This window comes from Globicephala melas, chromosome 15 (assembly GCF_963455315.2).
Source record: "Globicephala melas chromosome 15, mGloMel1.2, whole genome shotgun sequence".
NCBI classification, from domain to species: Eukaryota; Metazoa; Chordata; class Mammalia; order Artiodactyla; family Delphinidae; genus Globicephala; species Globicephala melas.
The window spans coordinates 48,737,657-48,809,745 of NC_083328.1; positions in this window are offsets into that span (position 1 = coordinate 48,737,657).

A 72,089-nucleotide genomic window follows, 5' to 3' on the forward strand; every position below is an offset into this window, starting at 1 on the left:
CTCCTCACTGTCCACTCTTTATCTCTCTACATCCTTCTATTTATCATGCCCTTAATATCACTGTATGCTGACAATTTAATAGGGAGCTTTCATATGTCTCAAATATACAGGTATATAAAAATTGGAATTTAAAGGAGCTGTTCTCTTTGACTTGGCCCTGGTATCCTGATTGCCTTCTGTTGAGCCCATCCTGATTTTGTCTTGGCCCTAAGCATTTGGGCAGGTACCTGTTTATGGCTGACTTGGATTCCCTTCTGTTGCACCACCTCCAGCGTTTTTCTCATGATAGTTTTTCCTTTTGCAGCAATTCTTAATCTAATCCAACTTGCTTTTTTACTGACACTGGATTCTTTGGCTGGTATGGCCAGGTAACCACATTCATTGGAGTAAAGAGACAGGGAAAGATTTAGAACTGTTTGGAAGGACATTGGTGCCTTTTATTACCTATAGATCCATAAACTTCTACCTTTCGGCAGCCTCCTTCCTCGGTGGTGCCCCCATGTAACCACACCACCTCATCATTCCTCAAGCTTTGGTACCGGTATACTCTCTTCTTTCTACTCCTCTGTCATCAGCCACCATCCTGGTTGTCTTCATTCTCCACGTGGAGAGATTCTTGCCTTCTTACACCCCAACAATGTCTGTCCCACCCCCTGAGTCACTATCTACAGGATCACACTCAGGACATTGGCACAAGTTGGGAAATCTTAAACTCCAATATTCCTACTTCTGACCATAATTATCCCTACATTTTTCTCCTTCCCCTGTTCCCTATATGCAGGTTGTCTAAGACTTCTAATTATCAACTCCTTTTATTTCGTTCAGTCCACTACTTCCTTCCTTCTGTAGCCCAACCTCTCCACGATGAAATACTTAATGTTTCATTATACTTTTTGGTCTTCTCAGCATTCTCATGGCCTTGCAAATCAGTGTCAATCCAGCCATTCATTTACCCTTCCTAGAAATTAGCTGATAAATGCCACCCTCACCCCCAGTCATTCAGCTGTATAGAGCTCTGTTACTACAGCTCATGGTCTCCAATCTCTAATGAGCCTCCATTTGGTTTGAAAGTTCTTTTCTTTTTAATTAATTCTTATTGGAATATAATTGATTTACAATGTTGTGTTAGTTTCTGCTGTACAGCAAAGTGAATCAGTTACACAGATACACATATCTACTCTTTTTTAGATTGTTTTCCCATGTAGGTCATTACAGAGTATTGAGTAGAGTTTCCTTTGCTATACAGTAGGTACTGGTTTGAAAGTTCTTTTACACAATTCTGGCTTGCTTGCTTCCTCGATTACCCACAAGGATATGCCAAATCACTAGCACTCTTCTCATGCTCACCTACCCACTTACCCTTCATTGGCATCAATGATGGTGACCTTGGTTCTCCTTTTCTGAGAAAATGAGAGCCACCAGGCATAACTCCATCAGTGTTCCACTCTTGCGGTTCAGAGAAGAGAAGAACTTGTCCCTGAAATCAGTCTTTAACCTACATTGTGGACCCTGTTACCTCCCTGCATCGCCTCCCTTAATTTTCTCTGTTATCTGTGTTTTGATCCTCTCTCTTCTTCTCACTCTTCGTTCCAACCTACAAATATACTCAAATATTTCCTACTTAAGATAATAAAATAGAAAACCTTCCGTGATCCTACACTTTTCTTACTACTGTTGTGCTATCTTTCCTTCTCTTTAGAGTAGAGAATTTTAAAGAAGATTATTTATATTCTTTGTCCACATGTCCTATGCCGAATTTGCTTATTTTTACTGTTTACTATTCTTATCAAACATGTGCGCAAAAACTTAAAAGTTGAATAGTGTCCATAGATAATGATGAAATTACTATTCTCTTGAATGCTGCTCAACCCCCCACCCTTGTTTTCCCATTCTCAAACATTTTTATCTTTTTCTTCAAATATTCCTCTCTAAAACTATGCTCGCATTAAGCCACCCTTCATGTCCCTGTTATTTCTTGGAAATAATCTATATCTATGTCTAACTACATTTTTTTTTTTTTTTTTTTTGCGGTACGCGGGCCTCTCACTCTTGTGGCCCCTCCTGCCGCGGAGCACAGGCTCCGGACCTGCAGACTCAGCGGCCATGGCTCACGGGCCCAGCCGCTCCGCGGCATGTGGGATCCTCCCGGACCAGGGCACGGACCCGCGACCCCTGAATCGGCAGGCGGTCTCTCAACCACTGCGCCACCAGGGAAGCCCTAACTACATATTTTTTTTATCTCTCTGAAACTATTAATTCTAGTGTTGTTGTTTGACCTTTCCTCGTGGTGTCGGTCTCTCTCTGCTGTGTTAGGGGCTTTCCTCACATGACTGGTGGTCTTTTCTTATTCATTTGCATTTAAGAAAGAGTCACCCATCAGCTCCTTGGAAATTTTGTGGCATGGACAGACTTGTGTCAACTGGTCAGTGATTGGGCCGGAGCCTGCCTATTTGGGGTGATGAGGAAGATCAGATGTTAGTGTATCTGACATTTTATGGAACAGAATCCTTCAAACTCTAAATTGTGTGTATGTCTAAGCCCTAGCATTCTAGGGCCCATAAACAGTCAAGGGACCCAGAGAGCTCAGCAGTTAGTATAATGATTTAGCTGTTTAACGTATATGGGGCTTTTTGCCCATGTCATGACCTTTTGATGCCAACTTTCACGGTTGGCATCTGAACCCTTTCACGGTTATTTGTCCTAGTCCATTTGAGCTGCAATAACAAAATACCACAGAGTGGGTAGCTAATAAACAACAGGAATTTACTTCTCACAGTTCTGGAGGCTGGAAGTCCAAGATCATGGTGTCATAATGGTTGGGTGAGGGCCCTGTTCCAGGTAGTAGACTTCTTGAATACTCACATGGTGGGAGGGACTAGGGAGCTCTCTGGGGTCTCTTTTATAAGAGCACTAATCCCATTCCTGAGGTTTCTGCTCTCATGACCTAGTCACCTCCCAAAGGCCCCTCCTCCTAATACCATCATATGGGGCATTAGGGTTTCAATAGATGCATATTACGGGGCCACAAACATTCAGCCCATAGCACTGAAATAATTTTTTTCTCTTTGGTACTTACAGACAGTTGCTATTTACGTTTCTGATCTCTGCTGACTTTTTCCTTCTAAAAGTTTGTTGACAACTATCATCTGTTGTGTCCTCTCCTGTCCTTTACTCTTGTAGTATGGAAATTTTAACTTCTTTACGCTCATTATACTAAATATAACAGAGAGTAAATACTCTCAGTTATCAAAGAAGCAGAAATAAATAATGTTCAATCCACTATGTTTAAATGGAAATCTCCCAATTCACCTTTTAATCTATTATAGTCAGATTTCTGGCCCCAGTCTCCATGTAAAAGCCAATGACATCCTAGTTCCTAAATCTAATGTACTGTTTTCCGTTTTTCTTACTTGTCCTCTGCAACTAGTGTCTGTTCTTTTCATAAAACTTTCCTCTCTCTTGGTTTCTATTAAACCACCATCTTGGTTTTCCCTTTTTCCTTTTTCTTCAGTCATTCTTAGTCCAAATTGCTGGTTCCTCTTCTTTGCCTGTCTCTTTAAATATGGTTTTATCAATGTCTTATTCTTGGTTCTCCCTGTCTTCTTCCTATTGATGTCCTAAATTTCCTCAGTATCGAACCAACTTTTTCCATTTTCTTTTTCAATTTCAGAAAATAACTTTGCCTTCCTCCTCCAAAGAGACAAAAGAAATAATCAGATGGGTTCTCCTGCAACTTTATGCTATGCATTCTATAACTTAATCTTATCTGTACCCATTTTTGCTTCCATTTTTAGTTTGTTTTGTTATAGATTCTTATTTTCTTATCTAAACCCAATTCCTTCACTACCACCCTGGTCTCTTCCCCTCTTACTGTTTCACCATATTATTGATTATGTCTTTTCTTTCTTATGTCTTCAGTGTATTTACTGAATTTTTGACATCAGTATGTCACCATGGTTAAGACTTTCCCATTTTATAAACAAAACAAAATGACACTAAACTATTTCTTCTCTATCTACCAAAGAACTGTTTATACATGTCATTCCCATTTCCTAATCTCCATTCACATCTCAACATCCAACCTTAATTTCAGTCTCATTGGTACAAGCAAGCAGATTTCACCAAAGTCACAATGATCTCCCTGTTACTAAACCCAGTAGACAAATTTCAGTTCCTATCTTAGGTAGATTATCAGTGACATTTTACTCTCTTGGCTGTTTCTTTCTTTTCTTTTCCCTCCCTTCCTCCTTCCTTCCTTTCTTCCTTCTTTTTCAAATAGTTTTCTTTATTTCAGCCTTTTTTTTTTTTTTTTTTTTGGCCATACCACGAAGCATGTAGGATTCTAGTTCCCTGACCAGGGACTGAACCCGTGCCTCCTACAGTGGAAGCACAGAGTCTTAACCACTGGACTGCCAGGGAAGTCCCTCTTGACTGTTTCTTAATTCTTTAAACAGTTTCTGGCCTCAGCTTCTGTGGCAACAGATTGTCTTGATTATCCTCCCACCTTCATGGCCTTCATTTTTCTCCTTTGTAGTCTTCTTCTCTACATAGTCATGAAATGTTGGAGTTTGTGTAGCTTCACCCTAGCCACTTTTGACTTCTCACTTAGTGTATTTTCCCTCTCCCATGGCCACAACTACCATGGGAGACATTTACTTTTTTAAAATCTCAGGCTCAGTTGAAGGAAGAACTCACCATTAATTAATGGCAACACAAAGCTGAATGTATTTCTCACTCATAAGGGAGAGTTATGATCCTTTTAGACACAGTCTCTCCAAACAAAGCAGACTACTGATTTTACCTTCGAGTTTTAGGAAGTATCCTGTTCAGTGAATGGGCTGACATCAGCTGGAGAAGCATGGCTGCTTGGGTAAGGCTGCTGAAACTGGTTGACTTTTCAGTGTGGTCACTGGGCTGAAGCTCTTGCCAACTGATTGTCTTTCAGAAGAGGGGCCCTGTTGCTCATTGGCTTGCTTTCAAAAACCTGTTCTCTGAGCATGTTTTCATTGATTGATTAAGCCTATTTAAGACTGGTTGTAATGGTAACTAGTTACCATAGCTACAAAACAATGAGTCTATTCCAACGAGTATGGGAATTATTAAATTCTTCCTTGAACTATTTAAAAACACAAGAAACAAAAGTGAACTTCAAATCTCCAAACGTGTATATGTTGTTCCGATTTGGATATCTCAAAAACACCTAAATTCAACATGCCCAAAACCAAAGGCGTGTTCTTCCTCGCAAACTTGATTCTTCTCTTGAAAGACACATCTATCCATCTAGATCAGGAGTTGGCAAACTTGCTGTAAAGAGCCAGATAATAAGCCTTTTAAATTTTGTGGACCACACAGTCTCTGTCATAACTACTCAACTTTGCCATTCAAGTATGAAAGCAGCCATAGACAGTACATAAAGAGATGGGCATGGCTGTGTTCCAACAAAACTTTATTTACAAAAACAGGCAATAGCCCAGGACTTAGGATTTCCTGCCATAGTCTGGCTGTCACTGATCTAGATGGTCCAGCCATTAACATAGGAATTATTTTGGACCTCCCTTTCTCTATCATGTACCATGTCCTACATATGCTAACACGTTATCAACTTTGCTTTTTGCATTTATTGTTCTGTTTTATCAGAACAGCATGCCCTCTTTGCTGAGAAATATGCCTAGAAAATAGCAGTGCCTCCCAGTAGGCCCTAACCCCTAACCATAATGTTTTTTCTAGGGATGGACAAGTGATTGAAGTTTAACTAATCAGGGAATTTTTTTAAATGGAGTTAAATTTAAAAGAAGATTCTTTCTTCTCTGACTGTAAAGATGGGAACCTTGGACTGCTGGCAGGATGTTCCCCCGACCCCTGCCTCAGTCCTCACTCTTGGTTAGTCTATTATTTTTGCAGGCAAGGACCCCACTGTACTGAGAGATAGATGGCAAGAAGGCCCTGGGCACTGTGTCCCTGGCTTCAGTCAGTGCAATCCCTGGGTTTCCTGAATTTGGGGAAACTGTGAGATAATAGTACTCTCCCTACCTCTCTCTTTTCACCCATATGACAGTTCAAGTTACATGTAACCAAGGAATCCTGACTAATAGACTTTCTAAACATCTATTAAACCCATTCACTTTTCTCTTTTCATTATCTTGCCACAATGTAAAGCTCCTACTATCTCATTCTGAGACCACAGAACTGTATCCGTAATACTCTAGCTCTCTTGGCATCTGCATTACTTTCTTCAAACTGCAGTCAAAATAATCACGTAAAAAGAAAATCTGAACATGGCATTTCCTAGCAGAAAACCTTTCAATGTTTTCCTATTGCCCTTTAGGGTAAAAACAAAAACTTTTCCCATGTTTTTTTCCATGTCCGACTTCTCCCTCCTACACCATGTCCCTCATCCCCTCTGCTTCAAACACTCCTGCCTTCTTCCAGTTCTTAATACCACATTCACCTCAAGACATTCGTATATGCTGTTCCTTCCTTCTGAAATGCTGTTTCCTTAACCCTCTTCATCTAGGTAGCTCCCATGCATCATTCAGCTCTCAACTCAATTTCATGCCCTTGGCAAAACATTCCTTCTCTCCACAGACCAGATCAACCTGCATTTTCCTTCACCATACCTTTTATACTATGGTGTTCCTTCAGAGATTTCAACATATTTTATAGTTATATAATTCTTTGCATAATCATTTGATTTAGATCTAAATGTCCCCCAACTCTATAAACGCTATGAAGGCAAGGATTTTGTCTGCTTTGCTAATACCAAATTTCCAGTTACCTGTGATAGGCAGAATAGCCTTCGAAGATGCCTGCACCTTGATCTCTGGATCTTGTGAATACCTTACACAGCAAAAGAAACTTTGCAGTTTTAATTAAGGTTATGGCCCAGTCTACTCACATGACTCCTTTAAAAGCAGAGACATTTCTCCAAGAGACACCTCAGAAGAGGGAGACAGCAGAGAGATGTGGCAGAAAGGAAGTCAGAGAGATCTGAAACATGAGAGGGAGAGGGACTCCACCTACAGATGCTGAGTGTGCCCCATAGAAAGCATGACAAAGAATGCAGGCCGCCTCTGGGTGGAGACGAAAGCTTGTCTGACAGCCAGCAAGGAAACTGGGGCCTTCAGAATCCACAAGGAGGCGGATTCTGCCAATAACCTGAATGAGCCTGGAAGTAGGTTCATCCCCAGAGGCTCCAGTAGGGAACACAGCCCTGCTGACACCTTGATTTCAGCCTGGTGAAATTTGGAGCAGAGAAACCATCCCCAACCAACCCAGACTTCTGACTAAGGGAACTGGAAGATAATAAATGTGTATTGTTTTAAGCCTCTCAATTTGTGGCAATTTGTTAGCACAGAAAGCTAATATACTCCTCAAATGTGCCTGACAGGTACTAAGTGCTCAGTAAACATTGAATGAGTGGACAAATGGGCAATCTCATTTGCTTCTAAGAATTCAACTACTCGTAGGTCAAAGTTGGGGACTTCTAGCCCACATCTGTCTCCTAGGCTCCAGGCCTTATATGTTCAGCTGCCTAGCAGAGAGAGCTTCCTCTGTGCTCCACAGACACCTCGAATTTGATGTGTCCAGAAATGAACCCCTTTTGTTCCCCCATCTATTCTGATTTTCCGTCATTGATTTTCTCCCTTCCTTTACTCTCCTCATTCAATGTGATCATATAATTCCTGTGAGTCTGTCTTATTAGCACTCTCATTTCCTTCTTATCCTCTAGGCTTTTGCTTCTTTTAGTGTTCATGTTCTAACCAAGCCTTGACTGTCTGAGACATTTCAAATCTTGTATCTCTTTTGCAACCTTCTCTCCCTCTTCCTCAGGCTGTATGTCCTGATAGATCTACATATAATATTCTCTACTACTGCTGCAGGCCACTGTTCATGGTGCTGCTGTCCTGGTGATTCTGGACCCCCTTTCAAGACGCAATCCAAATGTCATCTTCTCAAACTTTTAATGCCAGCTCCTGGCTCCACCCATGCATCCAGGTAGCCTTGAGCCTTGTGTCCACTCCATCCTTTTCTGTGCCTTATTTGTATGACCCATTACCTATTATTAAACCTATGTGCCTGGCTTACTGCCCTGGGCTTTTTCAAGTGTGCATCCTGGAGCCTGGCAGAGGACCTGGGATATGGCCGTACATGACTAATGCTGGAGAAATGAATGCAGGAATCAATGAGTTCTTTTAGTGCCTGACTTTGTGTCTGAACAGTTCTAGACAAGTGCTACTTAAAGTGTGCATCTCAGAACAGCAGCAAAAGCAGCACCTGGAGAAATGCAAATTCTTGTTCCTCCTCCAACCCCCCACCCTTCACCAACCAGAATCTGAGAGTGGGACCTGCAAATCTGTGTATAAACAAGCCCTCCACATATATGGTATCACTTATATGTGGAATCTAAAAAATACAACAAACTAGTGAATAGGACAAAAAGAAGCCGACTCCCAGATATAGAGAACAAACCAGTGGGGAGAGGGGAGGGGGGAGGGGCCAAATAGGGGTAGGGGATTAAGAGGTACAAGCTATTAGGTATAAAATAAGCTACAAGGATATATTGTAGAATGGGGAATATAGCTAATATTTTACAATAACTATAAATGGAGTATAACCTTTAAAAATTGTGAATCACTATTATGTACACCTGTAACTTATCAAGTACTATACAGCGATGATACATTAATAAAAAAATAAAATAAAAAAATAAACAAGTCCTCCAGGTAATTCTGATGCACCCTAGTTTGAGAATTACTGCTGTAGAATGTTCCTTGGGTTTATTTTTTGAGAATCCAGTAGAATGCTTCCAACTCAGCTGAGCTTCCACTGCAACCAACCAAAAATAGTGATTAGAGAAAAGGAGGGTAACAGGAGATGCCCCGGTCCTGGACGAGAGAGCGCTAGTACCTGTCCACCAGCAGGAATTACATAGGCATATTTGATACACAGACAGCGAAGGTCTGAAGGTAAACTGAGAATCAATTTTATGTTCTGGAATTCAAATTGAGGGAGAGCATTTTTGTGGTTTTGCTTTTATGTTTAAATGGCACTACTGGAATGTTGCCCTTCCACAAAACATGTTAGAATAAAAGAGAAAAGGGTGGAGATCTGTTTAAAGAACTCCAGAGAGTAAGCTGAAGTATCTGCAGGATTTTCCCTCCAATGGTAGGTTCTGGCCACAGAGAAAAGTAGGAAAATCCAGAACTGCTTTCTTTTTTTCTCAAAATTTGGCTTTTCCCAGCCAATAATTGACTTCTGGATGCTGAGCCTGACTGTGTGGTCCTGGTATTCTTGTAAGAGTAGTTTTTCATGAGTCAGTGTGATTATCACTGGGGCACATTAAAACGAGGAGGATCAGGAGGCAACCTGGCTCTGGGGAGAAAAGGGAACACCCTAACCACCTTCCTAAAACCCTGCTGGTGACAAAACTTCTCCTATCTTCTCACAAGGGATCAGATCTAGCCAGCAGAATAACCACGTGGGTCTCACTTACCTTTTTCTTACAGATGTTAGTGGTATGCATGTCTGTGTGTGCATGCACTCACATGTCAGTATTTTTGTTTGACTTTTGCTATAGACAGTAGCGACAGAAGCATGTGATTTTTCAGCAAAGACCTACTGTATAGCACAGGGAACTATACTGAATATCTGGTAATAATCTGTAATGGAAAATAATCTAAATAGAATATATATATATATATGTGGGTGTGTGTATATATATATGTATAACTGAATCACTTTGCTATATACCTGAAACTAACACAACATTGTTAATCAACTATATTTCAATAAAAATTTAAAACAAAAGAAGCATGTACTTTTTTACCTATAAGTCCATAACCAAGTAATCACAAATGGTGAAAATAAAATCTCTGAGTTTCCTCAGTTACTGACTTATCCTTTTAACTTCTTTCTTCCAAGTAGTATTTATATAACACTCTCTGAAAAGCAGTGCTTCTAATTGTACCCAAGTGAATCACTGTAGTTTTCAGCAATTCCAGGAGGCAATGGAGACGTATCAAGCTTTTGATAAAAGACGGGCTCCACTGAAGTAATTATACTCACTTGGCCCAAGCGAGGCTGGTGTGGAAAGAACACTAGCATTCCTCAAACCAAGGCATGCTGTTTTCCATTCTTTGGGATTTAAACATATTTTTTTAGTCAAATTATTAAAATTTAAGAAATATCTGTTGAGTTCTTTTAAGTGGGGATTTTAAGCATTTATTTTCTTTAGAAATTTGCATACGAATATTTGGATAGAAAATTAAGAGAAAGCTTTATGTGATTCTACAAAAATAATGATTTCTCAATCACCTAAAATAATTCCATAAAATTACCACTTGCATTTAAAATTGCACTAATTATCTTCATGACATTTGTTAATTATGCTGGTCATTGCCTTCAGTATGGCCTACAGGTTAAATGAGAACAACAGCATTTAGATATTCCTTTTCTAACATCTGGGTGACTAATGAATCAGCTTCAGATTCAAGATGACTTTTTGAGGAGATAACTGCCTTTTGCTTTCTTGGTAAAAAGTCAAGTATATTAGAGAAACATGAGCAGATTGCCTTAAATGCTCTGGATATTACCAGAAATAGATGAAGAAAAACTATTCCTTTGGAAATTTTGTACAGTAATCAGGCTTAGAGGTTTTAGATTTCCATCATCCAAGAATCCAAGTTAATTGGTTCAGCATGCCATTATACTAATGAGAGCTGGTCCCTGTTCTGTACCTCAGTTAGCCGTGATACCTAGAAGACCAAGATGCAGAAGTAATTCTATCCAGCAGGAAATTCAATGACAAAGGAAATTTCCCCAACTTTTTTTCCTCTTTCCCGTGTGCTCTAGAAGTGATGGATTTTTTCTTCTTTTAGTTACTGCTCAGCCAGGGGTGGTTTTTAATCACTTTGGAAGCTGTGACTCTCAGGCCACAAAAGAAATAACTCTTAACACGATTAATGTCTCAAGTCAGAATTCTCTTGAAACATGAAATGGCTGTTTTCCAATTTTAAAAATAAATTCAAGGCTTATTCTCAAGTCTCAAGATGGCTTTCCATTAATATGAGCCTCTGACACCTTCGGTTTCTGTCATCATGGTATTATTTTTATTAACTTCCACACCCCCGCTCCCCCTGAACAATTCCCAGACCCTCTCCTTCTTCCTCTTTTTGCTTCTGTTACCATTTGGCTGCTGTCCCTCACCTTCTCCATCCTCCTGCACTGATCTACAGTGGAGAAAATGCCCCAGAGTGAAACTTTAGCCTCTGCCCCCTGCCGCTCCTCCCTTTGGCCTCACTTCCAGATTGGACAGCACCAAGGAGAATCCATGCCCAGATGCCCCCACTGGCTAGGAGAGCTCCTGGCCAGGGAACACAGTGAATCCATCAAGTACTGTGGGGTGCAGGCTGCTGTGAGTACTGGTCCAAAATACGTAAGAATGACTTGCTGAGAAGGCTCCCAAATAACTTCTGACTCCCCAGGGGAAGTTCTTAGAAAGATTGGAACATAAGTCAGGTATCCTACACGATTTTTTTTCTTTCCTGTAGAGAAAAAAATAATGTGCACAAGACTCTAGTTTAGAAACATGTTAGCACTTTAAAGGAGGACCTGCCTGGGACAACGTGTGGATGTAAAGGAGCAGTCTGGAGGAAGAGATCCAGGCTCTCTGGGAAGAGGTAGAGGGAGATGATATTGGCAAGGAGGGCCTTCAGATCAGCCCGTATAGAGCTTCTCATTTGTCTAGCCCCACATATAACAAAATCTCCCAAGAAGATGAAAACTATGTCGTATTCAGTTGTGTGTTAAAGATAGAAGCCTAATCCCTAAACTCACCTTGCGCTTTACAGAGTGTTGGCTGGCTTCCCATTGCTCAGCCATAGAGGGGTGACTCTTGCCCTTCATCTCTCCAGTGTGCTTCTGTGGCCTACCCATCCCCCATGGCGGCATTTCTCCAAGTTGTCATTGCAACAAATGGCATTAGGGTGATATTTTTGCACTTAAAACACTTGATTTTCTTACAGTACATTGAGTCATATACTCATAATATTTTAGATTTGCCAAGACTCCCCTTTTGGATTTCTTTTTACAATATGAACGATGAAGAAGTTTATATACGTGTGTGTGAGTGTGTATATATATATATATATATATATATATATATGTTTTTTGTTTTTTTTTTTTTCAGTTTGCAAACAAGCTGAATATATGTGGTACGCTTGCTCCATTGTAATCCAGGTGAGATCTTTGAGCTTTGTAGGCTCCCTTGCTTGGTTAGTCTGGCTGAAACCGTGCACCTCAGACTGCGACTTGAACCCCCGTGCCGGGAGTGGAACCCGGCCAAAACTCAGACTGGGACTCAAACCCACAAGGCTGGGACTCGAACTGGGCCAGTACCCACAGTCTTCCAACTGAGATCACATACCTAGTTTCAGGTTTGTGAGCTTCAGGAATAATGAAGCTCAGGTTTTTTTGATGTCTCGTCGCAAAAAGAATTCAGTGAGAGACAAAGTGATAGATAAGAAGTAGATTTATTTAAAGAGAAACACACTCCACAGACAGACTGTGGGCCATCTCAGAAGGTGAGAAAGGTACCAAGGTATAGGGTTGTCAGTTTTTATAAGGGTGGGTAATTTCTTTTTTTTTTTGCGATACGCGGGCCTCTCACTGTTGTGGCCTCTCCCGTTGAGGAGCACAGGCTCTGGACACGCAGGCTCAGCTGCCATGGCTCATGGGCCCAGCCGCTCCGCGGCATGTGGGATCTTCCCGGACCGGGGCACGAACCCGTGTCCCCTGCATCGGCAGGCGGACTCTCAACCACTGCGCCACCAGGGAAGCCCAGGGGTGGGTAATTTCATAGGCCAATGAGTGGGAGGAGTATTCCAGCTATTTTGGGAAGGGGTGGGGATTTCCAGGAATTGGGCCACTGCCCACTTTTTGATCCTTATGGTCTGCCTTGGTACTGTCATGCCTGCTGTGGGTGTGTCATTTAGCTTGCTGATGTGTTACAGTGAGCGTATACTGAGGCTCCTCAAGGTCTAGTGGAAGTCAACTTGTCCACTATCTTGGACTCATTTGGTTCTAATCAGTTTATGTCATGTCCTCGAGCTATGTCATTCTTTCAAAGGTTGTGCCCTGCCCCCTTCCCTCCTGTTTCATGTCTAGTCCTGGACACATGCCCATTAGCAGGGTGCACTGGGCTGGTATTGGCAAATAATTTTATGGCCAGAAACTCCACATTTCTCCAGCTCTTGCAGTTCCGGTCATCTTCTTGAATTAATCAATTGGATTGCTATCCAGGAATTACGGTTCTCCTCCCTTAATGTTGGAAAGTTGGAACCCTCCTTGCTGGTCCCAGGTTCCATAAAGAGATACAAAAATAAACACAATTGAAACAGGAGGGAAGGGGGCAGGGCACAACCTTTGAAAGAATGACATAGCCCAAGGACATGACATAAACTGATTAGAACCGAACGGATCAAAGATGGGTCCAAGTTGACAAATCAACTTCCACTAGACCGTGAGCATTAGTATATGCTCACTAAAACACATCAGCAAGCCCGATTCCTGGAAATCCCCGCCCTTCTTGAAACAGCTGGAATACTCCTCCCACTCATTAGCCTATGAAATTACCCACCCCTATAAAAACTGACAATCCCTTACCCTGGTGCCTTTTCTCACCTTCTGAGATGGCCCACAGTCTGTCTGTGGAATGTGTTTCTCCCTAGGCTGCTCTCACCTTCTGAGATGGCCCAAAGTCTGTCTGTGTTTCTCTAAATAAATCCACTTCTTACCTATCACTTTGTCACTGAATTCTTTCTGCGATGAGACATCAAGAACCTGAGTTTCGGGCTTCCCTGGTGGCGCAGTGGTTGAGAGTCTGCCTGTGGATGCAGGGGACATGGGTTTGTGCCCTGGTCCGGGAAGATCCCACATGCCACGGAGTGGCTGGGCCCGTGAGCCATGGCCGCTGAGCCTGCGCATCCAGAGCCTGTGCTCCGCAATGGGAGAGGCCACAACAGTGAGAGGCCCGTGTACCTCCAAAAAAAACTAAAAATAAATTAAAAAAAAAAAAAGAACCTGAGTTTCATTAAGTCCTAAAACCAGGTGTGTGATCTCAGTTGGAAGACTGTGGGTTTTGGCCGGGTTTGAGTCCCGGCACGGGGGTTCAAGTCCCAGTCTGAGGTGCATGGTTTCAAAATGACTTCTTGAGACCTTCAAGTTGTTTATCTTTTTCTTTTTTTCTTCCCTAATGAATTGTTCAAGTCTGAGTTTCTTGGTAGTTAAAACAAAAGCTGAAGACCAGTGGGATCTTTTAATTGTTGGGTCACTATTATTTAAAATATTTGTAGAATATGGCTGAAAAATGGTAATATATTTTTATATACTAAATTTATAATTGGTCAACATAAAATACTCTGATAATGTGTACTCTTTGAACTCCAGAGGAATTTGAGGAAAATCTTTTAAGATTACCTTGAGTTTTCTGTGTAATAAGTCAGATTACACATGACAAATTATCTTTACATATGCTTATATCTAACAGATCTCAGAAATGTTGTCAAGTAAATTTGATCTGGGACCTGTGGTTTCTTTGCAGGGCCCCTGAGATGCTGTGATTCATAATAAGAAATACATATTTGATCTTTGTCCCCTTTCCTGGCACAGAGCTACTAAAACCCATAGAATTTCCTTTGATAAGCGCAATAGAAGGTGTCTTTTGTTTTGTTAATGAGGTGACTTTTGGAAAACACCTAAGGATGGGAGCTGGTTGCCAGGAGCACCAACCACGTGATTAGAGGGTGGGAATTTACAGTCCCACTCTACCCTGCAGACCTTCTGGGGGGCAGTGAAGGGCTAGAGGTTGAGTTCAATTGCCAATGGCCAATGATTTAATCAGTCACGCCTGTGTAATGATGCCTGCATAACAATGCAAAAGGACTGGCTTCAGAGACCTTCAGGGTTGTGAACGGGGGGGGAGATTCAGGGAGAGTGGTGCTCTCAGAGAGTGGGTACTCTGGGCCCGTTCCATCTTAACTTAGCCTAGGCTTCTCTTCCATCTGGCTGTTCCTGAGTTCCTTTCCTAATAACGTAGTAAGTAAAATGTTTCTCTGAGGTCTGTGAGTGAATTAATTGAACCCGAGGAGGGAGGTCACTGGAACATCAGATCTGTAGCCAGTCCCTCAGAAGCACAGGTAACAACCTGGACTTGCGATTGGCAAGTTGGGGGAGGGGACAGTCTTGTGGGACTGAGCCCTTTGCCTGTGGGATCTGACACTGTCTCCAGGTGGATGGTGTCAGAACTGAATTGTTGGACACCTAGCTGGTATTGGAGAACTGCTTGGTGTGGGGAGAAGAGGTACACGCTGGAATTAGGAGCAGAATTGTAGCTCCTTTGGGCACTGGTGTGCCTCAGGAGGAAGTTACTTTCTACTGCTTTACCTGACTATGTCCGTCTGCAGTCCGCTCTTCACTGGCAGTTTCTGTGCCCTCTACCTGATTGCTTGCAGTACAGCTAAGTACAGTCTTAGCTCTCCACCAAACTCCACTTCTCTCACTGCTGTGTTCAGGCTGGTGCCCATCTTCCATCTTCCAGCTCCTCTTCCTTGGTCATTTATTGTGGGTGGTGGGCTGGGAGCAGGCCGAGTGGCACCTCTGTTCTCTTCACACCCTTTGGGGCTTTCCATGCTCTTCACTCAGAGCTCCACACTCTTGGCACAGACCCTTTTCCTAAGATGTGCCCTCAGCTGGGGAGCCCCTTCCTCTTGCCCCACATTCCACTGTCCTGTCTCACTTCTCTTAACACCTCTTGCCTCCTCTCAGAAATCACATTCCTCAGGATGCCTTTTACGACCCCTTGAGACAGCCTTTTCTGTGAGTTACCAACACACCTGTGTGAGCCGTCTAATAACGCTTAACTATTTTAGTTCTTGGCCAACCTGTCTCTCCACGCTGTTAGACTGTTGAAACCTGGGACCACTGGTTTCCCAGATTAAGCCCCATGCCTTAATCAGTAAACGTTGAATGACTTAAATAAAGGAAAGAAGGGGTGAATAACGTGTTAGAAAGAAGAATGGAGGGTGATTCTAAACCTGAGCATGATGCCTCTTAAACTCTGGAAATAACCTGCGCTGTAGCTCAGTGACAGGGAGTTATCCACACTAGGCCTTTCCATTCAGTCAAAGACAAATCCGAGGAGAATTTGGGGAATGCGTGGAGCACGTGGACAAGGGGGCTGTCAGAGGGGTTGTGACTAGGATGCAGCCATAGGTGAGAGCTGCCCTTAGCACTGACACAGGTGATGTGATTTCTTTTCTTTTCTCCTCCCCCCAGCCCTGCAGTCCCTTCCCCTTCTGAGAAAGCACAGACAAGTCTGTTGTCTCCTTAGACCTACGTCCCTGCCTCCTGGTGCTGGGCCCTTCTCTTCCACCTATCAGACCTCTCCCAAGAGCTTCTCATTTGGTGAAACAGAAGCTGGAACTCTGCAGGCCAAGCAAACTGGAAAATGCAGTTTTCAAGCTTCAAACTCCCATGATTCAGGGGAGAGAATTAAAGAGAGCTAGCCAGGGGGAATTCCCTGGCAGTCCAGTGGTTAGGAGCTCTCACACAGCTGAGGGCCGGGGTTTGATCCCCGGTCGGGGAACTAAAATCTCACAAGCCACGCAGTGCGGCCAAAACAAACGAAAACAAACATAAATAGAGAGAACTAGCCAGGTCCTTAGATGACAGACAGTCCCACAAGGGGGGCCCCTGGGCATTTGCAGCAGCATCCAGGCCCAGTCAGTGCTCTGTTTCCCACCAGAGTCTTAAAGATGTAGACCTTCTTCATTCTGCAAGAGGCCCTTGAGGAGTGAGAAACCTTATCTTCGCCCCTTTCCCTGTCTAACACTGACACACAGTCACAGATTCTCTAATCTGAGGAAGGCCTCACAGAATTTCAAAGAGGAGCGTTTGAATTCTTCTTCCTGCCTAGGTGTCCATATCTCACCACAGCCAGACCAGGGGGATGTATGGGCTGGGCCACTTCTCATTTGATCCTCCTGAATCACTCCACAATCTTTCCCGTAGCCTGAGAAAAGTTTTTACTCATGTTTTTTGCCAGGTGGCAAGAAACTGCACCTCATCGTATCCTGCATCTTTCTTCTCCTAATGCTAAACAGTAAAATGCAGCTTTGGGAGTTCACACTCTCCTAGCCTGTGCATGTCTTCCTAACCTTCTGTTCGATGATGACATGTTGGTGGATTGAAATCAGGAACAATGGGGAGTATTTTCACCACAAAAATCATTAGGGGTTACATACAGGTCTTTTTTTTTTTTTTTTAAGAGCTAGTTATAGCTGAACATTTACCAGCACACCAAATTCTATTCTATTCTATTTTGAGACACAAACCTGAGCCGTAGAGGCAGGGCCATCTTTGCTCTTGCTGGGGGTCTCACTTCTTGCAGAGACAACAGCTGCTTCCGTTGTCATGGCCAGGACAGCAGATGTTACTGGGACTGAACAGTATGTAAAATTTTATTTTACAGCATCCACTTTCCATTTGTTACCTCTCTGAAATCTTACATGTAGTCTTCTCTCTCTCTCTCTGTTTTTTTTTTATGAGTGAAGAAACAGGTAAAAGAGAGGGAAGCAAACTGCTAAAGTTCATGTGATCAATTACTGCCATTGCCTTGTGGCTGATCTGCCATCCAAGCCTGTGATCCTCCCACCTCTTCAGCTTCCCTAAACATGGGCCAATGAAGATGTTCCATTTCTGCAGGGCTGGGATTCCTGGGGTCTTTAGCAACTCTTTTCTGCATTTAGCACAATCCTATTTTCCCCTTCTGAAAGTCTAGCTCTGAGAGTCACTGAGTTATGGTACAAAGCCAAAGAAAACACTGGAACTGTATTTTGAGTCTGAAATAAACCCATTGGAAAAGACTTGATTTAAAGGTTGTCCACATTTGGAGTTGTTGGACTTCGAGGATGGAGAGTTTTAAGGAATCCAGGAGGGAGCAACACAGGCATCATATATGCATCATATTTGCTAAAGAAAATGGAAAAGAAAAAAACCCATTGGTATTTTGAGTGATGACAAAGTAAAATTTGAGAATGCTTATTATTACGAAGTACATCCTGGTAACATAGGGCCACCAGATTTAACAAATAAAAATGCTGGACACCAAGTTAAATCTAAACTTTAAATATGCGTTGAATATATTTTTTTATATAAGTATGTCCCAAATATTGAGTGAATCTGGAAAAGATAGAGTAACTATCCAGAGTAATAGGATATTTGCTTTCTGCTTTCTTCAATCAACTGGTTGATATTTTTGGATGGATAAACTTTTCCATCATCTGTGATATCTAGGTTTCCTAAAGATTATTTAGTTTATGTTTTAGTTGAAATATAAAGCCGGTGTTCATACAACTGTCTAAAGAACCAATTGCTCTTTGTCATATTTCTGTGACATTTGTACTTTTGTCTTCATTACAAACATGGGGTTAAGAGAAAAACAAGGTCATTTTACAGTTAAAAAGGTAAAAATATCATCCAGGAATCAGGAAGGGGAGAATGGAGAGAGCAGGGGTAAGAATAAAGAAGTAAAGAAGACTTACAAAATTGAAACTACACATTCTTAAGGCTGTTGACAATAGATCAGGGTGCCAGTACAGTTGGATTCCAGTGAGGGCCACCTTCTGGGTTGCAGACTGTGGCCTTCTCACTGCTGTGTCCTCACATGGCACAGAGAGAGTGGGCTAGCTCTGGGGTCTCTTTTTTATAAGGGCACTAACCCCATTCATGGGACTCCACCCTCCACCTAATTACCTCCCAAAGGCCCCACCTCCAAATACTATGGCATTGGGGGTTAGGAGTCCCACATATGTATTTTGGGGGTGACAGACATACAGATGATAACAAAGAACCAATGTTCTGTAAGCCCAAAATGAGTCAATACAGATAAAAATGAAGTCTAATAAAATATCAGTCTAGAGCGTATAACATTAAGATACAAAATTTGTTCTATTTAGTTACTCAAATATGATAACAGTTTGCCAAACAGACTGTACAAATATCTTAGACCCAGGGCAGCAATTGAGAAAAAAGTGACAATTCCTGTAAGTGTCACAGAACCACACATACTGATGCTTGAGTGTGGGAGATGAGGAATGGTCACAAATTCTGATTTCCACATGGTAAAAGCACTTCCACTGCAAACAGGATGAACACAGGCCAGGCTAGGCTGATCTTTCATGGTAGTCAGGTGGCCCTACACCTGCAAGACAGGCCTGAAGCAGCAGTCACATGCCAGGTCATTGTGAGCCTGGGTTGACTTTTATCAAACTGAAGACAACTGTATACATAGAATCTCCTGGAAGCTTGCCTGTGGTCTTCTTGATCTGGCATGGTAAACTCAGTTTTGGAGGGGTTTTTCCATTTCAATATTAGTGTTGTATTCTTTTCAGCAAATGATATATTCTTTTTAGCATATTGATTTCCTATAGAGCTGTGCTCTGGCAGAGAGTAGTAAATTCTGTTTCCAGATGATTGTTTCACTAATACTACAACTACATTTATGGGTTTTATGTGATTCCTACCTCTGCTCTCTGCTTTTCTCTGCCCTAGTAAAGATCACCAAGCCTGAGATGTCAGGAACTAATGACAGGCATCTCTGTTTTCTTAATCTCCTCTTGGGTTACCCTGACAACATCTCTGGTGGAACAAACTCATACAACAACAGGACAAACTACTTGAAGAAAAACAAAGCTAAATATAGCAGAAGCTGCTATGCTGAATTAGAATTAAGAGGGTGTGTGTGTGTGTCTGTGAATTTTAAATGACTACCTATCTAGCTGACTTGAAAAATCACTTAATAGCCTATTGATGTATCACAAAAATCAAAGAAACAATTTGTATGAGAAAAATTTTCTTTCATTTTCTAACTCCCTTACAGTTTTAGGCCAATAATGACTGACAAGAAATAGAGTTTTTCTGGATATTAGTGGATTCAGCCTCCTGAATTTTATCTGAGTTGTGCTTTGGGAACAATAAAGACACCTTGTACTTTTATGGAGCCCCTCATCTATGACTTGAAATTATAACTATAAACATATATTAAATATCAAACATACCTAGGAGCACATGCCTACTCTTTTTCCAAATCAATTTCTGAGTAAATTCACAGTAAAGCGAAAGGTTATGATGCTGAAAACTCAGCCTCTGTACAGTGGTGCAAAATTGAATCTCAGAGACAGAGTTTTGGGTAAAGTAGAAAAGAATAGCTTTATTGCTTTGCCAGGCAAAGGGGAACAGAGTGGGCTCATGCCCTCAAAAACTATGTGTCCCAACCTAGGGGAGTTTGGTGAGGAGTTTTAAGGCAACGGTTCAAGGGTGGGGTTGCTGATAGGATTAGCGTGTGTGCAGGGCCTGCATTCCTTTAATCTCATCTCAGGAAACCTTGATGAGCTTCTCTGTTTCTTTTAGTCTGGCCTCAGGTGGTCTTCTTTGGTATGAGGAATGCTGACATCTTCCATTTGCTGGGTTTTAGTTCTAAAAAGAGCTTAAAGACATTGTTATGTGTACCCTTGAGGCAGAACCAGGACCCTGCCCCAAGGCTGCACTGTTGTTTCTTGACTGCCCCTCCCTTGTCTTTGCATCCCTTCCCTTTCAGATTAGCAACTGTTTGAATCTGCCCTTTGGAACTCAGGGAAGGTCATGGAGACTGGAGGGGGACAGAAAGGCTTCCATGCCCAGGAGCCCTACAGGGTCCTGCCTGGTTTCAGTTAGAGCTAAGGCCATGCGACTAAGCTGGGTCTTAAATGAGGAAATTGAATTAGGATTAAATGGAAGAGTGTTGGCTCTGAGTTTGTAAAGGCATCAAAAAAGAGCCCTTGCTTCTTAGCATTCTTAAATGATTTTCTCTCCGCCTGTGTACCCTGTCTTATTTTCTAGACAGTTTCCTAAAGTGTTTTCACCCTTTCACTACACAAGGGACAATCTTATCTTGGTTTTTAGTTGCCTTGTTACAATGATTCTCCAACTTTGTTGTGCATTAGAATCACCTGGAGGGTTGTTTATGCTCTGGTGGCCAGAGCCCCACCTCCTGAAAACTCTGAATCCATAGATGGGCTGGGCATTTGTATATCACTAATAAGCTTCCTGGGTGGTTTAAAGTTTTAAAGTTTTAGAGCTCAGCAAAACGGCTTAAGTCCAAAATTTCCATCCCATTATTACAGGTCCCCAGGCTGTGATTTTATTTTATCCTAGTATTTTCTTACTTCTGATGACCCCCTCAATAATTTCCTTACCACCTTGCTTCTCAAAGTGTGTCCCATGCAAGCACTGTGTACATCACCTGGAAGCTGGTGAAAAATAGAGAATTCAAGGACATGTCCCAGACCTACCAATTCAGAATCTACATTTTAGCGAGATCCCAGTTGCCTTGTACATTAGAGTCTGAGGAGCACTACCTTAGAACAAACCTGCCTGGATTCTCTCTCTGCATCCATTGTGCTCATTCCCAACCTTGACTTATAATTGTCTGCTATTCTTGTCTGGAATAAAACCTCTTTTATCTTCCCAAGGGTAGCTTACCACCCCCTCTGATCTGGGAACTTTTTCAGAATTATTCCAGCTCATATTACTCTTTCAGATTTCTGGCAGCCCATAGAAGGGAAGATCTACTAAGTGTCTCCCACAGTGTTTGCACATCACTTACAAGAGCCTAACCAAAGCTGAAAAATAAAATAATTCGTCATGCTTGTCATTCTCCTTCTAGCCACAGGGCACTTGTATATGTGGTTTTTGCTACCCAAAGCTCTGCCTCTTCACCTTTTTTTTTTTAAACCTAATTAACTCCTAATTTTCCATTAGAGATCAGCTCAAAACTTAATTCCTCAGGAAACCTTCTCTGACTTCAGTGCTGTCCTCAGGAGACTAGACCTCAGACTTGAAGTAACAAAAACTAAGGGCCAGGAATTAAGTCTTGGGGACCTTGAAGGGAGGATTGGGCTGGCTACCAGTAGGAGCAAATGCTCTTTTGAAGGAAGGCCTTTAATTGAACCCCTAGTTTTTTTTCCCACAGATCAAGATTAATAAGATTAAACAAGGAACAAAACTACCATGTAAGAGGGTCATCATCAACAACAAACTAGAAATGTAGATGCCTAAAGAATTGAAATATTGAAACTATCACTGGGAAAATATAGGGGGAAAAATCCAAGAATTATGTAATACTTAAATATATGAAAGATAGAATCACTTAAAAAAGGATTAAGCAACAAGACATCATCAGTAGTAACCAGAGAGATTTTAAAAAGAACTATACAAAATATTTAGACATGAAAAATGGAATTGCTGAACTAAAAACCTGAATGTATGGTTTAAACACTAGACAGTGCTGAACAGAGAATTAGTGTGAGGAAGACAAGATGTTGTGAAATTACAGAGACTATAACAGAAGAGCAAGGAGACAAAATATTAAAAGGAAGTTGAGTGTATGAGTGATGAAATAAAAGTATCTAATATATATAGTATAACTTGTGTTACAAGGATATAAATGAAAAATGGGAGAGAGGATACAGTTTGAAAAGGTAATGCTGAAAATTTTCAGAATTGATAAAGACATCCATACACAAATAGAAGAGTCCGAATTTATACATATAGTTTTAACAAAAGTAAATTCATGCAAATATTGAAGCTGCAGAAAGAAAGGACTACTTAGAAGACCTTAAAAGGCAGTCAGAGAGAAAATATGCATCACCGAGAAGGGAATGAAAATTAGACTTATAATTACTATTCATTAGCATCCCTGGAAACCAGAAGAAATTATAATATCTTCAACATATTCAGAGAAAAAAACTTCAATTTTGCAGGAAAGATCTTTCAAGAACATGCATCAAATACTCTTTTAGATTAAAAGAAAGAGAGGGAGTTTACCACAAATAGATCTACAGTAATCAAGCCAACCAAAGTACATAAATTAAAGAACTAAAAATCAATTTTAATAATAAAATAAATCTTGGAGATACACATTGTATATAACATTAGGAAATTACATTTATTAAAAATGTAAAAATTAGGAAATACACATTTTTCTCAAGAACACATGGAACTTTAAAAAAAAATTTACCATGTACTAGTCATGGTATCAACAGATTTCAAAGGCTTGGCATCATGGAGATCTCTATATCTGATTATGATGCAAATTAAAATAGAAACCAACAATGAAAATAAGAAAAAATTCTCATGTATTTGAAAATATATAAATGTACTGATAAGGAAAGAATCACAGCAGAAATTTAAAATAATTAGGGATCTATTGATCCCTTTTTATGGTTTCCAGTTTGTTACTAAAGCTTTCAGATATAGCATTATGTAACATTTCCTTGACCATTGTAAATGTGGATCAGTCATCAATTACTATTTTGTGCTTATATGTGATATCCTTAATGATTGGAGTCCCTGTGGATCTGGTTTTGTTATATCTTGCTCAATGAGCCTTGTCTCATTCTTTTTCTGCTAGTTTATTTATTTAGTTATTTATTTATATTTTATTTATTTATTTTCGGCTGTGTTGGCTCTTCATTGCTGCACGTGGGCTTTCTCTAGTTGTGGCGAGCAGGGGCTACTCTTCATTGTGGTGCATGGGCTTCTCATTGCGATGGCTTCTCTTGTTGCAGAGCATGGGCTGTAGGTGCGTGGGCTCAGTAGTTGTGGCTCACGGGCTCTAGAGTGCAGGCTCAGTAGTTGTGGCACATGGGCTTTGTTGCTCCGTGGCACATGGGATCTTCCCAGACCAGGGCTCAAACCTGTGTCCCCTGCATTGGCAGGCGGATTCTTAACCACTGTGTCACCAGGGCAGCCCGCTGATAGTTTATTTTTGAATGGTGGACATTTATTTAAAATATTATTTGTAGAAATCTTCTGAGGCTTAGAATAATGATAACTTCTGGAAAGAAATGAAGGAGGATAGGAGGACGAACCCTGGAGGTCCACCAGTCCCAGCCTTAATTCATTTAATGCCTGAGATCCCCTGTATCAGCAGATGAAAGGACATACTACAGGGAGGACTATCATTACTGTGTTATGCCCGTTTGAGGGAATAGAGCTCATGGATCTTTCCTCAAGGAGGGGTTGTTTTATAAGTTTCTCACCCTTGGTGGAGTCTAAGCTTTGATTTCTGCCTATAAGGCTGTAAAACGTTCAGCTCAGGTTTATGGGATCAAAATAATTGTGCTCAGGAGTGAAGGAGCTTTGATTAACTGTGCTTTCTATCACTGGGTTTGTCTTCTCCAAAAATTAGACAGCAGATTTTTCCTATCATCTGAGATCTTTGATGCTTTCAAGACATTTTTGTTTATTTGTTTGCTTTTGGTAATTGAACTGTCTTTCTTAGTGGCCCTCACTGGAGGGTATATGAATCTGATCTACATTACTGGAAGTTCAGCATTTCTTTTCTTTAAATGAATGAATGAATGAATAAAAGTTGAAATAAAATTGCTCTATTTTTTTTATTTGCTTAATTCTCCTGGGGTGAGTTAGATTAGATTTCCCCTTTGTTTGGGACACCTTTTGTGCCTTCCCTCGGGTCTCCCTAGCCCATATTTTATTCCAGTCACTGTCATGGCTATATGCTTCACACAGGTGTCAATGGCAGAACTTCACTCTACAGTGTCAATCTCTTGCTTTCTTGTCTGGGATGGAAGGGAGTTAACATCCCATGGGGTAATACTTGACCAATGGAGAGATGGAAGCCAGTGATTATATGCCCCCATCTTCTGTTCGTGAGATGGAGGCATTCTTCATGGCTCCTCCAATGTTCCAGTGGTGCCAAACTCCAGTGGCCCACTGACTCTCCTCTTTCCCTGTTTTACTCTCCGCAGCCCTCTACTTCTGTTCTCCAGAATTGCTTATCAACATCATCTTGCATGAAATAGAAAGCAGACTTCTTTAAAAGGGTTCCATCAACTTCTGTGTGATTTGTTTTATTAGACACGAAAAACATGCTTTGATAAATCATCCTCAGGGTGAAAAATCTCTAGTACATGTCCACCACTGTGTCTTAGATTTCTATCCTTAAGATGAGTATTTACTGTTGTTTTATCAGATGTTAAGTTGGAACCTAGAAAATGAAATTGAAAAATGTTACAGAGAAAAAGGAAGCCTGGGCTTGGTTGGGATAGTACAGTGTAGATTCCTGGGCAACTCCAGTGCACTGGGCACCAGATAAGCTACAGACAACTTCCGTTCATGTCTTGTCCATTAACATCTTGAGCTGTATACCTACACTGCCTTCTCTTCCCTATGTCGTAACTAAATCCCAGGCACAATAATTCTGTCCTTTGCTCTTTCTGCCATTAGCACATAGCAGGCTGAACAAAACTATGATCATAAGAATTCCTATTAGGGAAGAAATATCTTTTTATGAAAATATTTTAATAAATGGCTTGATGGAGAAGGTGGCTTCATAGAGGCCATAGATTTACAGTCAAGGACACAGCATACATTGGTGAAATATAAGGATGAAAATGAGTTGTATTGGGGTCAGGAAGCAGGGAAAACATAGGATTGTCCAACAAAAGGGCACATTTACCAAAGGATTTCTCCGGAGCAGATATCTCTAAAATTTAACCTCAGGTCATTTGTTTTATGAATTATGTCCTTAAACTTCCTTGGGTGACTATAAATTGTGTAAAACCTGAATTCTTGTGGCTCAGTTTGGGACATCCCAGTGACTAAAGACCAAAGTAGAAGCAGGATTTCAGAGTGAGGGGCAACCATAAGAATATGTCCTCTTTCTCCTCAGGAGAAATGGTGATGGGACCTCTTCTAAGCAAGGAGTGAGAGTTAGATCTACTCTTATCTGGGTCTAGAAGTGGATGCCTCAGGCTGACACTGGAGGTCTCACGCCTCCACTGGGGATCACAGCACTCAGCCTGGTGCTGGAAGTGCAGCAGGTGATTGCAGGTTATTTGATATCACATCTAATTGTCAACATCATGAAACTCATTCATTTAACAGGTATTTATTGAGAGATAATTATGTGACACATCTTTGTTCTAGGTACTAAGTATACAGCTGTAAACGAAGCAGGTAAAAATCCTCACTCTTACTGGGCTTACAACTTAGTAAGAAACAAGATAAGTGAAATTTATAGTATGTTTGATAGCAAACATAAGGAGAAACAGTAAAGCTGGTAGAGGGGATAAGAAGGCAACATTCTATTGCTAAAACAGATATGTACCCCAGAGGCAAGGAACAGAATAACATGTTTTACCTTATGCTTTTAATGCCAAAAGGATTGGTTATGTTAGCTAAAGGAGCACAAGTATTAGCACATCAATTTCTTTTAATTTTGTCCTTTGCCTGACAGTCATAGATACAGAGGATTTTTTTAAAGGAGACCCTTGGAAGAGCTGGAAGAAAAGTGAGTTGATGTTTCTTAAAGTGGCTATTCTTTCTCAGGAGTTTAACCTGAGGGGGGTTTTTTCAAGCCCCAAGGATTGGAAGCAGAATGATAAGGCTTCCATCCACCTCCAGAAAAGGAGACATATGGGGAGTGAAAGTTCAAGAGATACCAGAGGTATCATCAGCTCTTGCAGGTCAGGGGAGGCCAAGAGAAAATAGAACATCTTAGAATTGCTAGGCAGGCCCTTACATGTGTTCATTGCAAAATCCAATTGCAGCAGGAAGGAAAGATAGTTTGAACATTTCCCAAACCCAGCAGGCATTAGGAGGGAATAGTTGACATGCTGACCCATTCAAAAAAAGGACAAGGCAGTGTCAGGACTGAATTTTAACTGTGTACATACTGTGAGTGTAAGACCTTTCCCATTGATGGAAGGTGTTCCCCTCTAAAACTAACAAAAGGGCATGTACTTCAGACACTGCACCATCCTTTCACTGGGAGAACTCTGGGCTCTTTGACTTTCTATATTCCAGTTGAAATGGTCTAAGCTAAGGGCCTGGATGTAGATATCTCCATGGTTTGTTTCTTCACTTCCATTTGGAAAACCAACTGTAGCTCTGGTCTATTTTCCTTTGACATGAAACACAAACTGAGGCTTTTCTTGAAATGCAAGATGTAATGAAAGCATTCTCAGCTTGAACCCAACAACTTGGCTTCCTAATGGATGATTACCAGCAATGCCTAGGAAATCGTGGCCTCATGTTGCTTCTAGAAACCTTCACATTGCCTTCTTATAGTTGCATGTTTTTCTAACATACCAAACAGCAAATTTCACCCTAGATTACTGCAATGTAGCATGGGAAGTTCAACTAGAAATTTACTTTCAGAAGCAGACCCATTGGAGAGGATGACTTAAAAAAAAAAAAGGGATCTTCCCTGGTGACACAGTGGTTAAGAGTCTGCCTGCCGATGCGGGGGACATGGGTTCGTATTCCGGACTGGGAAGATCCCGCATGCCGCGGAGCGGCTAGGCCTGTGAGCCATGGCCACTGAGCCTGCACGTCTGGAGCCTGTGCTCCGCAACAGGAGAGGCCACAACAGTGAGAGGCCCACGTACCACAAAAAAAAAGCAGGCCCTCTCTCTCATCCTCCAAATTAGGATGCCCTGAAATAAACATTAGCTCATACCCTCTATCCGAAGACAAGCAGAAAAAGATTTTGATTAGCATTTTGGTCATACAAGAGGTGAGGCTGCAGCACTCCTATCTTTACTACTATTCATTTTAATTTTGAAATTCCACTGGGAAATCTTCTTACTGATGGAGGGGAATCTTTGAATTTTTTTTGGCTCTTAGAAACCGTTAGAGGTTTCCTTAGAGGTTTCTCATACTCTGATTTCAAGATGAAATGGGAAAAGAACCTGAGAGAGAAGTATGGTTAAGGAATTACTTAGGCTATATGAAGCCAACTATCAAAAATTGGGTTGCTGTTGGCAGGAAGAGGGTGTTATCCCCACCTCCAGGTATCCAACGATAGTTCTTCAAGTCCCACAGGTGTGGATGTGCAGGGTGCTGTGTTTGTGAAGGAGAAACAATAAGCCCTCAAAGCTGGTGGTAATTTTCCCACACTTCACCACATGGGAAGCTCTAAAAATGGACGCTTGAAATATTGATCAAGACTGGTCTTCTAAGGAGACCAAGGCAGGAATCTTCCTTGTGATTTGATTCATACTATTTATGATTCTGCATCTGGCACAGCCTGCCACGCTACTGTTAAAGATTCACCTGGTTTAAAAGCTTTCTCTTCTTAAATTCAGGTCTGTGTGGAGGTAATTAAGCCTCTAAGCCAGCTCCAGGGCCTTCCTGTAATGACTCAGCTTCTTGTTCTCCTGACCTAATCCTAGCTGAACACCAGCTGTTATATACTCTGATCAGAGGATGTAACAGAAGTAAAGGTGGAGGCCAAGACTAGAAGGAAAATGTGTGGAAGCCAAAGGAGAACATCCGTCACTTCATGTTTTGCTCGTGGCCAGCCCCATTTTCCATACAACTTCCCAGGATCTCCTAAAGGGTGACCTGGATTACATTAGAAAACAACACTTCCTCCTGTGAATCTTTGTCCTGGGATGCTGATAAAATGTGTATCCTTACTCGTCTGTGATAGAGAAAACTTAACAAGCTTTGTAGCATCTGTGTTTCCTCTAGACAGGAGCGAATGGGCTTCTCCTTTGTTCCATTCTGCCAGTTTCAATCTAAGTTATGCCTGGCCAGTGAAGGGGTCTCCTTGGCCAGCATGTGTCCTCTGCCCAATGCTCCCAAGTGGCTCCTGGCTCCCCACATGCATGTCAAGCTGTATAAAGGGAATGAACAGATGGTAACATGGAAACATGACTTTCTAATCCCAGTGTTAATGTAGCACAAACCCACCCAAGAGGATGGCAGAGCTCTCTGTGGGTGGCTCTGTGGGCTAAAGCCTCCAGGACTAACAGCATCAGGGCTTACAAGCTGCAGGCTGAGGTGCCCAGATTCTCTGCTACATAGGCATTGCTTGAAGCAATGACTCTGGGCAAAATGAAGAGAGGAGGTCTCGCTTCCTTACTGCTGAAAGCAGGTGAGGAGACTCTAGAAGAATTTTGTTTCTCAGGAACGAATAGGAAGTAAGCTAATGTAGAATGACTGCGGTATCCAGACAAGGTACAAGTTCTGGCTGCAGCAAAGAATGTATAAGTGCTTCTCCCCTTTTTTGCCCAGTTGGCAGAATCTGCCTATCAGATTCTCAATTGGAACAGAATGGAACATACCGTCTGGGCAGTGAATGTAAGAACACCAGTGAATTCCCAAAGATTAATGATTGGCTTAAGGAATTCTCTCTCTCTCCCCCCTCCCTCCCTCCTTTTTTTCTCTCCCTTTCTTTCTTTCTCCTTCCTCCCTTCCTTCCTTCCTCCCTCCTGCCCTTCCTTCTCTCTCTCTTTTTTTCTCTCTCTCTCCTTTCTCTATTTTTGGTTAGAAAAAAATGTCCAAGAGACACAGACTACTTTTCTGAAAGCCAACATGATTTAGGGGGTCTGGGCACTGTTATTCTCCCAAATGCCCCCTAAGGAAACCTTCATGCATAAAGGTCCTCCAGGGATGTGTTCCCATCAGTAACACCCTTTGTCCATAGAAGAACCCTTGGACCAAATTCTCTATTAAGATTAAACAAAGATTTGCACTGAAAACATGCACGTGGGGAATGCAGAATGTGTTTCCTATTAAGGCATTTTGAAGAAAGCCGAGGAAGAAAGCCTATTGTTTTTGTTCATCAGAGCTGCCACCAAATGTTGAGGGATAACAATGGCAACCCAGTTCACTCCAAGGAGAACAGACTCATTAAAAGCATCTTCATTTTCTTGACCCAAAAAGCTGATCAAAAAGATGGGCAAAAATGTCGGAGTTAGTTTGGAAAAATATTTGGAAATGGTATTTTGACATCATCAGAAAGAGGGTCCTCGTGGCTTTCCCCCAGACCAAGACTAAGACCAAATAAGGCAGCATTAGAGTCTTCAACCTGGTCAAACGCATAGTAGACTAGGGTGACAGTGTGCAAACACTCCCAAGTGTGCAGACACTCCTGAGTGTGTGTATGTATGTGTGTATTTAGCATATATTAACACACATGAACACTCGATGATGCACTGAAGGATGCATCAGAACTCATCTTAATACATTTTTGTTGAACGTCTTTTTCCCTGAACTGTTTTTAGCACCTACTGTAAGCAAATTGGGGAAGAGAAATCCTTATTGTCCGTTACCCCTCTTTTCTTCCTTGCGTTTTTCTTCTTCCTCCTTTTTTCTTTATCCTTCTTTCTTTCTCTGTCTTGCTCTCTTTTTCTTGCTCTTTCTCTGTGTCTCTAGGACTGAAATTAAATGTGCTGTCTGTAAAATAAGCACTGTTATGGGGATCTGCAGCCTCGGGCTGAATGACCCTCAAGTTTCTGGTTTCATTACAAATTAATATCTGTGTTTTGTTCCTAACTCATAAAAGCAGATTTTGCTTTAGAAATCCCTCAAGCAACTCAGCTTTTTTTTTTTTAACCTTTCCATAAAATGGCCAGCTTTTATTTATTCTCTGTAAAGGTACCCAGTGGGCAGGCAGTGCTCTGTCTGATTGCCAAGAGGACCATGAAAACCCAAAGAAGAAGAAAAAAAAATCTTAATTAGAAGTTATTTGGCTCAGAAAAGAAAGGGAGAAATATTCTCCCAGATATCTGAGGACCCAAGCAGTTGGCCACCACTTACCAAGGAAGCAATCTGTCTCTGTGACAAGTAAGAGCATAGATCACTTTGATGAATGACATCTTTGGGGGCCCTGGTGAAGGGGAGATTTCTTTGAGATGAGTAGGCGACTGGGGATGGTGAAGTGGTAAGAAACCCACAGAGAAGTAGCCATCAGCTGACAGATGCTGCCTTGCAATCATCACAGAACACTGGAATGTTGACTGCACCCACAGGCCACTTCAAGAATGTGCCTTAGTATACAAACACGCTGAACTGTCGGTTGGGAGAAGGTGGGATCATAATTCTTGGAGCTGAAAGTGAAGTCCCAGCCAGGTACTTCCAGGAATAAGGCCATAACACTTACGTTTATATTCATGAGGCCAGTTAGAGATTAAGGTCATGCATGTGCCAAGTGACAAGGCTTAAGGAGACCCAAAGAGCAGCAATGCTGAGCCCACACCACAGACACATGAAGGGACATTCGTACTTTTGGCCAAAGCATTATTCCAGGGTTTGCAATTAATTATATGAACACTTTGTTGGAAAACTGCATCTAAAAGTGATTCTCATGATTATTGAACCAGTGCTGTAGCTATCTTTTCCAAGTTTTATTATAGACTATTGCAAATCATCTAATACTTTTTAAGGGAGCAAAGGCTTTAGAAGGTCATGTAACAGTGTTATTAAGAAAAGGAGAAGAAAAAAGCAGAATTTTATACTGTTACAATGCCAGTTCTCCAAACTCAGAGATATTTAATAATTCACAAATCCTTGTAGCCACCCCATGAGGTTTTTATGCACTACTTCAAAGAAAATACTTTTTTTTGCCTTATTTTTTTAGGATAAGGAGTTCTGTTCTTAACTGTTGGGTGCATACAAGGTCCTGGTACCAGGCCCAGATATCAAAAAGCTGGACTCAACTGGACTTGGATGAAAAGTGAATTCTCCATCTATGGACATTGCAGGGAAATCAGTTTGGTTTAATTCCTAAATTACAAGACTAGAGTCACTGGAAGAAACCTCTGGGTTATATGCCTTAAGGCCAGTCCTTAATGGACTTAGAAGGAAAGCAGAAGCACAACATCTTGAATCATGCCCAGATTAAATGTGGCTATTTTGATTACTGAATCCAAAGATGTGGGCAGCCCTGAATGTACCATTTTTTGAGCCAAGGGACTATATGTTTGCTCCAGATTAAATTCTTCCAAGTGGAGCAAATCTAGCATTTTGAGGTGGTGACTACACAAAAAATATAAAGAGGAAAAATTCAGTCAGGTGAGCTAATGCCATATTTCAGATAAAAACTCCCTTCCCAACACAGGCCATTAGCATTAGGGAAGGTAGTCAGACAGGTTATATGAGTCTAAATGAGGGTTAAGCTAAAAGAACATTTTCTCCCATATACCTAGAAGGATGAAATTTTGGAGCACAGAGAGACAATGCCTTTACCTACAGGACTTTAAGAGATAAATAATAACAAATACTCTCCCTCCCTTTTCTCCTCTCTCCTACCCTATATTTGTCTCTCTGTCTATCACTCAGAAACCACATATATACACGCATTTTGTCCTTCTTGATTTATATGTCACCATATTCCAAGTAGGTCCTTCAGAAGACTTTCAAAAGTACTTGCAAAAAAGCGAATAAGTGAATCACATATCCTGGTGAGGGAAAATGACGAGTTTCTGTCTCTCTAAATTTGCTTTTTTTCTGGACATTTCATGTAAATGGAATCATACACTGTGCATTCTTTTACATCTGTCTTCTTTCACTTAGCATAGTATCTTCGAGGGTCATCCATATTGAGACATATATCAGCACTTTGTTCCTTTTTATTGTTGAATAGTGTTCCATTTTATGGATATAATACATATCTACCAGATGATGGATATTCATTGGGATTGTTTCTGGTTTGGGGGTATTAAGAAGTGTCTCGTATGTTTTGTACATCATCTGTTCATCCTTTGTCCATCATCCTTTGTATTCATCTATTCTTGATTCTTATCCCCCTTCATGTACACTATTAATATTTTTAAAAGTTTGTGAACTTTTCTTTCTACTTCATTTCTTAGAGGATATAAATATATTTTTAAAAATCATTTGAGAATATCTGTTCCATTTTGTCGAGAATTGTTTCATCTACTTGTTTGGTGTTAACTGTTTTCTTTGTGTTAGTTTTGTCATTTGCTTTGGAATTTTATTATGTAGATTTATTTTACAGGTCTTTTATGACTTTCTCCCTCTCTCTCTCTCCCTCTCTCTCTCTTCCTCCCTCTCTCTCCTCCTTCCCCCCTCTCTCTCCCTCTCTCTCTCTGTCTCTCCCCCCCACCTTGCCTCTTTTTCCCTCTCTCTCTCTTTCTCTGGCTCATTTCTCTCTGGTGGTTCTGCAGGTGCCTTCACCTGGGCTTCCACAGATTCTTAGTCCAGAAACAGGACTTATATTGGGTCTTGGAGGTCCTGTGTCATCCATGGTGATGAGACAAGTAATGATTCCATTACCGAGCCAGTCTTATGTTTCCCCAGAGTCCATCCACAGCTGCTTCATGTCACCCCTTCAAGCAGTCAACTTTACCATCATCATTTCAGGCAGGGGCTTCAGCTTTCTTCTAACTCCCGTTATGATCAGTGAACCCACCCAGGCCCCTCCAGCCTCACAAACTCTAGTTAGTGAACCTAATTTGGGTACATTGCCACTTCTGGAGTTCTTTTAGTCTCACTTGACTTATAAAATTTCAACTCTTCTATGCCTCCAGATGCTTCTGGTTTTGGAGACTGGCTGTGTGCTGGCCTCTGCTTTACTTAATATTGTGGGTGTTAGTTTTACTTTGATTCATCTAGATTTTTGTTGTTGTTGTTTTGTTTTGTTTTGTTTTGTTTGGTACGCAGGCCTCTCACTGTTGTGGCCTCTCCCGTTGCGGAGCACAGGCTCCGGACGCGCAGGCTCAGCGGCCATGGCTCACGGGCCCAGCCGCTCCGCGGCATGTGGGATCTTCCTGGACCGGGGCACGAACCCGTGTCCCCTGCATCGGCAGGCGGACTCTCAACCACTGCGCCACCAGGGAAGCCCGAACATGGATTTTTTTAAAGAAAAATATACTAAGGTATAATCTACATACAGAAAAACACATGCCGTACTGAATAGATGGATGGATTTTCATTAACTGAGCACACTTTCTCCGAAATCAAGAAACAGAGCAATGCAAAACTCAGAACCTCCCCGCTGTGTCCCTGTCTAATCATTCCCCACCAGAAATAACTATTATCCTGATTCCTACCTGCATAGATGTGGTTTGGTTCCTGTTTAGTAGTTCCTCACAAACTTTCCTCGTGTCATTCTCCTCCCCTCCCCCTCCCCCTCCCCCCTCCCCCTCCCCCCTCCCCTCCCCTCCCCCCTCCCCCCTCCCCTCCCCTCCCCCTCCCCTCCCCCTCCCCTCCCCCTCCCCTCCCCCTCCCCCTCCCCCTCCCCTCCCCCTCCCCCTCCCCACCACCTCCTCCTCTCCTCTTCTTTTTTATTTTGGCTGGGTTGGGTCTTCATTGCTGTGCACAGTCTTTCCTCTAGTTGTGGTGAGCGGGGGCTACTCCTCTCTAGTTGTGGCTGTGCATGGGCTTCTCATTGCAGTGGCTTCTCTTATTGTGGAGCACGGGCTCTAGGCGCACGGGCTTCAGTAGTTGCAGCACACAGGTTCAGTAGTTGCGGCACACGGGCTTAGTTGCTCCGTGGAATGTGAGCTCTTCCAGGACAAGGGATTGAACCTGTGTCCCCTGCATTGTCAGGTGGATTCTTAACCACTGCACCACCAGGGAAGTCCCTCCTTCCTCTTCATCTTCTTCTTCCTCTTATTCTCCTCCTTTTTTTTCTCATGGCTGGTTGTTATTCTCTTTCTTCCACAAGATAGATGGTTTTACTCCTTCAAAGGGAAATCCAACTTATCAAATTAATACACCAAAGTTAAAAAAATAGCACACAGAAATGTTCTGTGTGATCCAGTTTTAACCCAGATTCACATTTGGATCCACATTTTAGCCTTTCTGAGTTGTCAGTTTGGGGGAAGTCACTTATGCTCTCTAAACCTTGTTTTCTTCTCCAGAAAATGGAGATGATGACAGTATTAACCTTGCAAGGCCATTGGTAAAAAATAGAAGAATAGCCAAGAGTTTAACCTTAGAAGAGGGATGCGAATTTCAGTCCTGGTTCTACAATAGATCAGCTCTGTGACCTTGGCCAAATTTTTCAGACTTTCAGGATTTAGTTTCCTTAGCTATAAATTGGTCATAGTAATAATTCCTCTCTCATAGCATTGATTGAGATTAAATGAGAGAAAACATATAAAAACCAATGCCTGGTCTGATAAATAGTGCCCTTCATTTCATTCCTTATAGTAGCATATTCCTTTCTTCAAGTCCTGGACTACCTAAACCCTCTTTACCTCTCTCCACCCCATCCCAAGACACGCCTCCAATTCACTGTCCCTCTCTGTTACTTGCTTTGATTTACTCAACACATAAGGCACAGAACAAGTTCTGCCTGCACAAAACATTTGTAGTAGTTGCCTTTCACCTTGTTTTTCTTGTTTCTGGTTCAAGTTTTAGGGTGTGTTTCTGGGGGGAGGGGTGCACAATTAATGGGAGTTCTTCTATGTACTGGTCAAAAGACAGAAAACATTTCTAGATGTATTTGTAAGAAAAAACCCTTTAACAGAACAGTAGGTGTTAATTAATCTGTATTCTCACTTGCTAATAGTGATTAGCACAAGACAGTATCCAACGACAGAAATGGTACATTAAAGGGCTAATGCTGGAGAAGAGCAACTACATAGAGCTTAATATCTTCGGGCTCAATTTATCAAAGATAAGGTCTGAACAATGCAACACAAAGACATACTTTGACTTTGCTAGCAGACATGAGGAATTATATCAAATTTTATCCTATAAATAGAGCCTTTTTAAAAATTGGAAACAGCTTTTAGAAGGATATTTACAGATAGACTATACACGTATACACACGTGGATACAAAACTGTTACGCATATACTGGTAAGTATGAGCTATGAGCATCATTGTTTCTATTATAATATGTATTGTTTACTAAGAGCTTTTTATATGCTATCTCGTTTATAAATTTATTTTATTATTTTTTACTGAATAGTTGACTTACAATGTTATGTTAGTTTCAGGTGTACAGAATAGTGATTCAGTATTTTTACAGATTGTTCTCCATTAAAAGTTATTACTAATCATGTGGTTTTAATTGTCTTTCAGAGCCCACACCACATTCTATAATGTAGAAAATGTAATTTCCTATTTTGCATGTGAGGAAACTGAGGCACAGTGCTATGATACAATATAACTGAGATTACAAAGTCAGTGGTAAATTCAAGATTCAAATGGAAATTGTCTCATGCCAGTGCTCCTGTTTTTGCAATTATGTAGCATTGTTGCTTGAAAAATCTGTATTCATAGCATCAAAATATATATAATATTAAGCCAGTGTATTTATATGTTTAGGTTCCAGTCCTATCTACCACAGTTTATCTCCATACTTGATTCAGATAGGGAAAAATAAGAAATGAAAATTAAATTTGTGGCTATGATGTAAGGAGCATAGATGATAGAAAAGACACTTTAAATATATGATCACATTTAGTCCTTAAAACACCCTTCAGAAGTGAATTAGAGCTTCAGTTTACAATTGGGAGAACAAAAACTTAAAGGATTGAGTAATTTGCCCAAGGTCACAAAGCTAATTAATGGCAGAGCTGAAATTTGAACACTTCTGTGACTCCAAAGTCTACACTCTTCGTACTAAATCACCTTTCCCATCCACACATTTCATTCTAAAGTTTTGGGGGTATATGTTGCACCTAAATTTCCTTGTTTCATGCAGAAGGGTCTGTTCTGACTTTGCTTTTTCTTAGAAGCTATTTTCACCTTGATTTCCCTGCTCCTTTTTAATGCTCCTTAAGTACATTTTTCTTGCTGAGTTTCAATTTGATTTTTTGGGATTTCTTTGCTCTAGCTAGAAGGTGAGTCAGTGGTTTTCAAAGAGGTTTTAAGTGCATGTTTTGCTCTTTCAAGTTTCTGAGTGCGTCCAAAAATTCGCTTCTGAAGTTCTGAAGCCCAGAGGGGCAGAGACCATCAATGTTTAAAATGGGAGTATATTGTTTTAATTAAAATTTATGGAGTGATTCATGACTCCAATTCAATTTTCCTCAATCGACATCATAAGGTCTGGATGGGAAATCTGCCTTAAAATTACCATGGGGCTCTCTGGAAGATGAGCCATTTAGAAATGCCCTCGTTTCACTTGTTAGCAAGTTCATGACTTCAGGCTCAAGCAGATCCAAGAATGGAACAGTCCCATCCCTGTTTTCATTATCTTTCTGATCTCCCTTGTAAGCTGTTCTGGTGGAGCTTCATGTGTCACCACCTCCCCCCATTAAGCTATATTCTCAGGCTGGCAAGGCAAACATCATCATTTATCAGAGCAAAAATCTCACTCCAGTTTTAGAAAAGTCTCACTTAACTTTTCACAAAACGCTCAAGAAATCTAGGAGAGAATCAGAACTAATTTTAGGATGCCAGCGATTTTCTTTTGTTTGTGAATTTAAGTGCTGTCTTCTGGGGGTGGTGTCACTGAATTAATTCCTTGGTTGTCATCATCTTGACATACCTCAGTTTTCTGCATTTGGCCCCAAACTTGGAGGTTTGGGAATTTAATTAGAGCATCACTGAAAAATTCTAGGAGTAAATAAATCAAGCTAATTCAACTATAGCCTAAGTGACAGCAAACTTTGTGAAATCTGTGCAAGGATAGGGAGTATATATTTTGGGCATTGTGACTATCATGGTGTCTGGGGCATAACAGGTGCCAAATAACTATTTGATGCAAAGGAATTAAGTACCCCTGAAATGCTCTCCACATCCAGAAAAATGTCTGTGCTTTTAATTCTTATCCAGAGGCTCCTCTGTGATCCAGAACATTCCCTTAAAGCAGCGATTCTCAATCTTGGTGGGTTTTGTCTCTCGGGATTTTGTTAGTGTCGGGAGACATGGTTTGTCGTAATTGGAGGAGGGGTGCTACTGGCATGTACTGAGTAGAAGCCAGGGATGCTGCTAAGCCTCCTACAATGCACAGGCAGTGCCGCCTCCCCTGAAAGCCCGCCACTCTAAAAAATTATATGGACCCAAATATCAACAGTTCCGAGTTGAGAAACCCTGCTCTAGTTTGTCTTCACTTCAAGCTGGACTTGAAATCCTAGGATCTAGAATTTCAGAGGTGAAGGTATATGGCAAAGAATCTTTCCTGTGCTCTGAAATATGACTATTTCAAGAGTTTTTGGGGAAAGGAGGCATAATTTGGCTTATCTAGGAACTCCTAGAGGAAACATCAAACATCAAGGTCATTTACTGAACTCAATAGGAGGAAATAAAACTTATTTCTCTGTCTCATTCTCTTGGCAATTTGCCTCTTAAGACTTCTTTCTGACTCCAAACCAGAGCTCCCCCCCCACCACCCCCCTACATTCTCCAAGTACATAGCTTGTAGAAGCTGAAAACTACTGAGAGCTCCTGGGCTGAGATGAAGATTACATGCCAGGTGGAAGTTCATCGGTTTTATAATTCACTTAGGGAAGTGTACAGTTAGTTTGTACACCTTATAAATCATCTTGAAAACATCTAATTTTTTTTCCCTTTGCTTTTAATTGAAAAATTTAAAAAAACTGCCTCATCAGATCTCCATTTCCTGTTTAAAGTGGGATTAAGTAATTATATGATACAATTTTTTCATATATTTGTTGTTATTACTTCTGATAAAGTTTGGAAGAAAGTATAACATGCTCTTACTTGTCAATCAAATATCAAATGGAGTGATTAGACTGACTTCCAAGATACTAGTCAAACAACACAGATTAAACTTATATAATAGGAAAATGTTGGTATGGATTCAACTTCTGGCTCTTGCCTTGGGATACTTGGGTTCAACTTCTGACTCTTGCATTGAATGTGTGGCCATGGGAGCCTTGCATAATCTTTATGGGCTTCAGTTTCTTCATCTGTAAAACAAGGAAGTTGGATTACACGATCCAGCTCTCTTTGATTCTAATTTACTCAATGGAATAATTTTAATTAGATACTATGACTAACAGAAGAAAAATGAACAACTTATATTGTTATATTGATATCTCTCAAAGGATTACCACAAATACTCATCTAAGAAGATAATCTTTTGGAAATGTGACAGATAGGAAGTTACTGTGGACACATGCCATGGATTAAGATATGTGGTTTTGGGGTTAGTCTCTCCATTTTTTTTTCCTCTTTTTTTTTAAGATGTTGGGGGTAGGAGTTTATTAATTAATTTATTTTTGCTGTGTTGCATCTTTGTTTCTGTGCGAGGGCTTTCTCTAGTTGTGGCAAGCGGGGGCCACTCTTCATAGCGGTGTGCAGGCCTCTCACTATTGCGGCCTCTCTTGTTGCGGAGCACAGGCTGCAGACACGCAGGCTCAGTAGTTGTGGCTCACGGGCCTAGTTGCTCTGCAGCATGTGGGATCCTCCCAGACCAGGGCTCGAACCCATGTCCCCTGCATTAGCAGGCAGATTCTCAACCACTGTGCCACCAGGGAAGCCCTCTCCATTTTTAAAGTTTGTAGAGTGCTGTTATTAAAAGTTCCCAGGGTTTGGGGAGATCATCACAATAGAAAATTTTGTAGTCACCGTAATCAAAGTTGAATGTAAGTTGGGAATATAGAACCTAATAAAAATATATATTGTCCAAAGAGTACTGCCAAATTCTTGGGAACTTTTCTCTCAGAAGTTAAATTCTTCTACATCTTAGACTTGTTCTTAAGGATATGTGAAAATAGCCTGCACTTTTTCAACTTAATCAGGTACCTCAACTAGGTTTTTGTGGTTGCAAGAAACAGAAATTAACCGCACATGCTTGGCAGGCTCCAAGATGGCCCCCAATCATCTTTGCCTCCAGATAGTCACACCCTTGTAGAGACCCCTCCCACAGTGAATCAAGGCTGACACTGTGTAACCAGTAGAATATGAAATGAATGGCAATGTACAACTTCTGAGGCTAGATCATAAAATGGCATTTCAGCTCCATCTTGGTCTCTTGCATACGTCCTCAGGGAGAAGCCTGCTATCATGCCATGAGGACACTCAAGAGAGTACATGAGGAACAGAGCTGAGGCCTCCTGCCAACAGCCAGCACCAACTTGTTAACCATTTGAGTGAGGCACTTGGGAAGTAGATGCCTCTTCTCTGGTCAGACTCTCAGTTGATTGATGGTTTGGTGGACATGTGACTGCAACCTCATGAGAGAGACCCTGAGCCAGAATCACTCAGCTAAGCCACTCCTGAATCCCTCACCCATAGAAATTGTGTGAGATAATAAATATTTATTGTTTTTTAAAGTTTTGGGGTAATTTGTTTTGCAGCAATAAATAACAAATATACAACAATAACATGAAATATAAATAAAAGTAATGTATTAAAAGGAAATTCAGAGAATTGAAGGAAACACCAGAAAAGACTCAGGGACAGAGGCTAACTCTGGGGATCTAGAAAGTAGGAAATAATGATTTTCAGAGTTCATTTGTCTAAATGAATTGGTAATGACAATTTTTGGTTCCTCTTACATTCTGCTTGACATTCTGTTAGTGATCCCAGGTACAGAGGGTCTAGTCAACTCTTGACCAAGAAAGAATGGAGTATCATGATTGGCATTCCCACTGAGAATGTATGCAACAGGAGAACTGTAGTTCCCCAGAGGAAAACCAAGATGTTATTATTACAAAAGGAGTTATTGATGCTGATTAGGCAAAGGAAGAGATGTCAACTACCAATAGCCTGATAGTTCTTGAGATTGCCAAGTGGCTTGGTAACATCAGAGTTGATTGAACCCTGTGTAGAACAGCCATTATCCTGCATAGAATTTTTCCAAACACTATATATTCTCAAAAGTGTAATGCCATTAAAAGTGGTAAGAAAAAAAATAAGAAACCATTTCTGATTAATTTTGGAGATATTAGGGGTGGTCTTCATCTTGAGTGACTTCCACAATTGCTATTCTATATTAATTAGAATAGGCTCTAACAAGTAACGTAAAGTGTTACAATAGAGTCTTCTTTCTTGCTCAAACAGGAGTACTGGACAGGTAAATGGGGCACCAGGTGTCTCTCATCATTGTGGCAATTCAAGGATCAAAGCAAATGGATGCTCTGCCATCTTCAACACATGACTTCCAAGATTTTCTTGTGAAATAGTCCCATTTCAGCCAGTCAGTAGGGGGAAAGGTCATGGAAAAGCACAAATGAAATTTTTTTATGATTCAGTCTTACAGGAATGACCATTTCTTCTAACATCTCATTGGCTAGAACACAGTCACATGACTCCACCTAATTGCAAGGGAAGCTGGGAAATGTAGTCCCCAGCTAGACAGCCACTTCCTAGTACAACTTTATATTAAGGAAAGAATAGCATGGGTTTTTGGGTGATCTCCTAGCCATTTCTGCCACATATTAATCCCTTGGTCACTTCTTATTTTTTGTCAGCCCAGTATGTATTACATTATTAGTTTCCTTGGAGAGTAACAAGACCCCTGCTCAATACAATGTGCACACAAATGAAATCCAGGGTCTCTTCAAGATATTTATAAATGAACAGTTGGTTTTAGGACATGCCTTTCATACTGGTTAGGGCTTATGGTGTTTCTGATCCCATCATCATTTCAGGAATATCAGAGTGATTTTCAGCTCTATACCATAAAATGTGTGACATGGAAGTTTGTTCCCGTGGCATCAGTGTTGGAAAAAGTGCCAGATCTGGTTGCCACAGTTTTTCCAGATAATTGCAGTTTTGCTTCATTAACTCTCATTCAGCTGCAGGCTGACATGAGGCCTCTGAACCCTGGGTTATTTCAGTTCCTAGAATCTGTGGAGGCATCTTGGCTCAAGATACAGATTGGCTAAAAATACCGAAAAAAGAGAGAAAGGTATAGAGTCTACTTACAGCCAAGTACTGCACATGCTGAGATGTAAAAGAAAGCATTCCAGGCAAAGCATGAGTTTGGGGGCAGGGGATGCCAAGTTATTTAAAATTCATATGACTCTTTATTCAAGTAAAGTCACTGGAGGAAGTCCACTATAAAAGTGGAAATCTTGGGTTGAAGTTTGTGCTGCGTGTGTGTGTGTGGACAGTGGAGAGAGGTGGCCGAGTATTTAGGGACCAGATCCCTAGCTGCTGCTTCTCCATGACTGCTCCAATCATTTACCTCATGGAACAAAAATGTTTAAGTCACCAAACTAGTATCTTAGGGCAAAGTAAGTAGGGCCTGCCTTAAAAATAACCAACCAATGGCCATATTGCATTTGTACCTGCATGTCATGAGATGCTTTTCAGAGTCTTATTAAATAAATATATTGATTGTGGCAAATAGTTTGTCTGATAGAACTTAGAAGGGAATGATTAAAAGTGTAATTATATCTCCGAGAGAAGCTCTTAGTACTGGAATTGCAAGTGACTTGTTGTCCCACATTAAACACCTGAATCCAACATAGTTAAGTTGTAAATGTCTAACTAGTATTTCAAAAGTAATATACAGAATAGACAGACTCTGATTTCCACAGAGAACCTGCTCTACTCTTCGTATTTCTCTTATCAGTTACAACAAAATGATCTGTACATTATCTCAGGCCGTCAACTCAAGGGTATCTTTTAGATTTCTCTCTGTTTCCCCACCTACTTCCAGTCTACATATGTCCTGTTGGCTCTGCCTCCAAAATTCTGATCTGACCATGTCATACCATCTTGGCTGCCACCCTTGGTCCCCGGATACCTGCAGTCACTTTCTATTTGGTCTCCCTACTTCCACTATTACTTCCCCAGAATCCATTTTTCATGTGGCTGCTAGAGTGATGGTTTCTAAAATCCAGATCATGTCCAAATCAGATCATGTCATTTCCCTGCTTGAAAGCTGCCAATGCTATCTGTTGACATTAGAACACAACACAAATTTCTTACTCCTGCTTTTAAGACCTTATTACGTGGTCCTTGTCTAAGTTTTTGATCTCATCTTATATTTCTCTTCCCTTTGTTTGCTATGCTCAATATACATTGACCATTTCAGTTCTCAAAATCTTCAACTGTGTTTCTGCTTCTGAGTCTTTGTGCTGGCTTTTCTGCTGCCTGGGACACCCTCTCCCCAGATCTTACTATGCTTTGTTCCTTTTGATATTTCAGGTCTAGGCTTCTTTAAAAAGGCCTTCTCTGACCACCTCATACTTTATTCCATTACCCTGTTCTCTTTGCTTTATTACACTTAGCACTATCTGAAACTATTGTACTGAATTTCAGTTTTTATAGTTCACGTCCCATGAGTAAAATGAAGCTTCCTAAGAACAAAAACACTTATCTGTGTTAATCTCAGCTGTGGTGTGTATCCTCAGCATCTACAAGATACCATATAGTAGGTGGAATATAGTAGGTGTTTACTTTGATAAACTGCTTCTCCAAGATGCAGGGCTCAGTTTGCAGCCTAGAAATGTCCTAAGGGCTATAGAGGTGTCCCTAGCAATTGAGAGCAGAACAGGGAGAAACCATCAGACAGACCTCACCAGAGGAAGGACATATTCCTATCAGAAATGGCTATGCAGGTTGATGGGTGCTTATATGACCCCCAAAGCCTGAAACAGTTGCCTTTCATCCTTCACTATTCTTCCCCTTGAGGAATAATAACATCTCCAAAACAAGCTGGGAGTCATTGGGTCCATTATTCTCCTTCATTTCTTTCCATATCTGCAATAAATGACATTTAAGGGAAACAATGAAAAACGGTTTACTGTTTCCTACTGATAAGAGCAGAATTATTATAGTCAGACTGTTGTACTACACTACTGTAGTCCAAAACTGAAGAAGAAATGCTTCGGAAGGTGATCTGCCTCATAAAATCTCTTGACAGCAGTCTGTCACACTTTGGAACAGCAATGTATACTTAAAAATAAATGGAAATGGGGAGATACCCCTGACTCCAACATGAATGTCTTAAAGGAGACTGATGATAATTACATTCAGATGAGATATTTTTAACATATCAGAAAACAAACCATGATATTTCAAGCATTGACCATGATGTTGCAAGCAATATCACATTCATGACATTTCAATCATTTATTCCCACCAGCATCTGTGGGTTGGCTGGGGGTCCACGGACCGATTGTGTGTTCAGTTGGCAGCTCTGCCTTGAGCTAAAGGTCTGGCTTAACTTAGCTCCTCACTCAGGGCTGGGCTCTGGCCTGCCCTAGTGTGTTTCTTCTGGAGTCCGGAGAATTGCCCTGGGGAAGTTTGTCATGGGGATGACAGAAATGCCGAAAATCAAGCAGAGCCTACTGAGACCTAGACTCAGCATTGTTCCACAGTTACTTCTACGCACATTCCATTGGCCAACACAAGTCGCATGGCCAAGCTGCCCCAAATCAAGGGTAGGGAGGGATACATTTCACCTATGATGAGGTCACAGAAAGGATGTGGGTACAGGGAGGGATGAAGAATTAGAGTCAAAAATTCAATCCAGTACAGCGTATAATCTAATAAATAAGCCCATAGAAAGTCCTGCCTAGTAGTGGAGTATATTCACGTATATGTGTAAATGCATACTTTCCATAAAATGTATATCAACATTTAAGACCATTCTAACAAGGTAACCTGATCTCCCTCAAAACCAGGTTTCAATGGTGAGCAATTTTGTAGGACAAAATTATGATGGATTCCTTGTAATTATTTCTAACCAGGAGTGCCAGTGGCAAGACCTCTTTTTGAAGAGTTGGCGCATGACTTGTTCTCCTGCATAAGCATTTTAATAACTCCCAGCTATTGAGACATTAATTTTTTTTTTTTTGTATTTGGCTTAGGAGACAGGCCTTGGAAACAATATTATTTTTCAAAGTGTTTTTTTGTTTTTCTTCACTCCTGTCATTCAAAGGGAGGCCTCACATATATTGACGAGTCTCAGGATGGGGTGGCAGATAAAAGTCTTTGGAAACCTTTGACAGGGACACTTTGGTTTCATTCAAGTGGACTTTCCCTGTTATGTGCTGCTGGTTTGGGGTCTGGAGCTCTGGATCCCATTCTAGATGATTTGTGGTTTGTTTCCCACTCTCTAAAAAAACTGGGCTGTTATTTCTGTTCACTGTCAAGGTCAGTAGATGAGCCAGGTCTTCTTAGAATTTCAGAGGAACCATCCTATGGGTGGTAGTGACGGGGGACTCGATGGTCCCACGTCTGTCTTTCCCTCACTCCATGTTCCATTCCAGGTTGCAGGGCAGTCTCCTGTCGAGACTTGTTTCAGGACTGGGTATCAGTCATTTATACACAATGGTGAGTCACTTCTGTAAAGGATATTAACATTTAGGGCTCCTTAAAAAATTATGGGATGGAAAACTTTACCTGCAGCAGTAAGAAGTTACTGAACTCGATATAAACAAAGAAACCTGGGTGGACTGAAAATCTAGAACAGAGAGGGGCAGTAGAAAACCAAACTATATGTGTATGTGATATGTAATGTAATACACACATGTGTTACATATAAATATGTATACAAATCATATAATGTATAAAAATTAAGGAAATTTAAAATGCAGTATGTAAAAATATACTTTTTCCAAAAACACATATAAACCCAAAGCTACTTATTAAATATAGTCATGTTGCATCTGGGATGAAGGGAATGAGGATAGAGAATAGAAATGAAAGAGGGACTTCCCTGGTGGTGCAGTGGTTAAGAATCCGCCTGCCAATTCAGGGGACACGGGTTGGAGCCCTGGTCCGGGAAGATCTCACATGCTGCAGAGCAACTAAGCCCATGAGCCACAACTCCTGAGCCTGTGCTCTAGAGCCCGCGAGCCACAACTACTGAAGCCCGTGTGCCTAGAGCCCGTGCTCCACAACAAGAGAAGCCACCGCAATGAGAAGCCAGTGCACCGCAACGAAGAGTAACCCCTGCTCGCCGCAACTAGAGAAAGCCCGCGCCCAGCAACAAAGAGCCAACAGAGCCAAACAAATATATAAATAAATAAATAAATAAAAAAGAAACTGTATTAAAAAAAAAGAGAGAGAATAGAGATGAAAGAGAATAAACAAATCAAATAGTAAAGGATATGGTACAATGATGATCACATACCAGGAAATGAAGAATATGATCAACTCAGTCACCTGCCACTAAGATCAGAACCAAGCAAGAAAAGAAGAAAGGCGGGAAGGAGCCTAGGAAGACAGGAAGGAAAACAGGAGGTTTGCATACCTGTTATGGCATTTTCAGATGGTGGCCTAGCAGGAAGGAAAGTATTTACCATTTGGGGCTGGTGAGCCACAGCACCCAAAGCACCTCATCCAGCACCCACCACATGGTTAAGCACCCATTGAGTACTTTTGAACTGCATTGAACCTAATTGCCTCAAGGAGGCTGACTTCCCTGAATCCTTGAGTCCACATCCTTTAGGCTGACTTCATTCTCACTGTGAAGAACTGCCAGAACAAATGTTAGAAGGGATCGTAAAGTCCTTTAATCTAACCACATCCAGTAGAGGACACTTTGTTTTTTGTTTGTTGAGGATCCACTCCTTGTTTTCTGCTGATGGGTCTCACATTTACTCTGGGAGAGCACCTCACCCCACTCTCATCCTATATGATTTGGATAAGGCTGAATTTTCCCTACTTGACCTTTTTGGAAGTGAACCAGCCCCACCATTGGAGTGGGATTTTTGTTTTTTTTTTGAATTTTTGACTCTAATTCTTCATCCCTCCCTGTACCCACATCCTTTCTGTGACCTCATCATAGGTGGAGTGTATCTTTCCCCACCCTTTATTTGGGGCAGCTTGGCCACGTGACTTGTGTTGGATGTGTGATCCAATTCAGGACAATGTGATCTCAATTCTAGGACATTTGGGGAGAAAACATATTTCAGAAAAGTGGTGTGTTTCTATGGGGATTTCTATAGGATATATAAGGTTTGAGAGCCTAGGGCCACCATACATGAAGAAATCTTGCCTGAAAATTAGCCAATGCAGAAAAGAGACAGAGAGATTCAGAAATAAGGAGGGAGGTAAGGAGGGAGGGAGAGAGGGAGAGAGAGAGAGAGAAAAGGAGGGGAAGGGAAGGGAGGAGAGGGGAGAGGAGAGGAAAGGAGAGGAGAGAAGGGAAGAGAAAAGGAGAGAGAGAGATAGGGAGATATCTTGGGTGTTACTTGCTTAAGTAGGTTTGAGTTGGACTTTTTTTTTTAATTTTTTTTTAACCACTTCAAACCTTAGGAGTGGTGATTAACACATCCCAGAGTGAGTACAGCTCCTTGGAAATTTCACCCTCCAGCTGAGCTTCACTGAACTCATAGTGACAAGAACCCCCTCACATTTCCAAACGACCTTGCCCATCTCTGTACAGCTTGAACTATCAGGAAAATTTTATCCAATGTCTATCTTCCTGAAACTTTCTGGCATTGGTAGCCATTTTATAACTTACAGCTGCATAGAAAAATTTAATCCTTCTTTCAGCTACCATGTACCCACTTTGTCTCTTCTGCAGTGAAATACCTACCCCATTCTCGGGTTAAATCTCCAGTATCCAAACTAAATGCCATCAAGAACTTTTCTCATACAATAAACCAGTCTTACATTCCGTGTCTCAGTTATACTACCTGTGTCAATAATTATTGCTACATGACAGAGCTCCCCAAAATTCCAGAATTCAATGTCTTAAAAATCAGTAAGCACATATTGCTGTTTCCATGGCTCTGGGTCCCCTGGATGATTCTTCTGGTCTTAACTGAGATCACTGATGCATCTGTGGTCAGCTGTAGATGCAGCAGGCAGCCTGCTGATCTTGAGTGGACTGTCTAATATATATAGTGGTCACTTGTCTACCGACTGGTTTTCAGTGGTCGTGACTAAGGCAACTGGTTTCTCCTCCACGTGGTCTCTCACTCTCCAGAAGGCTAGTCCAGGCTTGTTCATGAGGAAGGAGTTTTCTGGAAGAGCAAGACATGCAAGGCCTGGGGAGGCTTGGGCTCAAAGCCCATCACTCCTTCACCTTCTGTTGGTTAGAACAAGTCATGAGGCTAGTCCAGATTCCAGGGGTGGAGAAATAGACTCCACTTGTTAACCGGAGTTGCTTCAAAGTCCCATTGCAAAGGGTAGGGTGGAGCACTGGGGCCAGTTTTGTAGTCAATGTAGCACAGAGACTAAAACCACAAACAAACAAGTCCTTTAGGAGTTGTGTGGGGAAAGAAAAAACCATCCTTCTATCCTCTGTCCTTCTAGATTTTTCTGGCTGGTTTAAGAATTAAATTTACAGGAGATAGGTTAGCAGGAGAAAATTAATTTCAGTTACGCACATGGCAGTGGGCTGGGGGGTTCCATAAGAGCATGGGTCCCAAGGACGGTTAGGCAATTGAAGCCTATACTCCATCCGAGAGAAGGACAAGGGGGTAGGGTATTTGGATGTAAAAGGGAAGGAAGTTCTTGAGTTGTTTGTAATGAAATGGATGGACCTAGAGTTTGTCATACAGAGTGAAGTAAGTCAGAAAGAGAAAAACAAATACTGTATGCTAACACATATATATGGAATCTAAGAAAAAAAAAAGTCATGAAGAACATAGGCGCAAGACAGGAATAAAGACACAGACCTACTGAAGAACGGACTTGAGGATATGGGGAGGGGGAAGGGTGAGCTGTGACAAAGCGAGAGAGAGGCATGGACATATATACACTACCAAACGTAAGGTAGATAGCTAGTGGGAAGCAGCCGCATAGCACAGGGAGATCACCTCGGTGCTTTGTGCCACCTGGAGGGGTGCATAGGGAGGGTGGGAGGGAGGGAGACCCAAGAGGGAAGAGATATGGGAACATATGTATATGTATAACTGATTCACTTTGTTATAAAGCAGAAACTAATACACCATTGTAAAGCAATTATACTCCAATAAATATGTTAAAAAAGAAAAAAAGAAAAAACAATCACAAGAAAAAATAAAAAAGGGAAGGAAGGCAAGTTACCGGAAGATGAAAGAGAAATGTTCGGTAAACAGATGTCTGCTGGGCCATGCAAAGACAATGGGACACAGAGAGGACTTTGACCAAACAGGCCTTACTAAGTTTCCCCCAGTCTACAACACCAAGTTCACATTATATTTTATTTATCTATAGGCTCTTTATCTAAATTCTGTGAGACAGTTAAGGGGAGGAGGTAGAAGCTCTTCCTGAGTCTTTCGTTTCTTAAAAACAATCAGCCCAAAGTAATCTTCAAGCCAAAGAGATACATTTTGGGGTAGCAACTTTTGTTCCCCTATGGTTTGATTTCATTAAATCTGCATTCTGTTTGTGTCTAATCCCAAGGTCTTAATCAGGATCAAAAATCACTTAAGTAAAGTTGGCAAATCATAACTTATCTCCTAGCTCTTTCAACAGTAACTAAGAAGAAACATAGAAAGCAGAAAGAGCTAACCTCTATTTCAAATTCTCAATTGGTTTAAACATGTTGCATTTTATCAGGGTTTGGTTGAGGGAATAGAATGACTTTGGCTCCTGTTAAGATGTATTGAGTAAAGACCTTCTATTCACTTTCTGGCAGGAGCAAATTAGCAAAACCAAACCTTGGTTTGTGTATTTGTGTATTTGTATGTGTAGTTGTATTGTAAGTGTATTTGTAAATATTGAAGACCTGCTCCAGTTTTCAGAAGACTGTCCTCACTGGCTTTACCTTAAGTCTGCACTGGATGATGATTTAATACTGAACAGACAGCTCTCTTATCAGATAGGGTTGGTTCTTCTATAAACACACATTCATTCATCCATCCATCAAACCAACATTTACAAAGTGCATCTTGCACAGAATAATATCGATTAGGCACACGATACAGTAAGTTAATGATTGTGACTTATCATGAGAAGGCAGGGTGGGCTTTAGCCTTTCTTTTTTTCCTTGAAAAATAACCAAATATTAATGGGACCTTTGAGTTGGGAAGAGCCTGCCAGGTCTGTGATGACTGGTTATAAATGTCATGGAAGGGACTTGCCCAGTATTTGTTGGGGACATGAGCTTTTGTGACTTTCGATCTTACCTGGTTTAATGTTACTGGGGCTGGAGCATGGAGCTTACCTTCAGTTTTGAAGTCATTTAGCATTTGACTCTAAAACACTTTTGACTTACGGAATAATATTCCAGAGCCTGGTAAGAAGGTTCAAACAATCTTTTCATCATAAGCAAAGTGGGAGATGAATCTGCAGCTAACTTTGTTGGAATCGGTTCCTGTGGGGTCTGTCAAAGTGAAAACACAGAGTCAGGCACTCTGTAAATTTAAGACTTTTCTAGTGGGCATTGGCTATATATGATTTTGCCCTTATATTTTAAGTTATAAATAATTCTGCTTATTTAAAAAATCCAGGCTGAAGGGACCTGGTTACATTAGAGATTATGTCCAATTCCTCCTAGTAACCCTAGAGAATTCTCTTAACTGAATTTATTCATCAATAAGTATAATGATTGTACTAAATAAGTCAATCTTGAATCTTCCTCTTAGATTTATAAGACTATATATTTATGCTGTTTATGGGAACCTTGTAGCCACTCTGCCATTCTGGGAGGGTGGACATCAGTGGCTTCATTTTACACACGAGAATGCTGAGATCACAGCCAAGGTGAAATTTGTAAGAGTAGAATCTAATATGGGAACTTGGAATGCTATTAAAAAGTCTTCCACAGCTTGCATCCAGTTCTTCCACAGATTTCAACAGGGCATTGCTCTAGAGAGCTAATGGCTCCCAAAGATGCTTTGATCATGGCAAGATATTTAGTCAAGTTACCACCATCCCAGGGGGATCGATTCCCGTCTGATGGGCCTTCCAGATGCAGGGGCTCTTTCAAATGTGTGTAAGTGAACCAAACAACACTGTTTGGTCTGGCCATTAGTATACTTACCATCACAGAGAAAGGAAGACACACAAAACCACAGTCCATAGACCTTGACCTCCATGGGTCCTGGTTTCCTTATCTGTAAAATGAGAGGGTTAGACTAGATGGTACCCAAGGTCCCTTCTTGTTCTGAAGTTCTGAGATTTCCTTTCCTAATAAGATCAACAATTGAGTTGTAGATAACAAATAGATTTCCTTCCCTTTTGGCCCAGTTTGAGTCAAATATTAATAAAGAGTCATTGCATACTAATTTATTTTTCTTCTCCATTCTAATATTTTAATTAAATGTCTACCTATTAAGTGTGTTTTCTGGGGAGGGTACTAAGACCATGTAACCTTTTCTAAGCACTCCAATATAGAATGCAGACACACCATGAGCAATAAACCATATTACTCAGGCTTCTTCTCAGGCTTACTAAAGCTAGATTTGGGGTTTTCTAGGAATGAACCAAGGTTCCACTCTCTTAAGGACTTCTCATGGGAAAGGATGGCTATGTTCCTGTGAACTGTGTAGTGAACATTCTCAGTCACCATCAAATCCTGTTTATCAAAGCAGTGCATCCATACTCCAGCTGCTGTGAGTGTCCAATGATAGGGGCTCTCTCTGTGCACCACCCCTTTTCTAAGGACTGCCCTTGACCAAAAGTGCCAACTTCCCCAGAAGTTTATTTCCTCAACCTGGGGTGTCCTGCAGCTAGTATCTAACTGATGGCAGTGACCAAAGGCCAGCTCCTTGTCTCCAGGTGAGAGAAACTCTAGTGTAAACCCAGCTCCAGAACTCTCCATGGGATCGGATGGAGGCTAGACTTTAGGTGCGACCACATCCTAGCTCCTTCTTCTGTCTCCTCTACTTCTCTTGCTCTCTTTTTCCTGAGAGACCTCTCGCAATGAATCACATACACTCCAGTTCCCTTCTCAAGCTCTGCCTTGAGGAAACGTGGCCTCAGGTCCTACAGCCACATAGCTCTCCCTTGGAGTTCAGGCATTACTTCCTGAGACTGTTTTTCCAAGTTTTCATAAGTCTTCGTAACTATTTACATCTCTACACATTCAGGAGCCTTCATGGAGTAAAGGAAGGCAGCCACCCACTGTCCTGAGAACATGAGGGCACCTTGGGAAGTTGTTCTGGATGCACACAGAAACTCCCCTCAGGCCACAGTCTGAGGAAACAGGACTTGGATGCTAAGTGGAAACTCTGAAGACCCAGAGTGGCAAAGCAAAGGATCTCAGAGCCCCTTCTTAAGCCAGCAGGTCTCTGGTTGGCCTTTCACCAGTCCACCATCCAAGAAACTCATAACTAGAGACACTGTCCAGAGGGGAGGAGTGGATGCTGGTAGGTCGAGGGGCCACCACGCCAGGGTACCACAAGGGGAAGGTACCAGGGGCTGGAATCCAGTCTCACGTCCCCTCAAGACAGTCTATGGCAACAGGGGCTGGATCAGGAAGGGAAGCAGAATGAGCCTTGGAGGGAGATAGGATTTTGTTTCCAAAAGCACCGGGGAGGGGAGAGGATTCCTGAGAGTGAAGCAGAGGTGAAGGCTGAAGGCTGGCCCTGTCTAGGGAGGGCCTCCTCTCAGGCTGGGGATGGGAGGGCAGTGATTGGTGAAGATGTCGCCCTTCAGGAAAGGTAATAGGCAGCTGTTGTGAGGAGATGGCAAAGCTGTCGAGAGGAAAAAAGGAGACCCTGGATTTAGGGGTTATAGGTGCTTAGATGGTGGGCCCCTGAGACATTCTGTGTGACCTGATGAAGGAAGACCAGGCAATAGTCTCTCTCCTATGGTGCCTGAGGAGGTCGGAAAGCAAGGACAGCCTGGGTTCAAATATCAGTGCGGAGGCTTATGATCTGTGTGGTCTTGGGGAGGTCAGTTCTGACATCTCTGAGCTTGTCTCCTCATCTACAGAAGGCAGAGAATGGTGCCTACCTTCTAGGGTGATGAAGGTCAGCTGCTTTGTCTGTGTAAAGTGGATGCAGGCATCTGTGAGTTAAAGGCTTTTGCACTGCTTAACATCCCTGGATTCTGGTACTGCCCTGGACCAGACCTTTTTCCTCAGCTCAGAGAAGTTAGGTTTTGGAAACAGATTTTCAATGGAGTAAAATTAACTTTCATTAGTGGGCCAAATAATAGCCAACACAGTCATTTTCTACCAAAGATGTATTTGCTTAAACTGCCTGTGGTTTCACTATATATTTATCTATTTTTTATTCTCTAGCTTACTGCTTTCAATATGTTATTTGTACATAGGTCTTTGAACCTTGAAAATAGGTGGAGAACAGAGACGAGACAGAGAGACAGAGGGAAAAACAAGTGCTTCAGCTTCTCAGTGAAGACTCATGAGTTCATTTATGCTAAATAAAGCAATGATGCTGTTTGCTGTCTGCAAGGAAGCTGTTTACTGCAAGGAAGTGGCAGAGACTAGAGTGGGCAGCAGGAAACAGAAGAGAGGAAATGGTTTATAAGCCCCCAGAAAAAATATACAGATAGAAGTTGATGAAAAGTGCTGGGGGAAAAGGATGCCTGATGTGATTCTTTTTCCAAAAGCGAAAGCATATCATATGGCCAGGACTCACTTCTCTCTGCTGTTTCACATTCTTAGTGTAATTTTGCTGATTTTGAGAGGGCAACTCTAAATGCTTTAGAATCCTCAAAACCCTACTGTTGGTGAACAACTAAATGACTCCTGTGAATTTGAATTCTGCAAAAGGTGAAATCAACAGAAACTCGGAGAAACATGCAAAGGAAAGAAAACGCCAGGGACTTACTAGATATTTTACAAACCAAAACTAGGCTTCTTTTTTATTTTTTTCTTTTTCCTTTTGCATGATCACAAGACGGTCCAGAGCAGGGAGCAAAACCCAGGGTTCACACATATATTTATTTAGTTAGCAAGGCATTCCTGTTTTTATAGCTCCAAGTTCTTAACTTTCTTGTTAGCAAATGTTAACAAGGTTTAAAATGTATAAACGGAGCTGTGGCATGTAAAAAATGTTGGCCTATCCTGGCTCCTTCTTCTTTTATACCCATGTTCAATGAAAACATCCTACTGACAGGCAGAATGTCTGGGCAACTTTATAGATAGTGTTCCCACCTCGGGGCCACAAGGTCACAGATTTGTTCCTGATTCTACTTAAAAAAACATTCAACAATGGTAAGTTTGTATGTGCTTTTATGGGAGGGAGCTATTTTATATGATCCAAGATCTTAAAGATACTCCAAGGAATGTTGCATATATGCTAGGCTGCGAATTGGGAAGTCCGCTATGGTGCTCGCTATGAAATTGGGGAGCTTCGCTGAATCACAGGCAAAGACTGACTGTAATAATTCTCAGACATTGCGTCTACCCAAGGCCAGAAAGCACTTTGTTTTCATCGTGGTAATCAAAGTGCTTGAAAGGCATTTCAACCTGCTGTTCCAGTGTCGGTTTGCAGTGGCCATAAAAATGAAACAAGGCAAAGGCGCAAAAAAAAAAGGAAAAAGGGAAAAAGAAAAAAAACAGACCTCACTGTAATCACACAGACGTTTTGTAACTACTTTAGACACTGCAGGCCTTTCCTTCTTGGGTCGGGTGTAAATATGGCTTCTGAGAAGTCGTTCTTGGAATCCCCGAAGGCCCCTAAATAAGGAAGTGAAATAAGCCATCAACGCCATAATGAGCAATAAGCACAGAGGCACTCCTAATAGAGGGGATTAGGAAATAGCCCCGTTGGGTGGTTACCATGATTTTCAGAGGCATGTTGACCAAAGAACAAGGCACTCCAAATCTGATTCCTGGGTTCAATTACTCCTTCAATCTGAGTTGGCCATTATGACTTTCTCTGCCTGATAGCCTTTAGGAGAAGTATTGTGTCAGCTATGAGCCTAGATCTCAGCAAGGTTTTGCATTTCCACTTCTTCGCTTAGACCCTGCCCAGCCATGTGAACAATCCAGGCTACTCACCTGAAGGATGAGAGACCCCATGGAAGCTAGGAGCCATCCCAGCCAGGACCACCCTAGGCCAGCCAGCTCCTAGTTCGCCTGGCTGACCAAAGAACTGTAAGGAAGTGATCCCAGATTCAGAAGGCAAGGATATACACCCTACCTCTTTTTTTTTTTTTTTTAACATCTTTATTGGGGTATAATTGCTTTACAATGGTGTGTTAGTTTCTGCTTTATAACAAAGTGAATCAGTCATACATAAACATATGTTCCCATATGTCTTCCCTCTTGCGTCTCCCTCCCTCCCACCCTCCCTATCCCACCCCTCCAGGCTGTCACAAAGCACCGAGCCAATATCCCTGTGCCATGCGGCTGCTTCCCACTAGCTATCTACCTTACTACGTTTGTTAGGGTGTATATGCCCATGACTCTCTCTCGCCCTGTCACAGCTCACCCTTCCCCCTCCCCATAACCTCAAGTCCGTTCTCTAGGAGGTCTGCGTCTTTATTCCTGCTTTACCCCTAGGTTCTTCATGACATTTTTTTTCTTAAATTCCATATATATGTGTTAGCATACGGTATTTGTCTTTTTCTTTCTGACTTACTTCACTCTGTATGACAGACTCTAGGTCTATCCACCTCATTACAAATAGCTCAATTTCGTTTCTTTTTATGGCTGAGTAATATTCCATTGTATATATGTGCCACATCTTCTTTATCCATTCATCCGATGATGGGCACTTAGGTTGTTTCCATCTCCGGGCTATTGTAAATAGAGCTGCAATGAACATTTTGGTACATGACTCTTTTTGAATTTTAGACCCTACCTCTTGATGCAAAGTGGCAAAGTCACATTGGAAAGGGGCAAGGATACAGGGAGAGGCAATGACTTGCAGTTATTTTGCACAATCTTCCACATCTACTGCACGGTGCCACTATGCATATTGAAGGACTAAATATTTGCAAAGCATTTAAGAGTAGTGTCTGCACAGAATAAATGCTCAAGAATGTGAGCTAGTATTACTGTTTCTAAAATAGATGCCATAATGCATGGACGGCCTCCTTAATGCCACTCTGCCCCTTACTCTTAGGAACTGATAACTGACAATTCTCACAAACCCATGGTTCACTCTGGCAGCACACACAGGAACTGGAGTGAGAGAAAATGCAATCAAACCACATAGTGCGTGTTAATATACCCCTAACCATCTTCCTTTCCTTAATGGAAGCACCCCATTTGACAAGTCTCCCCACCTCACCCCACCCCCCAAAAAAGTATACATTGTCTCTTCTCTTCAGACATTGACCAAAGGTTTCAATGGTAAAGATGACTCATACCTTAAAGAACGGGAAGAATTTCCTTTATTGCTTCTCAATCCATTGTCTCGCCCTCATGAAATTGCTGAATGACACCAGAGAATATAAAACCTGCCGAAGAAATAAGCACTGCATGACATGTGGCAGGGTTTCCAACTCATCAGGAAAAACCTCAGATCAACTTGTTTCTCTGGAGACAGCACACATCCGGGGCTGTCCCGGTACCCCAGGACTCATAAAGCTCCTATCTCCAGGGCACAGGTGAGGCCTTCACATTCTTTGAGAACAACAGCCTGTTCATTTCCTCCATGGCTATAAAGTGGCTTTATTGGACTTCAGTATCTAAAGGAAACAGAGCTCTGGGTCAGAGGGCGCTTTTAGCGAGTCACTGGCCCCATTTAGAGCCCAAACCTCAGGGATGTGGGGTTGGGAGGTGCTCTTGAACTCTTTGAAATGTAAGTCAATTTAAAGTTCAAAGGAAGCTTCCTGGCTTGATCATTGTTGTTGGGGGCAGATGCATTTATATAGTTAAAAATGCTTAGAAGATTTAGCCGTTATAGCATCAGCTATTACTAAGCAATGTTTCCCTGTGATTTGGCAACACAGACTGAACTACTCTAGAGGGAAAAGCAATTCAGATATTGAGGGAAACCCTTTGCCAACTACAGAGGGATTCACTATTTGGAAAGCCCAAGGATGGGTTGTCTTCAACATCCTTCCCCATTAAGCATTAACTTCTATACAGATTAGGTGGGGGAGTCTCAATTCAAAGAGAAAAGCATCTGTTTATATGATCGGAGAAGTATATCTTCTGCTCAAAGTTTGATTCAACCTACTGATTAAATTCTACATCTGTGTTTCCTAAAGTGTAGTCTGTGGCACACATGTCTTGAGGCAGGCTCCAAAAACAAGTAGCTCTCTGTGCAAATAGGTTGGAGAAACACTGCATACTGTGTTTCACTCTTGTGCATTCACAGTGCACTTTGGTCTGCTGAAGTTTTAGAGAAGTCAGGCAATATAGAAACATGTTTTATACCAACCCAACGTTTCCAGAAGATGTATAACCTTTGTTTTCTATTTTAATTACGTGAACTTAAACGTCTTGAGAGAGATCAAGTAGACTTTGAGTGATCACCACTACAGTATGAGTAAATCAGATGACCATAACATACTTTGGAGCAAGCTGTTGTAGGTATTTCACACAATTCAGCGTCTTTGGAAAATGCTAGGCACAACAGTTAGATGACTTTCATAGTTTCAGACTCTTAGTTGTAAGTTGTTTTATAATGTGGGCCTTCTGTTTGAATCGGAATAAGTCTAAACAATGCATTGGAAATAAGTTTAAGGAAGAAATGTCTGAAACAAATTACTAATAAGATTAAGGTACGTATACCTAGGGTATAGCATTGCTACAATTGAAGGCAGGTAAATTCTGATACTGGGGCCACCAGTGGTTCTAGAAATATCTATGAAAGGGGATTCTTCCCTATGATCTCCCTTGTTCCTTATTCAACTTGTCTTATTATCTCTCTTACTGGACCTTTGCTGTTCCAGACATCTACTTTGTCATTCTGCAGCATGGGCATATGCAGTCGACCTGGACGGATTCAAAGTTAGTACTCAAATGCCTTTGCCATTCTTCCTGGTATTCCTTTGCCTTGTACTCCTAAGGTCCTCAAGACGGATTCTGCTTCTTGCTAAAGTTTTCAATTAAACAAACAAGCAAGCAGAAAAACCTAAAGGGGATCACACGTTTGTCTGTGATGTGGTTGAGGAGATTTCACTCAGGTTTCTTTGCTTTGGGCTGAAATATGATCATGTCATCTCATTTTGATTATAAGCACTGACTGGGATTTATATGTGTTATTTTTAAAATAAGGAAAATAGAAAAATTAATAGGCAAAAGTTCTTTTTCAAAAACATGGGATCGATGTTGGTGATGGGGATTTGGCGATAACGGAGCAGTCTTCGGATGGTCAAAGGTTAGTAAACAACACTCCCCCACCTTTCTCTTTCACCTGATCCCCTCTATAGTATATTTTATCCCTCGGCTTCCCAATACAGTATATAAAGAACAATGTAGCCCTATATGTTGCCCGCTAAAGACTGTTGACCTAAATTTTATTTCACCTGACTCTGGCATTTATTTTCTAGAACAAAAGTCAGGCTCTGTATCTGGTTACTCTTACATGGTGCTGTCAACACTGAGACCAGCTCAGCAATGGAAACAATGCCCTATTTATTTATTTTATACATCTTTATTGAAGTATAATTGCTTCACAATGCTGTTTTAGTTTATGCTGTACAACAAATGAATCAGCCATACGCATACATATATCCCCATATCCCCTCCCTCTTGAGCCTCCCTCCCACCCCTCTAGGTGGTCACAAAGCACCGAGCTGATCTCCCTGTGCTATGTGGCTGCTTCCCACTAGCTAGCTATTTTACATTTGGTAGTGTATATATGCCCATGCCACTCTCTCATTTCGTCCCAGCTTCCCCTCAGCCCCTTGTGTCCTCAAGTACATTCTCTATGTCTGCGTCTTTATTCTTGCCCTGCCACTAGGTTCATCAGTACCATTTTATTTTTTTTAGATTCCATATGTATGCGTTACCATACAATATTTCTTTTTCGCTTTCTGACTTACTTCATTCTGTATGATAGACTCTAGGTCCATCCACCTCACTACAAAAAACTCAATTTCATTTATTTTTATGGCTGAGTAATATTCCATTGTGTATATATATATATATATATGCCACATCTTCTTTTTCCATTCATCTGTCGATGGGCATTTAGGTTGCTTCCATGTCCTGGCTATTGTAAATAGTCCTGCAATGAACATTATGGTACATGTCTCTTTTTGAATTCCAGTTTCTCAGGGTATATGCCCAGTAGTGGGATTGCTGGGTCATATGGTAGTTCTATTTTTAGTTTTTTAAGGAACCTCCATAGTGGCTGTATCAATCTACATTCCCACCAACGGTGCAGGAGGGTTCCCTTTTCACCACGCTCTCTCCAGCATTTACTGTTTCTAGATTTTTTGTTAATGGCCATTCTGACCTGTATAAGGTGATACCTCACTGTAGTGTTGATTTCCATTTCTCTAATAATTAGTGATGTTGAGCATCTTTTCATGTGCCTCTTGGCCATCTGTATGTCTTCTTTGGTGAAATGTCTATTTAGGTCTTTGGCCCATTTTTGGATTGGGTTTTTTGTTTTTCTGATATTGAGCTCCATGAGCTGTTTGTATATTTTAGAGATTAATCCTTTGTCCATTGTTTCATTTGCAAATAATTTCTCCCATTCTGAGACTTGTCTTTTCGTCTTGTTTATGGTTTCCTTTGCTGAACAAAAGCTTTTAGGTTTAATTAGGTCCCATTTGTTTAGTTATGTTTTTATTTTCATTAATCTAGGTGGGTCAAAAAAGATCTTGCAGTGGTTTATATCAAAGAGTGTTTTTCCTGTGTTTTCCTGTAAGAGTTTTAAAGTGTCTGCTCTTACATTTAGGTCTTTAATCCATTTGGAGTTTATTTTTGTGTATGGTGTTAGGCAGTGTTCTAATTTTATTCTTTTACATGTAGTTGTCCAGTTTTCCCAGCAACACTTATTGAAGAGGCTGTCTTTTCTCCATTGTATGTTCTTGCCTCCTTTGTCATAAATTAGGTGACCATATGTGTGGGTTTATCTCTGGGCATTCTATCCTGTACCATTGATCTATATTTCTGTTTTTGTGCCAGTACCATACTGTCTTGATTACTGTAGCTTTGTAGTATAGTTTGAAGTTGGGGAGCCTGATTCCTCCAGCTCCATTTTTCTTTCTCAAGATTGCTTTGGCTATTCGGGGTCTTCTGTGTTTCCGTACAATTTGTAAAATGTTTTGTTCTAATTCTGTGATGAATGCCATTGGTGGTTTGATAAGGATTGCGTTGAATCTGTAGATTGCTTTGGGTAGTATAGTCATTTTTACCATATTGATTCTTCCAATCCAAGTACATGGTATATTTCTCCATCTGTTTATGTCATCTTTGATTTCTTTCATCAGTGTTTTATAGTTTTCTGAGTACAAATCTTTCGCCTCCTTAGGTAGGTTTATTCCTAGGTACTTTATTCTTTTTGTTGTGATGCTAAATGGGATTGTTTCCTTAATTTCTCTTTCTGATTTTTCGTTGTTAGTATATAGGAATGCTAGAGACTTCTGTGCACTAATTTTGTATCCTGCAACCTTACCAAATTCATTGATTAGTTCTAGTAGTTTTATGGGGGCATATTTAGGATTTTCTATGTATCATGACATCTGCAAACAGTGACAATTTTATGTCTTCTTTTACAATTTGGGTTCCTTTTATTTCTTTTTATTCTCTGATTGCTGTGGCTAGGACTTCCAAAACTATGTTGAATACGAATGGTGAGAGTGGACATCCTTGTCTTTTTCCTGATCTTAGTGGAAATGCTTTCAATTTTTCACCATTGAGTATGATGTTTGCTGTGGGTTTCTCATATATGGCCTTTATTATGTTGAGGTAGGTTCCCTCTATCCCCATTTTCTGGAGAGTTTTTATCATAAATTGCTGTTAAATTTTGTTGAAGTCGTTTTCTGCATCTATTGAGGTGATCACATGGTTTTTATTCCTTAATTTGTTAATATGGTGTATCACATTGATTGATTTGTGTATATTGAAGAATCCTTTCATTCCTGGGATAAATCCCACTTGATCATGGTGTGTGATCCTTTTAATACGTTGTTGGATTCTGTTTACTAGTATTTTGTTCAAGATTTTTGCATCTGTGTTCATCAGTGATATTGATCTATAGTTTTCTTATTTTGTGATATCTTTTTCTGGTTTTGGTATCAGGGTGATGGTGGCTTTGTAGAAAGAATTTGGGAGTGTTCCTTCCTCAGCAATTTTTTGGAAGAGTTTGAGAAGGATCGGTGTTAGCTCGTCTCTAAATCTTTGATAGAATTCACCTATGAAGCCATCTGGTCCTGGACTTTGGTTTGTTGGAAGATTTTAAATCACAGTTTCAACTTCATTACTTGTGATTGGCCTGTTCATATTTTCTTTCTTCCTGCTTCAGTCTTGGAAGGTTATACCTTTGTAAGGATTTGTCCATTTCTTCCAGGTTGTTCATTTTATTGGCATCGAGTTGCTTGTAGTAGTCTCTTAGGATGCCTTGTATTTCTGCAGTGTCTGCTGTAACTTCTCTTTTTCCATTTATAATTTTATTGATTTGAGTTCTCTCTCTCTTTGTCTTGATGAGTCTGGCTAATGGTTTATTAATTTTGTTTATCTTCTCAAAGAACCGACTTTTAATTTTATTGATCTTTGGTGTTGTTTTCTTTGTTTCTATTTCCTTTATTTCTGCTCTGATCTTTATGATTTATTTCCTTCTGCTAACTTTGGGTTTTGTTTGTTCTTCTTTCTCTAGTTCCTTTAGGTGTAAGGTTAGATTGTTTATTTGAGATTTTTCCTTTTTCTTGAGGTAGGCTTGTATAGCTATAAACTTCCCTCTTAGGACTGCTTTTGCTTTCTTCCTTAGATTTTGGATTGTCATGTTTTCATTGTCATTTGTCTCTAGGTATTTTTTGATTTCCTCTTTGATTTCTTCAGTGATCTCTTGGTTATTTAGTAATGTATTTTTTAGCCTCCATGTGTTTGTTATGTTTTTTTTCCCTGTAAATCATTTCTAATCTTATAGTGTTGTGGTCAGAAAAGATGCTTGATATGATTTCAATTTTCTTAAATTTACTGAGGCTTGATTTGTGACCCAAGATGTGATCTATCCTGGAGAACGTTCTGTGCGCACTTCAGAAGAAAGTGTAGTCTGCTGTTTTTGGATGGAATGTCCTATAAATATCAATTAAATCTATCTGGTCTATTGTGTCATTTAAAGCTTTTGTTTCCTTATTTATTTTCTGTTTGGATGATCTGTCCATTGGTGTAAGTGAGGTGTTAAGGTCCCCCACTATTATTGTGTTACTGTTGATTTCCTCTTTAATAGCTGTTAGCAGTTGCCTTATGTATTGAGGTGCTCCTATATTGGGTACATATATATTTATAATTGTTATATCTTCTTCTTGGATTGATCCCTTGATCATTATGTAGTGTCCTTCCTTGTCTCATGTAACATTCTTTATTTTTTGTATTATTTTATTTTATTTTTTTTTGCTGTAGGCAGGCCTCTCACTGTTGTGGCCTCTCCCGTTGTGGAGCACAGGCTCCGGACGTGCAGGCTCAGTGGCCATGGCTCATGGGCCCAGCCGCTCCGTGGCATGTGAGATCCTCCCAGACCGGGTCACGAACCCTGTCCCCTGCATCGGCAGGTGGACTCTCAACCACTGCGCCACCAGGGAAGCCCAACATTCTTTATTTTGAAGTCTATTTTATCTGATATGAATATTGCTACTCCAGCTTTGTTTTGATTTCCATTTGCATGCAATATCTTTTTCCATCACCTTACTTTCAGTCTCTGTGTGTTCCTAGGTCTGAAGTGGGTCTCTTGTAGACAGCATAAAGATGGGTCTTGTTTTTGTATCCATTCAGCAAGCCTGTGTCTTTTGGTTGGAGCATTTAATCCATTCACGTTTAAGGTAATTATCAATATGTATGTTCCTATGACCATTTTCTTCATTGTTTTGTGTTTGATTTTGTAGGTCCTTTTCTTCTCTTGTGTTTCCCACTTAGAGAAGCTCCTTTAGCATTTGTTGTAGAGCTTGTTTGGTGGTGCTGAATTCTCTTAGCTTTTGCTTGTCTGTAAAGCTTCTGATTTCTCCTCCATTGAATCTGAATGAGATCCTTGCCGGGTAGAGCAATCTTGGTTGTAGGTTCTTCCCTTTCATCACTTTAAGTATATCATGCCACTCCCTTCTGGCTTGTAGAGTTTCTGCTGAGAAATCAGCTGTTAACCTTATGGGAGTTCCCTTGTATGTTATTTGTCGTTTTTCCCTTGCTGCTTTCAGTAATTTTTCTTTGTCTTTAATTTTTACCATTTTGATTACTGTGTGTCTCAGCGTGTTTCTCCTTAGGTTTATCCTGTATGGGACTCGTTGCACTTCCTGGACTGGGGTGGCTATTTCCTTTCCCATGTGAGGGAAGTTTTCGAGTATAATCTCTTCATATGTTTTCTCTGGTCCTTTCTCTCTCTCTTCTCCTTTTGGGACCCCTATAATGCGAATGTTGTTGTGTTTAACGTTGTCCCAGAGGTCTCTTAGGCTGTCTTCATTTCTTTTCATGCTTTTTTCTTTAGTCTGTTCCACAGCAGTGAATTCCACCATTCTGTCTTCCAGGTCACTTATCCGTTCTTCTGCCTCAGTTATTCTGCTATTGATTCCTTCTAGTGTAGTTTTCATTTCAGTTAGTGTATTGTTCATCTCTCTTTGTGTGTTCTTTAATTCTTCTAGGTCTTTGTTAAACATTTCTTACATCTTCTCAATCTTTGCCTCCATTCTTTTTCCGAGGTCCTGGATCATCTTCACTATCATTATTCTCAATTCTTTTTCTGGAAGGTTGCCTATCTCCACTTCATTTACTTGTTTTTCTGGGGTTTTATCTTTTTCCTTCATCTGGTACGTAGCCCTCTGCCTTTTCATCTTGTCTATCTTTCTGTGAATGTGGTATTTGTTCTACAGGCTGTAGGATTGTAGTTCTTCTTGATTCTGCTGTCTGCCATCTGGTGGATGAGGCTATCTAAGAGGGTTGTGCAAGTTTCCTGATGGGAGGGACTGGTGGTGGGTGAGCTGACTGTTGCTCTGGTGAGTAGAACTCAGTAAAACTTTAATCTGCTTGACTGCTGATTGGTGGGGCTGGGTTCCCTCCCTGTTGTTTGTTTGGCCTGAGGCAACCCAACACTGGAGCCTACCTGAGCTCTTTGTTGGGGCTAATGGCAGACTCTGGGAGGGCTCACGCCAAGGAGTACTTCCCAGAACTTTTGCTGCCAGTGTCCTTGTCCACACGGTGAGCCACAGCCACCCCCTGCCTCTGCAGGAGACCCTCCAACACTAGCAGGTAGGTCTGATTCAGGCTCCCCTGGGGTCACTGCTCCTTTCCCTGGGTCCTGATGCACACAGTACTTTGTGTGTGTCCTCCAAGAGTGGAGTCTCTGTTTCCCCCAGTCCTGTCAAAGTCGTGCAATCAAATCCCAGTAGCCTTCAAAGTCTGATTCTCTAGGAATTCCTCCTCCTGTTGCCGGACCCCCAGATTGGGAAGCCTGATGTGGGGCTCAGAACCTTCACTCCAGTGGGTGGACTTCTGTGGTGTATGTGTTCTCCAATCTGTGAGTCACCTACCCAGCAGTTGTGGGATTTGAAATTACTGTGATTGCACCCCTCCTACTGTCTCATTGTGGCTTCTCCTTTGTCTTTGGATGTGGGGTACCTTTTTTGGTGAGTTCCAGTGTCTTTCTTTCAATGCTTGTCCAGCAGCTAATTGTGATTCTGGTGTTCTCACAAGAGGGAGTGACAGCACGTACTTCTACTCCGCCATCTTGGTTCAGGGCCAGCTTTGCCTCTGTGTCTTTTTTTTGTATCCTTTCAGCCAGTCTGTGTCTTTTGGTTGGGGCATTTAATCCATTTACATTCAAGGTTATTATTGTTATGTATGTTCCTATTACCATTTTCTTAATTGTTTTGGGTTTGTTTTTGTGCATCTTTTTCTTCTCTGTGTTTCCCACCTAGAGAATTTTCTTTAGCATTTGTCGTAAAGCTGTTTTGGTGGTGCTGAATTCTCTTAGCTTTGGCTTGTCTGAAAAGATTTTGATTTCTCCATCAAATCCGAATGAGATCCTTGCTGGGTTGAGTAATCTTGGTTGTCGTTTTTTTTTCCTTTCAGCTCTTTAAGTGTATCCTGACAGTCCCTTCTGGCCTGCAGAGTTTCTCCTAAAAAATCAGCTGATAACCTTATGGGGATTTTTTTGTATGTTATTTTTTGCTTTTCCCTTGCTGCTTTTAATATTTTTCTTTGAATTTAATTTTTGATAGTTTAATTAATATGTGTCTTGGTATGTTTCTCCTAGGGTTTACCCTGTGTGGGACTCTCTGTGCCTCCTGGACTTGGGTGACTATTTCCTTTCCCATGTTAGGGAAGTTTTCCACTATAATCTCTTCAAATATTTTCTCAGACCCTTTCTTTTTCTCTTCTTCTTCTGGGACCCCTATAATTCAAATGTTGGTGCATTTAGTGTTGTCCCAGTGGTCTCTGAGATTGTCTTCTATTCTTTTCATTCTTTTTTCTTTATTCTGCTCCTCGGCAATTATTTCTACCGTTCTGTCTTCCAGTTACTTATTCATTCTTCTTCCTCAGTTATTTTGTTATTGATTCCTTCTAGTGTATTTTTCATTTCAGTTATTGTGTTGTTCATCTCTGTTTGTTCTTTAGTTCTTCTAGATCTTTGTTAAACATTTCTTGCGTTTTCTCAATCCATGCCTCCATTCTATTTCCAAGATTCTGGATCAACTTTACTATCATTACTTTGAATTCTTTTTCAGGTAGATCGCCTATTTCCTCTTCATTTATATGGTCTTGTAGGTTTTTACCTTGCTCCTTCACCTGTGACATATTTTTTTTGCCATCTCTCTTTTTTTTTTTTTTTTGATGGGTGGGATTGTGTTCCTGTCTTACTGACTGTTTGGCCTGAGGCTTCTAGCACTGGAGTTTGTAGGCTGTTGGATAGAGCTGGGTCTTGGTGCCGTGATGAGGACCTCCCAGAGACCTCATTCCAATAAATATTCCTTGGAATCTGCAGTTCTCTGTTAGTCCTGCTGTTCGGACTTGGTGCTCCCACTGCAGGAGCTTTGGCCCAACCCCTGGCTCATGAACCAAGATCCCATAAGCCATGCAGTGTGGCAAAAAAAAAAGAAGAAAAGGAGAAGACCAATAACAAAGAGTAAAAAATAAAATTAGATGAGGAAACTAACAGATATGTTAGAAAGAATATAAATATTAAAATATAGATGAGATAACAACTGGAAGGTAAAACAGAACCACAATAGTAAAAAAGAGGAGAGGAAAAAAAAAGGCGGAAAATGCCTTGGCTGTGTGTGTGGGGGCTTAGGCATGGGCGGGGTTTAGGTGGTGGGCAGGGCCTATGCTTAGGATCCACAGGGCTGGAAAAGGCCCTGGGGGTGTTGGTGGTGGGGCTTAGGCTCAATACAACAGAAAGGGCCCAGGCATACCTTTCGTCTCTGAGAGCTGGGGACCTGGCCTAGGAGCCCAGGAAGCCTGCAAATGCCCTCCGTTCCTCTCCTGCTCCTCTGGTCCTGGAGGGCCCCTCCCGCCTACCTCTCCTGTTCTCCCCTGGCCTCCATCCTATGCCCCCAGGACCAACATGGCCTGGAGGGGCCTTGAAGGGCAGGGGACCTGGCTTGGGAGCCCAGCAGGCTTCCTGGCCCAAGTGGTCAGGGCAAATGCCCTCTTCTCCTCTGTTCCTGGAGGGCCCCTCCCACCTACCTCTCCTGTTCTACCCCAGCCTCCCTGCTACATCCCCAGGACCAATATGGCCTGGAGGGGGCCTCTAAGGGCATAGGACCCGGGCCAAGAGCTGGGTAGCCTTCCTTGGCCCATAGGGCAGGGGAAATGCTAGGCGTACTCCCCCCTGATCTGAGCCCCCAAGGGTCCCTCCAGGTGTGGGAACCCCTCCCAGCCAGCCCTCATGGGCTCCTGTCTTGTCTGGCCTCCACTTCTCCTCCCTCCTCAGTCCCCCCCACATCCTACCAGGTCACTTGGGGGTTAATCCCATCTCCTTGGGCATCGAGGTCCCCCACCAGCATCTGGCAGGCACCCTAGTTGTGGGGAGACGGATACTCCATGTCTTCCAGTGCTGCCATCTTGACTCCGCCCAATGCTGTTTTTAAGTAGCTGGCATTTCTAACTTTTTTTTACATTTAAAAAAATGTTTAATAGAAATATTCCTCAAATTTAGGACTGGACCGTAACTGGTTTCTCCCCTACACATCAAGGTGAATAAGCAAAGAGCCTATCATTAATTGCATACATGTATCTGATTTTCTGTTGGGTTAGTTAAATTGAGGCATTTAATTGTGCTGTAGAAATTGGCGAGACTTGTGTATGAAAAGTTTTCTTTTAAGTGAAAAAAAAAGAGTAGTAGTTGGAGGAGTGGTCTCATTCAGATTTTTTGAATTTTGTCTCCAGCAAGTTATAAACCCAGAATCATCTCTGCTCTGTATTGTGGGAAATCTCAACTTTCACCACAAATTTCTTTTTTTTTTTTTAACTTTTTATCTTATATTGGAGCATAGCTGATTAACAATGTTGTGACAGTTTCAGGTGCACAGCAAAGAGACCCAGCCATACATATACGTGTATCCATTCTCCGCCAAACTCCCCTCCCATCCAGGCTGCCACATAACACTGAGCAGAGCAATTTCTTTTTTAAAGTGTTCTTCATAAATTGGTTTTTGTTGTTATTTTGTGTTCCTTCACTGCTCCATAAGTCCTTCCAATACAGGTGGACTCTGTAGAATGCTTTTTCCCTTTTAAATAATCCATTCTAAATGGCTCAGCAGTAAACACTTCAATCCAGTGCCGTCTCTGGCTCAATGAGAATCGCTTTCAATCCACTGCTGGATCCACTTACTGAGAAGATTAGCTTTAGAACTTGGGATAGAGGAGGGTCTGCATCTGCTCATCCAAATTGAGGGTGTTAAGATAAGGCCCAAGCTGACTCAACTCTTGGTGCGTGCGTGTGTGTGTGTGTGTGTGTGTGTGTGTGTGTGTGTGTGTGTGTGTGTGAGAGAGAGAGAGAGAGACAGAGACAGAGACAGAGACAGAGACAGAGAGAGACAGAGAGAGAGAAAGTGTTTTAATTTGCTTGATTTGCTTTTTAGCTGAAGCTGTTTAATTATGAAGGAACAAATTTAAAACTCAACTAATCAACTGGTTTAACATAGTTCTCTTGAGGCTAAACTTTAGGTCAGACTGAATTCTGCAGTATGTCCTCTGCCACAGACCTGTGGTCCTCAAAACTTGCTGATAATCACAAAACATGCGATTTGCCCGAGGAACTTTTCCAGGAAGCTGGGATGGGGGAGAAGGAGAACTTTTTAAATTACAGAAAATCAGGACTTCCCTGGCAATCCAGTAGTTAAAACTCTGAGCTTCCACTGCGGGGGGCGTGAGTTCCATCCCTGGTTGGGGAAGTAAGATCCTGCATGCCACGTGGTGCAGCCAAAAAAATAAATGAAGTGAAATGAAATCCTTGAGAATAATGTAAAGTAACTGAGTTTCCACCACCAGATTGATAATTCATTAAGCTACTCAAATGGTTAAGCAAACATTTACTGAGAAGCTGCTATGTGACAGACTCAATTGTAGACAGCAGTAAAAGAAGCAAAATTCCAGCCATCCAGGACCTCATATACTGGTGGAGGAGATGGAAGAATATAGACAGCTGATGGACTTTATATATATGTATACACACACACACACATACACACACACACACACATATGACAAAGCAAGTTTAGGAGAGAAGAGAGATGGAGAAAAGGACTGTCCTATGTTAGAAAAAATGTTCAAGAAAACCATATCTGATAAGATCACATTTCAGGTGATGATTATTTGATGATTATTTTGTTATAGTCTCTTTTGAAGGTATTTTTAAAACTTAAATGCATTAGTGTAGATATAGTGGAAACATTTTTACGTATATACATATATATGTGAAGAATACATAATTTTTGTGTATATATTTTAAAATTTTATCTACATACACTCTATTGCTCATTGTACTGCATCTTGCTTTTTTCATTCCACTTTAGCTTTTCTATATCAGTGTGATCTACATTGCTGAATACTTCATTCATATTAACTGATGTACAGTATTCTATAGAATGATTGAATCATAATTCATTTCTCTCTTTCCCCATTGGTGGACCTCTGGGTGTTTTTACTTCTCACTGTCACAAGCAGTGCCTTAACAAGCTTCCTTGAGCCTGTCTCCTTGTGTACATGTGGAACATTTTCTCTGAGTATATATGTAGAGGTAGAATTACTAGGTTACAGGGAAGGGGAATTTTTTTTTTAATGCAGACTGCCAAATCCCATCCCAGATGTCCTGAATCACAATATCTGACAGCAGGTCTTGGGCATCTGTATTTCTTAAAAAGCTCTTCGGGAAATTCAGATACAATCTTCCAAGGGACCCATGTTTTGGAACCCATTACTCCAGCCCACATGAATCCATCTGACACATGGATTAGTAAAGAATGAGAGATGAATACGCTCTTCCTGGCAATGAGAATAATCTTTGTGTGTCCCTCCATTGGGCCCCAGGAGAGGCTGCTGTTGGTGTCCTCCCAGATACGCTTTCCGGGCTTGTGTACCCATCGGCCAGCTGCTGGGAGTGTTGGCTTCTGAGGGCTCCCAGCTGCCCATCTCCAAAGAACTGCCTTCAGCAGGAATCATCAGCCTGAAGGTTGTGACCTCTTTGCCCCTCCTCCCTCCAGTAAGCTCAGCTTAAGACTGACTGAAACTGGAGTATAAAGAGCTGGTCCACCTGCCTCAATTCTGTGGTTCAATTCATGCTGCAGTGCTCCCCAGGGAATCAGGCTGAGGCTGGACTCAATCTCAGCCCAATCCCCCCGCCTTCCTGCTTCCCTCACTTCCCTTCTCCTGGGAGTCTGGCATCAAAATATCAACTGCACCTGATGCCCTGCTTTAAGCCATGCCTCTAGGGAACTTAAACCAAGTCCACTCTTTGCTCATTTTATCACTATTTTATCTTTTTCTCTACTTTCTGTTCTGTTACTTCTGTTTGCCCTTTTTCTTTTCTGCTGCTCATTACCTTATACTTACCTGTTGCACTTCATCTTTGAAGAAAACATAGAAAATAAAGCAGCAATTTCTGTTTTCATTTTTAACAAATGCACCAAGTTAGCTCATTCTGGGGATCAGACCTGCAGACATATCACCTTCGACTTCCACCCTGCTATCTGACCGCCTGGTGGACCGATGAAAGCCAGAGCCCTTGGTGCCATTAAGGGTAATATTGACCCCTTTCCCCAGCTCCTTGCGGCTTCCCCTGAACCCTCTGAATTGCAAGTTTGTCCTACATTCTCAGAATGTGTCGACATGGTAAACGTGCTGCCAGCAACCCTTTCCTACTAAACAAATGCACCACCTACCAGAAATGAGGAAATGTTGCTGCCCCTCAGGTGCCGTGGAAGCACTTCCTCAGTGGGATTGAATCCACCCCAATTGGGCTTGGGGCCCTGGGGCAAAGCCCACCCCACACCCTCACCTCCTGTGCAGGCATAACCTCCTGTTACATCCTCAGGCCAGTGAGTTTGCTGTCACAGGATGTTTAGAAACACGTGGCTGACTTGCCCTTATTTTATAACAATAAAATAAGACATGTAGGCTTTGGAGCTCTACATCAAGCATTCATCTATGCTTTGAAGTCACAGCCAGGAAAATCCTCAGGCCCTTTCAAACCAGCCGTGTTTCAAAGGGAGTGGCAGAAGGACTTGAAAGACGAGCCTCTTCCTCTCCAGCAGACTATGCTGTGGGGCACACTCACAACCGAGATCTTCCCCCCACAGTAAAAGCTGGTAATGTTCAAGGACATAGACTCCTGGGAGACCAAAGGTTTGGTTCCACCCTGGAGAGCTTTGCGTCCAATAGGAAATGTGACTTCTGGGCCTCAAGCTGTTCAAGAGGGAATTATCTGGTCTGCCTGGAAACTCAGAACTAATCCTACCGAGGCTGGATCCCCACAGTTGCAGCCTGGGCAACCTCCCCAAACTGACAGGCGCAGATGTGCTTTCACAGGTAGAAAGGGATTATCTCAGTCCCACTGTCTTTGTTCATATCTTCACTCAAAATTTTCCATCATGCAGGGTTTGACAGAGAGAAAGTTTGTTGCAATCCTGCCTCTAAATTCGTGCCTCTAGTTGGGGGAGGATTTATCTCAAACCCCCATTGTCTTTCCCACTACCATTAACTCCTGGGGCTCCGTGCGGGACAAAAATTTTGCAAAAATGGTTCATCTTCCACTAGAATCCAATTTGTGGTTACAAGTAAGTGCAGATCTTCTGAACCTCTGATCTTCTGGAATCTGGATTCTTAACTACTGAGCCAATTGAAAATAGGTCTATTTTTACTGGCCAAATTTTACCTCCCTGAATTTAATATTTACTTTCATGGTCCTTCAGGATTTGCTGGAAAATTCTGCATAATCAGATTCCTAGTTATAAACCTTCTGGGTCAAATTTGCTTTATAGCCACAAAACTGAATATAACATATTTGGAATGTGTCTTCTTTGCTCTGTTAAACCTTGAAATGGAAACATATTAGTACCTCTAAGAGAAGGTTTGGTGTCAAATTCTGGTTTTACTAAAGCATGACATTCTTGGGTAAATTAGCCACAAGTTTCCCATCAGCCTAAGTCCTCACCTTCCCACACAGGTGACCCTCCAGGCCCCTGGTGTCCTGTTCTTTCCCCACCCACCACCAATGCTCCCTCTCAAGAAGCAGTAGCCATCAGTCCTTCCCGACTTCTAGTGGACTTAAGTCTTTGCATGAACTCACCCAGAGGCAATACTTTTTGAAGCCCAGTGCTTACTGGGGAATGAAGGACATTGCTGGGGATTTCTATCAGGCATCAAGAAAAAGGTACAGAATACTTGTGAGAGTGGAGTGTTTCAAGAGCCTTTCTGAGCCCCTGATTTATATCTAGGATTTGCCTGGATGTAAATCAGACTGACTCTGAAAATAGAACTAAATGAGAAATCACCAAAACAGGTAAGATTAGAAGCACCAACACACCCTTGTCCCGTCGTTACTCATGTAGGTCGCTTCTAAACGTTAATGATGAGGTGTATCATTACCTCATATTATGGGAAACCATCATTTTTCAAACAACAATAAAAACAAAAGAATAATAATACTGTGATCATACAATTGAATATCTTCTTGGCTTTCCATGCACTTTTGATATTAATCTTCATGCCAACACTTTGTGCTACAGACATACATTATTTAAGATTTTCACCTTTTATATCTTAACATTGATGTTCAGAAACTCAGGGTAGCACATTTCGAGGAGCACAGCTGAGACAGACCCCTCCGTTCCCCAGAGTTATAGTTCAGGGCCCTCTCTGCTTTATCAGGCTGATTCTATTTAAACTAATCATTTATATCAAATTTTATTTGGAAGAGGATTATAAAATGTTCCCCTTCCTAAGAAACCTGTAATATACCAGAAAAAAGATTGATAGTAAGAAAA